This window comes from Schistocerca nitens, chromosome 4 (genome assembly GCF_023898315.1).
Source record: "Schistocerca nitens isolate TAMUIC-IGC-003100 chromosome 4, iqSchNite1.1, whole genome shotgun sequence".
In the NCBI taxonomy this organism is placed as follows: domain Eukaryota; kingdom Metazoa; phylum Arthropoda; class Insecta; order Orthoptera; family Acrididae; genus Schistocerca; species Schistocerca nitens.
The window spans coordinates 946,614,989-946,687,077 of record NC_064617.1 but is presented as its reverse complement, the minus strand read 5'-3'; the positions used below and the strand labels follow the sequence as shown (position 1 = coordinate 946,687,077).

At 43.6% G+C, this 72,089-nt stretch overlaps 1 protein-coding gene across 1 annotated transcript; it reads left to right on the top strand.

Moving 5' to 3' along the window:
- Positions 1–32,869: 32,869 nt before the first annotated feature.
- Positions 32,870–69,178, top strand: LOC126252709 (ice-structuring glycoprotein-like). Its single transcript, XM_049953612.1, has 4 exons — positions 32,870–33,061; positions 38,411–39,232; positions 62,259–62,432; positions 68,219–69,178. Exons 1-4 carry the CDS (start codon positions 32,885–32,887, stop codon positions 69,101–69,103), a joined length of 2,058 nt encoding a protein of 685 aa, XP_049809569.1. The 5' UTR covers positions 32,870–32,884; the 3' UTR covers positions 69,104–69,178.
- Positions 69,179–72,089: the final 2,911 nt, after the last annotated feature.

The window sequence follows — 72,089 nt, the reverse complement described above, 5'->3', positions numbered from 1 at the left end:
CGTCATGTTGACATAAGGATTGACCGAGATACATTTATGAACAGCTCTTGAGGAGAGGATGTGGATTACTGGATACAGAAATATAGGTTGCTATTTGAAGAAGACGTGCTGCTGTTCATGTCGTCGAAACGCACAAAGTTACAGGGAAGACAATCATGCTGGTTAATGTCTCCCTAGTAGCTTAACGTTTGCTTGATACGTTTATTATTACACTTCTGGACAAAAAGTTGTAAAGATAAATTAAACACCCTGTATGTTTGTGCGTCTTAAGAGTACTTTAGATAATAGTAACAATTTTGTGACAACGCTCTCTTCATTTCTTCACGTGAACTTGGATATGCTGCGATTAATGTAGGTGTTTCCTCTTTCTCTATCTAAACCTAGCCTAGAGCCCGTCGCTTCGATTGAGGAAAATGTATTGCTTACAGAGATTTCTTTTCTTCTTTTTTTATTTAGTCGGACTTCTATGTTGTTCACAAATTGCAACAGCTTTAAGCTTTTCACGCTAATTACTGCCATATAAGAATCGTCTTTTCCGTATGTACTTTCGAGCAAAAAGCGATTGCGGTAGCTGGAGTCCAAAGTTTTTGTTAATCAGGCCTTTTGCGTTCTTGTGGAGATATTTCCATAGCAACTATCATCGTCTAACAAATATTTCTCTATATCTAACCGAGAAGTGAAACACAAATTTTCATACATTCAGATTAAAATTTTTTTAAAGTAACGAAATATTTTCTTAAACATTTTCATCCCCTATTGCATTCCTTTAGGGGTTGAATTTCCTGAAACAATGAAACACGTATTTTTTTCTTTATTTCTAACCGAGAAGTCAAATAGCAGGTGTCATAGACATAGTCTTAAAAATCCAATAGTAGTTCTTCAGTAATTATTTACTTTCAAAGAAACGTTCAACCACTATTTTACCCCCCTAGAGGTTCAGTTTCCAAAAATGCTTAAACACTTATTTTCTGACCGAGAAAACAAATATCATCTTCATAATTCTAGCTTCAAAATTAGCTTAATAGCGACATAGTTTCAAAAAGTTTTTCATGCCCTATTTCGCCCCCTTAGGAGTGGAATTTCGGACAATCCCTTGTTAAATGATGCCTACAGTATGAGATCCTCACCTCTCCAAACTTCAAGTTTCTATCTTTAGCGGTCTGTGGTGGGTACTGGTGAGTCAGTGAATCAATCTAACCCCGTTTCACCCACTTAAGGGTTGAAATTTCAAAAACAGAGAAACACGTTTTCTTTCATTTCCATCCGAGAAGCCAAACACCAAATTTCAAAGATTTAGCTTTAAAAATGCTTTCGCATTGAAGTATTTTCTTAAAACGTTTCGCCCCCTATTTCATCCCCTTAGTAGTTGGATATTCGTATGTATTATTTCTAGCAGAGTAGCCAAGCACAAATGACCACAGATTTAGCTTCAAAAATGCTTACAAAATGAGATATTTCCCTAAAAACTTTCATCCCTCGCTTCACCCCCCCCCCCCCCCCTAGGAGTCGAATTTCCAAAGCCAGTGAAACACATGTTTTTTTTTTAATTTCTAGCTGAGAATTGAAATTTAAATGTTCATAGATTTGACTTTAAAAATGCTTTCGTGATTAAGTATTCTCATAAAAAATCACATCCCATATTTCACCACCTCAGGGGTTAAATTCCCAACAACACTGAAACACGTATTTTTTTATTAATAACCGAGAATTCAAATACAAATGTTCATAGATATATCTTTAAAAATACTTCAGTTCTTTAATAATGATACATTTTCAAAAAAAAGCTTTCACCCACTATTTCACACCCATGGGGTTACATTTTCAAAAATGCTGCAACACGTATTCCTTTATTTCTGACAGAGAAACCTAATGCCAATTTTCGTAGGTCTAATAGCGTCATTTTTCAAAAATACCCTTCATCCCTATTTCACCCCCTTAGGTTGGAATGTCGGAAAATCCCTTGTTAAACCATGCCTACAGTATAAGATCCACACCTTCTCCAAATTTTAAAATTTCCATCCTTAGCGGTTGGGGTTGGGCGATGATAAGGCAGCCAGTCAGTGAGTCAGGACGTTGCCTTGTATATATAGATAATTTTTTCTGATGATTTCCGCCAATTCGTTAAAGATTGAAGCTGTATTTCAATTCTATGTTATTTGAAGTAGATTTAACGGTCATTAGTGCTATGCAAAGTTTCTTACACGAGTAGGGAGCTTAAATAACACAAACATTGAACTACTCTAACGTTGCTTTAACGTTACACCCGTTCGAGAGTCATGCGGAACCGGCATCCGAATTTCAACAAACACACATTTTTTTCCAATTATTGATAGATATGTTATAGTTCTAGAGTTCTCTGTACAAAATTTGCGAAGTTCTGCAGAATTTCGTGAAGAAAATAATAGTATTGTGGAAAATTCTACCTTGTAAAAAACGTTTTTACCAGTTCGCAAAAAAAACACAATTCTGAATAGCACCCCAAATGTACTACAGAAATACCAAAATTAATTTTTTGTGCAGATAACAGTTTATAAAATAACTGCAATAAATAAGGACCCGTTTTCATTCCTGATTAAGTTTTCACACGACTTTCGAGAAGTATACATTTTTTCAGTCCTTGCATGTATGATATAGTTATAGAGTTCCCTGAACAAAATTTGAATAGCTGCACAAAATTCCTCGAAAATTGGATATTGGCCATGGCATCCGAGAATTTTTGAAAGGATGCGACAGAGTGAAAAGAATGCCTGTACCACTGATCGCTTCAAATTCTACCGAGTCGAGAAAGCATTTCAGTCTGGTAGACTGCAAATTTTTAGCTTAACCTTGGAATATAATTTCAAATTTTTTTCACAAAATTAACCTCTAGTATCATAGTGACAACAAATACCAGAAGAAACTGGCAAAAAGTAATCTATCGATTGTTTTATGGAGGTTGTTTCATTTTGAAACTACTGTAACATACAGCTTTCAACCACCCATCGTTTCATGTGCAAAGCAATTCTGCATTTTTGCTAGACACAATCCCACGTCTCGAAACTTCCGTGAACTCATAACATTTAAAGCAAATTACAGCCCTTAATAACAAGCAAACAGTATCTAAAATTTAACAAATTTTGCCAAAATTCAGAAACCACTAATAAAATCAGTAGTACAATATCAAATTTAAGTTACACTACCTTTGGATATACTTTCATTGTCAATGGTCTCCTCCACATAGCCACTATAAGAAAACCGCATATCAAAATCTCCTACAATCACGAAGCACAATCGCCGCACCGACTGTTGCTTTAAGCTGCAATGCACCACATTCGTAGAAATACCTCCAGTGTGCCACTAGATGTGTCTGTGTTACAACAGCGTCGGAGGTTTCATGCTACAGGCACTAAAATGGTTGTTTCTGGCAAAAGCTACTTGTACTCTTAGGGTTAAAGTCATTTCACCCAAATCTTCGCCTTTGCTTTTAACAGACTTCCATGACATTCTTCTGTTTAATATTCTGGGGGTGGTAGTGGTCATGATCGTCTTTCAAACGTGAAAATAAGTTTTCGCTGCCTCCAGTACATAAATTAATTGTACCGCGCATTCTTACCACAGCATCTCGATAGTACTTAGGATTGTAGAATGCTTGGTATTGGAATTTAAATGTATTCCAAGATGCTACTCCATTAAAAAATGTGTGTAAAAATAAATGTGCGCAACGGGAAATAATAAACGTTAACATGAAGATCTGGCCCCGTCTGGGTACCCCTGAAGCAGATCTTAGGATTTCTTAAAGGACTTTAACATATAGATTACAACCTACACATAAATGAATGATTAAGGCAACTAATACTACTAAATGATAAACGTTGTTCCTGCTTATATATTTAATGTAGATTAAAAAAACTTTATATTACAAAGTTTACATTTCCTAAGTAAAATTACTAGTCAATTGTCAAACTCTGCCCCTTATTATAACTGCGCGATCTTATTTCGATAACGCGAAGTGACTGATATCATCTACGTACCAAACAGTAGAAGAGACTACTTTCAAAGATGATCTACGGTGGTGTGGAACCTCAGTAGAAATAACCTAACGTGATCACAGCTGTTTAGCCTTTATACCCCTAATAAGGTGAAGCAATTTGCGATATCACTGTATGTACTGCGTCCGGTGCGTCGAAGTGATGGTTCTTGTACTCGTCTGCGACGATGGAAGAACTTCAGTCACAAATAAACTCTTTCAAACACTAGGACGGCAGAAGGCGATCCTCTGAGTAAATATACTCTAGTACTGTCTTCTCCTCTCTGTGTTCTACAGACGAGAAACGCGAACTGCCGGCCGGGGTGGCCGAGCGGTTTCAGGCGCTACAGCCTGGAACCGCGCGACCGCTACGGTCGCAGGTTCGAATCCTGCCTCGGGCGTGAATGTGTGTGACGTTCTTAGGTTAGTTAGGTTTAAGTAGTTTTATGTTCTAGGGGACTGATGACCTCAGCAGTTTAGTCCCATAGTGCTCAGAGCCATTTGAAACGCGAACTCCCAGCCGCAAGGACAGAGTTCACATAACGTCTCAACGTAAGTATAAGCAGAGGAAGTGCTCTCAATAACTGAACGATGAGTACTCAATGACGACTTCCAACCCGGAGGTGAAGTCCTGAATTGTATAGGTTCGCAACAGTACAGTGCCTAACTGTTCTAACTATAAACTCTCCTGAGAGCAAAGGCAGCAGGTCCGTCTGTCCCATCAAAGCTGATATCGAGCGACCGTCACACACGGGCGCTCACAACGGAATACCACGTCTCTCCATTGCTGGCTTCCCAGCAAGACTCAGCTCCCCACCATCGTAATTCCGGAAACGAATCATATTCCCGAAACCAAGGAATATTCTTCCTCTATACAGATTCTTCCGAAAGCCGACCAACCATATTTTAGTCTTTTGTCGTCCAGTGCAGAACTTTTGAGAGGAAAAACCTATACTCGTACAATAGTACGCTTCTGAGTAAAAATCCTTGGAAATAACTCAGCCTGCGTGGTTTCCGAGGTGCCGCTTCTTCGTTCCTCTCACCTGCGTCCAAAATTTTCAGAGCTCGGAAGTATTATCCGGTTATCATTCTGGCCCTACTACAGTAACGGCCACCCGTCACCCTTTTGTGCTCCAAAGCTCAGGTGCGGGCCTTCCATCCAGGGCTTGAGTTCCGCCTGCCGTTTCATTTCCACTGACACTCCAACCTCTACTAGTGTGATAATAGAGACACTCCGTCACTTTTCACGCAGTAAGCGTTAACAATTATTTACAAGGTGTACGTGACAATGTCAGTCTCCTTTATATATTCATATGTATGATGTACAACCTATCACAGCCGGCCGGAGTGGCCAAGCGGTTCTAGGCGCTACAGTCTGGAACCGTGCGACCGCTACGATTGCAGGTTCGAATCCTGCCTCGGACATGGATGTGTGTGGTGCCCTTAGGATAGTTAGGTTTAAGTAGTTCTAAGTTCTAGGGGACTGATGACCTGAGAAGTTAAGTCCCATAGTGCTCAGAGCCATTTGAACCACTCTATCACATGATACCTAATTGTGTTTGTAGATCACGGCAAAGTATGTGGATGGGTGATTGTAAGGTGCGAAATTATAGCCACCTTACGGTATATTACTACGATCATTAAAAACATTGCAAAATGTATCTTCGACCCAATGTTGCTATAAATGGCTGACTTAAATTACACAACTAAACACTATGTAATCTTGCACAGATGGCTAACCAGCTGGGAGGCTTGGGAGTCGGACCGTCCTGCCATTTGAGAACTAAGTTTTCCAGCTGGAGTATTAGGTTTGACTGACCATTTCCTGTAGAACACTTGGGTGCCATCCAGAACTGTGATCGGGTTTGTTGTACGATTTTTTTTATGTGGGGAAGGTGGGTCCCTCATTATTGCAATTACCTCTTAAACTACTCTCTGCACAAAAAAATCATTATGATTTTCTGTAGAACACTTGAGGAGCTTTCAGAACTTGATTATCTTTTCACAAGATTAAAATTTCCCCGAGTACACTTGTTTTCTTCGCGAAATTCTGCAGAAGGTTCAAATTTCATAGAGGGAACTCTAAAACTGTACCATATCTATCAAAAACTCGGAAAAAAAGTACAGGGTGATAAAAAAGTCAGTATAAATTTGAAAACTTAATAAACCACGGAATAATATAGATAGAGAGGTAAAAATTGACACACCTGCTTGGAATGACATGGGGTTTTATTAGGGGGAAAAAATAATAAAGTTCACAAAATGTCCGACGGATGGCGCTGGAGAGCAAAACTGCTACCGTGACGGGTGAGAGCTACGTCGATATGTTACAGAATCGCATCATCCCCAATCTGGCTGATAAACACCTGCTGGAACGTACGATGTTTTTGCAGGAGCGCGCTCCACCCGATACTGCTAGACGCGTGAAATATCTCTTGCGCGCGTCGTTTGGTGATGATCGTGTGCTCAGCCGCCACTTTCGTCATGCTTGGCCTCCCAGGTCCCCAAACCTCAGTCCGTGCGATTATTGGCTTTAGGGTTACCCGAAGTCGCAAGTGTATCGTGATCGACCGACATCTCTATGGATGCTGAAAGACAACATCCGACGCCAATGGCTCACCATAACTCCGGACATGCTTTACAGTGCTGTTCACAACATTATTCTTCGGCTAGAGCTATTGTTGAGGAATGATGGTGGACATATTGAGCATTTCCTGTAAAAAACATCATCTTTGCTTCGTCTTACTTTGTTATGCTAATTATTGCCATTCTGATCAGATGAAGCGCCATGTGTCGGACATTTTTTGAAGGTTTGTATTTTTTGGTTATAATAAAACCCCATGTCATTCCAAGCATGTGTGTCAATTTGTACCTCTCTATCTACATTATTCCGTGATTTATTCAGTTTTCAAATTTATACTGACTTTTTGATCACACGGTATATTTCTCGAAAGTCGGGTAGGAACCTCGTCAGACTTGGAGCGAGTGACACCCTGTGAGGAGCACTCGCGAGGCAGGCCGTCTGACTTCCCCTGGCAGCAGACGAGTCGAGTCGGTCGAGACGTACGGCGAGCAGTTCAGGTTATGCTAATGCCGTGCGCGTCAGTCGGGGCGGTCGCCCACCTCACGTCGCGTCTCTGGGAAGTCATTAGCCGCGCGTCACAACACGTCAGCTCGCTGCTCCGTGTCACTCCACACGCCGCCTCCTGCCTGTCTGTCTCATTTAGCAGCCCAGTGCATCACCCACACGAGTCTGCACACACAAGCACTCATCAGTTTAACTTGTTTCAGGTAAGGTGTCCTTCTCTGCAACTTACAAAATAATGAGAGGACTATTTATTTGGTCAGCTGTACCTACGAAACGATAGTGTTTCAGCGAAGTTACGAATATAGTCCCTTTAATTACTTTCCAAAGAGTTACCGCAACGACTTATAATTTTTCACATAGGTTTTCATTATTCTGCTTCGAGCAAGGTGTGAAGAAAACCAAGAAGCAGTTTCGAAAGGGAATTCAAGTGCAGGGAGAAGAAATAAAAGCTTAGAGGTTTTCCTGACAGAGATGTTAGAGGACTTAGAGCCCCTTTACACGGAGGAGCAGGAAAGCACATCCCGGCGGCGCTTCCTCTGGCGAAGCCATCGCGTCACGATGCCTCCGTCGTGCTCAGTGGCTGACTACCTCCACCGCTGGCGAATTTCCACTGTACCACCGCTGACGGAACATTGTTTTCAATAGCAGACTTCACTTATTACACTCCTGGAAATTGAAATAAGAACACCGTGAATTCATTGTCCCAGGAAGGGGAAACTTTATTGACACATTCCTGGGGTCAGATACATCACATGATCACACTGACAGAACCACAGGCACATAGACACAGGCAACAGAGCATGCACAATGTCGCCACTAGTACAGTGTATATCCACCTTTCGCAGCAATGCAGGCTGCTATTCTCCCATGGAGACGATCGTAGAGATGCTGGATGTAGTCCTGTGGAACGGCTTGCCATGCCATTTCCACCTGGCGCCTCAGTTGGACCAGCGTTCGTGCTGGACGTGCAGACCGCGTGAGACGACGCTTCATCCAGTCCCAAACATGCTCAATGGGGGACAGATCCGGAGATCTTGCTGGCCAGGGTAGTTGACTTACACCTTCTAGAGCACGTTGGGTGGCACGGGATACATGCGGACGTGCATTGTCCTGTTGGAACAGCAAGTTCCCTTGCCGGTCTAGGAATGGTAGAACGATGGGTTCGATGACGGTTTGGATGTACCGTGCACTATTCAGTGTCCCCTCGACGATCACCAGTGGTGTACGGCCAGTGTAGGAGATCGCTCCCCACACCATGATGCCGGGTGTTGGCCCTGTGTGCCTCGGTCGTATGCAGTCCTGATTGTGGCGCTCACCTGCACGGCGCCAAACACGCATACGACCATCATTGGCACGAAGGCAGAAGCGACTCTCATCGCTGAAGACGACACGTCTCCATTCGTCCCTCCATTCACGCCTGTCGCGACACCACTGGAGGCGGGCTGCACGATGTTGGGGCGTGAGCGGAAGACGGCCTAACGGTGTGCGGGACCGTAGCCCAGCTTCATGGAGACGGTTGCGAATGGTCCTCGCCGATACCCCAGGAGCAACAGTGTCCCTACTTTGCTGGGAAGTGGCGGTGCGGTCCCCTACGGCACTGCGTAGGATCCTACGGTCTTGGCGTGCATCCGTGCGTCGCTGCGGTACCGTCCCAGGTCGACGGGCACGTGCACCTTCCGCCGACCACTGGCGACAACATCGATGTACTGTGGAGACCTCACGCCCCACGTGTTGAGCAATTCGGCGGTACGTCCACCCGGCCTCCCGCATGCCCACTATACGCCCTCGCTCAAAGTCCGTCAACTGCACACACGGTTCACGTCCACGCTGTCGCGGCATGCTACCAATGTTAAAGACTGCGATGGAGCTCCGTATGCCACGGCAAACTGGCTGACACTGACGGCGGCGGTGCACAAATGCTGCGCAGCTAGCGCCATTCGACGGCCAACACCGCGGTTCCTGGTGTGTCCGCTGTGCCGTGCGTGTGATCATTGCTTGTACAGCCCTCTCGCAGTGTCCGGAGCAAGTATGGTGGGTCTGACACACCGGTGTCAATGTGTTCTTTTTTCCATTTCCAGGAGTGTATTTTGTCAGCTACAGAGAAAAACACCTAATCTGATAGACTGCCATGAATACCTACTCCTGCTGACAGTACGGGTAATGTAACGGATGACGATAAACAGAAGGCCAAAATTCTAAACCTAGCTTTCAAAAACTCATTTACGGTAGAGGACTGCAGCACCATTCCCCCTTTCAGTTATCGAACAAACGAGAGGATGGCTGACATGGTGTTTAGTTTATCTGGGATTGTAAAACAGTTAAGATGCTTAGACGCCAGGAAGGCATCTGGCCCAGACGGTATCCCCGTACGGTTATATGTTGACTGTGCTACAAATATAGCACCATTCTTATCCATCATCTATCAGAGATCATTGGAACAGCGGAAAGTTCCACGGGACTGGCAGTAGGCCCAGGTCATAGCAATCTATAAAAAGGGTAGAAAATCGAATGCACATAATTGCCGGCCAATTTTACTGACATCGATTTGTTGTAAAAACATGGAACATATTTTGTATTCAGACATAATGACCTTTATAGACTCTGAGAAGCTCATCAGCAGAAACCAGCACGGTTTTAGGAAACAGCGGTCATGCACGACACAGCTGGTCCTCTCTGTGCGTGATATACAACAGGCTCTAGATACCAGCTCCTAGGTTGATGTCATATTCCTCGACTTTCGAAAGGCGTTCGACTCAGTTCCGCACTGTCGCTTGCTCCAAAAAGTGCGCGCCTACGGTCTATCTGATGACATATGTGGCTGGATAGAAAGTTTGCAACAGGCAGAGAGCAGTATGTCGTCCTGAATGGGGAGACTTCAACAGAAACTAGCTTAACATCAGGTGTGCCCCAGGGCAGCATAATAGGTACGCTGCTTTCTACGATTTACATAAATGATCTGGTTGATAGTATTGACAGCGGCATTAGATTGTTTGCCGATGAAGCTGTAGTCTACAGGAAAGTTGTGAACTAATCAATGAGGATTTGCAGAAAATAAATGCATGGTGTAATGTCTGGCAGTTATCTCTCAATGTTAATAAGTGTAACCTACTGCGTATAACAAAGCGAAAATCCCAATTAATGTACGAGTACAAAATAAATGCCCAGTCTTTGGAAGCGTAACATTCGTCAAGTATCTGGGTGTGACTATTCGAAATGATCTCAAATGGAACGATCAGATTACACAAGTAACGGGTAAGGCGAACACTAGATTGCAGCTTATTGGTAGAATCCTGAAGCGATGCAGTCCTTCAACAAAGTAAGTTGCTTACAATACTTTAGTTCGTCCAGTCTTGGACTTTTGTTCGTCTGTATGGGACCCTTACCAGTTGGGTCTGATTCAAGAGATTGAGAAGGTCCAAAGTACAGTGGCAAGATTCGTGACTGGTACATTTAGCCATCGCGAGAGCGTTAAAATCTCGTAAAATTTTGAAGTGGTACACTGTTGGAGATAGACGACGCGCTAAACGGAAGGGTCTGCTCACTAAATTCCAAAATTCGATCTTCGCTGAGGATGTAGAGCATATATTTTTTTTACCACAAACTTTCATACTGCTCAGTGATCACCATTCAAAGATAAGTGAAATTAGAGCTCGTACTGTGGCGTTCAGACAGTCGTTTTTCCATCGCGCGATCCGCGAGTGGAACAGAGGGGGGGAAATATGATTTTGGCGCGAATTGTGCCCTCCGCCACACACCGCTTGGTGGCTAGCGGAGTATATATATGTAGATGTATGTGTGTGTCTGAAACGTTTACGATTAACTGACAGGTAGAATCAAAACCTTCCCGGCAGCCCATAGTGCCGAAATATTTATTGCAATTACGTGATGTTAAACTACGTTTCAATCAAAGTAAGGGGCTCCAGTTCATGTATCTGTAAAATACTTTCTACAGGGCCTTGTCTTCAGCTGCCGCGTCCTGCTTCTTTGACAGTCATTTAGTGCTTGTTTCTGTTACACGTATATTCGCTAAGCCCCACTATTTTACTTCATTTTATATTTTAAATGAAGGATAAAAATAGCCAACAGCTGCACAAATGTTATTGCACTGACATGGTTCCGATGCCACGTAAGGGCATCTTCATCAGAGTAACTTACACTTACGTATTAAAAAATTTTGCGTCAACATACAGGAACAACAACCACACGAAAGACCTCAAGTAGCACTAAACGTTTTGAAAACGGAAAAAGTATTACTTATATATATTCACATTTTACGGAGAGATAATAAAAACATGTGACCTAAGGGCTCAGGTCAAATAAATTAAAGTTATCATGTAAAGCCATCATTAAAACCTCGAATATAGCATACCACTGGGGCTGAAAGGTTTGTCAGCTGATTTCGCAGCTACGTCGGAACAGCGCAGTGCGAACCACTTTGGGGTGTAAAACAAGAAAACAGTTACGTTAAAAATGAAAATAGTGGCGAAAGACCAAGGTCAATAACAGAAGCACAAAGATAGGCAATGAATAGAAATATACTGGAAATCGTTGTAAAACGAAACATTAGTTGTACGCGCCATCTGTCCCTTGAAGGGCTTAAAATGGAACCGCTCTTAGGGACCATTTCCAACAGAATTCGCCGTCTGCTGGAAAAAGGTATGGCTGCAAAGTTGCCTTTTTCGCTAAAAATATTTTGCGGAAAACTCTAATTCACAGTTTGAAATCTTCGTTTAGTCCTTTCCATCATTCAGGAATTTTTATCACCTCTGACACTTGTTTGGTTTCTTAGAGAGGACAGACCGGTATAAGGACTATTTATTAGGAAGAAACGGTACTAATCTGCTTAATTCATCCTTAGCGGATTATTTGCTAATTACAAGGCAAAAGCCGAAGCTGTCGATCAAACTTATTATCCCCCATAAAGAGCCGAAAAGCTGTAGGCTTGATATTCGAAAAGAACTAGAAATTGTTAATCATGGTCTCAGTCTCATTGAACAGCTACAATTGTCTTCAACTGCCCTGACTACATGAAATCGTAAAATGGTTCTATGACGTCATTGTTCCTTTAAGCAACTTTGTTTTCGATGTTTTGATTACGTTTTATTCGCATCTAAATGCAGTAGTAGAATATTTTCGCATGACAGTTTCAAGGGAGGCCCATAAATGAATAAAACCTCAATTATGTCACCAAATTTCCTAAAAATTCACTATCGATAAACAAACTATTAATCAGAATCCTCACGGGGTGAAATTAAGTTCGTATGACATGTCCGACTGGGTATGTTCAGTCGTCTGCTCGCTAATTCTTTCAGATGGACAACATTTGGGTGATGTGAGTGTCCTTAACCTACAACAGCAGTCCGACTGGCGAAAGGGGAGCTACAGTTTAACGTGCAGTCCGAACCACGTTCAGAAATAGCTTCACGTCACTGATACACGAAGACTGGCTTAAAGGCTGACTAAAAAATTCCACTGTTTGATTGACATTCGATCCCGTCCCGTGAACTTAAGGTTTTCATGCTCGCTCTATGTTCCTAGACCACCTATGTCCACTCCCGGTAGCTGAGTGGTCAGCGTGACAGAATGTCAATCCTAAGGGCCCGGGTTCGATTCCCGGCTGTGTCGGAGATTTTCTCCGCTCAGGGACTGGGTGTTGTGTAGTCTTAATCATCATTATTTCAACCCCATCGACGCGCAAGTCGCCGAAGTGGCGTCAAATCGAAAATCTTGCACCCGGCGAACGGTCTACCCGAAGGGAGGCACTGGTCACACGACATTTATATTTACTTGACTACCAACCCCGACCTCGTGAGAGTGATGGTAGTTACGTAATGTGTCACGAAGAACACATTAAGCCTGCTAGTACGTGCTACTCTGAAATGAAGAGACTGGTACGAAAGAAGAAACCGTGGCGCACTTTATCAAAACCAGTCAGAGCTGCTCTCCTGCCCCACTGCACCAAAAAAGGTTTAGGTATATAATAGAAAGCACAAAGTTTTTCGCCTATGTTCTTGTTAAATATATTTGGAAATAATTCAAAAGCCAAGATCGGTTAAATACTGTTTACTGGATAACCGGTTTCAACACACTAAAGCTGCCATCATCGGATCTGAATGTAGCTTAATATTTATAAACCATTTCGATATAACGACACATGAGGTAGACCAAATGGTTTATAAATGTTAAGCTACATGCGGATCCGATGATGGCACCTTTAGTGTATTGAAACCAGTTATCCAGTAAACAGTATTTAAGTGATCTTGGCTTTTGAATTATTTCTACGACAGACTGATCGCCCCACAACACACTTTGTATTCACTGTTAAATGTATTTATTCGCGATCGCCATTTCGTCCTAATCTCCCATCTCAAGTGACAACTCTCTAGGAAGTGCTTCAACGTGCCGGCCGAAGTGGCCGTGCGGTTAAAGGCGCTGCAGTCTGGAACCGCAGGACCGCTACGGTCGCAGGTTCGAATCCTGCCTCGGGCATGGATGTTTGTGATGTCCTTAGGTTAGTTAGGTTTAACTAGTTCTAAGTTCTAGGGGACTAATGACCTCAGCAGTTGAGTCCCATAGTGCTCAGACCCATTTGAACCATTTTGCTTCAACGTATAGCGTTCCTTTTAAGAGGACACTGCCCTGGTGTCAACCGTGTTTACATATCCCTTGCGGGCAGTAAGAAAAGAGTCCTACATCATCTGTATAAAAGGACGTAGTCCACCAGGTGTGACATTTGATAACTCAACTTTCAAAATAATGCAGAACTGTAAATCCCAGTAAACAGAAAATAACTTTCGCTTAGTCCTGGTCCTAGATAGGTACAGCTTGTCACCACAGCACAGTGTATGTTGCGAAGTGGCTACTCTTCCACAAATAGATCAACAACAACGGAAAAATCAGTTTCGTACTTCAAGGACATCAACCCAAATTCAGATCAGTACACGAATAGGAACACAAAGGTACTCGTTTCACGACTACTTACGGACACAACACGGCCAAACTCCAGCACTGATAGAACACCGCAATGTTACGGTCGCTCTCGCTTAGAAATTTTTGCTTCTGATACCATCGTCAGAGCCATGAGATAGAGTCTCTGTGCTGCGCACTTGTCACAGCTTCCACTCGCCTCTGCAGCTAACGGCCTAATCGCGTACTGGGTTTATGGCGCCCGACCCAGGTGCTAGATGGTTGGTGAAAGAAATCGGCATCTACTCTGCAGTGTGCCATAGATGGACGGCATATCACATTGTTGATAGCAGTCCGCTTTCTGTCAGAGCTCCCAGTAAGTCTTCTTGAGTCGAGAAGACGAGATGCCAGCGCAACTTTTTATGAACTTCCTTTTCTCTACACACACCTCCGTAACAATATAAACACAGCAAGTGCGGTGCGCAGATACTCACTACACTTATCCGCATGAAACAATTATACACTTGAGCAATGGAAAACCACTTCCAGTAGGACTTAGCCAATACATTAATAGAAAACTCTTGTGTTTTCCCCAACGCACAGAGATGCTTATGAGAATAAAGTGACTTGCCCTTTGAATTACCTTTCGAGCAGCAGCAACAGTGATAGGTGGCCCACTTATCTTGACCACCCCAAATAACGTACCCACAAGCCAAATAAAAAAACAGTTCGAGCGTTTGCAGTTTAGCTATAAGGGGGACATTAACCAGTGTGATTGTCATTCTAATAACTTTGCGCGTTAAGAATACATCAACAACAGTACGTCTTTGTAAACAGCAGCCCGTATTTTTTGTTCAGTAAACCACTTCCTCTTCTCAGGACCTATTCCAACAAGGAATTCCGGCGTATCTTTCACGTATATATCACATTAATGAAAACGTGACACTAAACTGACTTTGACTCTCCTCACTGGCATTCATTGGAGGAACACAAGCTAACGTAACGCGTCCACTTGTTGGAGTTGACAGTAAACAAACGGAAATGCAAGAAAAATTCTCACCCGTCATTCAGTCAACCATCTTCAGTTGAAGGTTTGTGTGAGTACAACGTACATCAATGTATTAGTACAAATTCATTGACGACGGTTGACTGAATGATCCGCGTGCATTCTCCTAAGGATTTACGATCCGGAGACATGTAACTCGAAATACATGGGTTTCATCACAAAATTTGTGTCAACAACAAAAGTTACTAACCGATATGCGCTATACGGACAAGGCTATAAAAATACCATATTATGACGTGTACGAAGAGAACAAGAGAACGTCTTTCTAAAGACGTCCCTCTTTTCACTATAACTTTTTCAGTCTCTTTCATAGTCTTTTAGTCTTTGTTTCTTCTTATTAGGACAGTTTGAGGACCTTTAAGATTTAGCCAAATTATTGATGATGCTTTTTTGGAGAACAGTAGCGCCTCCCAACAATTTTAGGCTACTTTTATCCATTCAAGGAAAATGAACTGCTAGCATCGTGACGAAAAGTCATTATAGTTGTATACTTCAGGGTTAGTACCGTATCTTGGAGGTCTGCTAGTGAATTAAAGAAATTTTAATTACCATGCCTGATTATATTTATCTTTGCAAGCAAAATGCCGGCTTAGTTCTTCGGCTCGGATTCTGCTGGGAGCCCTAATAAAGGGCGACGCGAACGCCGCGTCAGACGTTGCACGGGAACTAAAAAAATGGTTCAAATGGCTCTGGGCACTATGGGACTTAACATCTATGGTCATCAGTCCCCTAGAACTTAGAACTACTTAAACCTAACTAACCTAAGGACTTCACACAACACCCAGTCATCACGAGGCAGAGAAAATGCACGGGAACTACTGTCGTCGCACACAGGTTCCCAGCACTGCAAGACGCTTCGGCATGTTATTTAGACTGTGTGGCAAGTGGCGTTTCGGCTTCGGCTGATAATAAAATGAGCCAGGACCGGCACTGGAAAGACATCCGTGACAATCTTTGTGCCATTAGGACTTCAGATTGTCTGCGGTAATTCTGCAACTCCATCTCTTGAATCTGCCTAAGGATTAATTGCTTTTATTACAAAACACCACTTAGATTAGTTTGAAACAGGCAATCGAAGAGTGCTCCGATTCCGATGAGCTTAGTATTCAGGAGAGTTTAAAATATCAATAAAGCTAGTATGAGGGTTGCCCAGAACGTAACACACCGCATTTTTTTCTTCAACTATTCTTTATTGAACATAATGATAATTACACATACGAAAGAATGGTGTTTTATCTACACACCCTATTTTTCCACATAATCTCCATCTCCTTCTATGGTCTTCCTCCAGCGCGAAACAAGGGTGTGTATGCCCTGTCGGTACTAATCCTTGTCTTGGAGGCGGAGACAGTGCTTCGCTGTGTGAATCACCCCCTCATCGTTCTCAAAATGTCTTCCACGAATGACATAGTTTAATGGCCCAGACAAGCGGAAGTCCGAGGGGCCTATGTCAGGGCTGTAAGGTGGATGGGGTAACACTGTCCAACCATGTTTTGCGATATGTTCAGCAGTCCTCAGACTTGTATGGGGCTGAGCGTTACCGTGTTACATCAAAACATCTCCTGGGTTGCTGTGGCGCCGAAGTCGCCCGAAGCACGACTTGAGTTTTGTTATTGTGTTGACAGAATTAATGGTACGACCCCTTGGCATCACATCAATGAGAATCACACATTCACAGTCCAAGAATACGGTGATCATTACCTCGCCGGCGGAAGCAGCTGCCTTGAATTTTTTTCTTTTGCGAGGAGTGGGAATGGTGCCATTCCATCGACTGTCGTTTTGTTTCGGTCTCAAAACGGTGAACCCAGGTTTCATCACCTGTCACAATCCGGGACAAGAAGGCCTCCCCCTCAGATTCAAAACGTTGCAACTAATCAAGACAAATGTCTTTTTCTGTGCGATTTGTGATCCTCCTCTAGACCCCCATCTTGCACACACTGAATATCTAAGAATGTGATAATTGCATCCACACTTCCTTTGCTAATTGACAGATGCAGCGCCAACTGCCGAACCGTAACGCGTCTGTCCTCGCGAATGACAACATCAGCTCGCTTCAACATGTCAGGTGTGACAGCCGCGGATGGTCCCCCCGATCGCTGCAAACGGTGGAGCTCCGCCGAACCGCCTTCTGATGACCTCACCCTCCGTGCCCAGCTACTAATGTACTTCTATCGACAGCAGACGCTCCATAGACTTTGCACAACCGTTTGTGAATACTCCCCACAGTTTCTTTCTCTTCAGTGAGAAATTCAATGACGGCACGTCGCTTGTAACGTACATCACCTACAGACCAATTTTGAAACTGTCCTGCAATTAGCGTATCTGTCTGAAGTGACGCAAACTTGCTGCGCTCATTCAGGAGAGTTCAAATAAAAAATACGTAACATTTCGCATTCGTAGCATTGTTTTCAGCTGAGAAAACAAATGTGGTGCATTACTTTCTGGGCAACACTTGCAAATTAACAGACTGATGTGAAAGTTAATCTTGTTGGAGGCTTCAAAAGAAGAGAAGACGTGTGCAGTGCCGTTTCTAACAGCGCAACCAACGCGGGGAACGGAAATTCATCGAAGAATGCAACTAGTGTGTGGAGAGTACAGCATGTCCGTTGCAGTTCTGACACTCAGTTCGACCTCTGGAGGAACCGCCATCGTAACTCGATGGTCTTCAATAATGAGGGCTGGAAAATATTATCTGTAATGCGGTGTGGCATTCCAGATCGCGCATAATCGACCAACAACATCAGCCCTTCATTGAATCACATCTGCCACTCCTTGGCCCTTGCAACGGACATGCAGTGTGCTCTTCGTACATTTGTGCCATTCTTTGATGAATTTCCGTTCCCACACTCCTTCCTCGGCAAGGAAACGCAATACATTCGTTTTCTCTTCTTTCGGAGCCTCCATATCTCTATTTTCAGCACGACTGAGTGGGGTGGACGGCTGACTCGTACACGTACTCGTTCTGTCGCCACATGCGTGTGCGCCCAGGTCCGTCTAGCGGCAAGTTCGGGGCCTTATCGTTTACATAGAGACCACACCTTTTGTAGGCAATGGCATTATAATCCCTTCATCAGTTTTCGTTTTACAGCCTCTAACTCTTTTCTTTTTTAGATAAAAAATGGTTCAAATGGCTCTGAGCACTATGGGACTTAACATCTATGGTCATCAGTCCCCTAGAACTTAGAACTACTAAACCTAACTAACCTAAGGACAGCACACAACACCCAGTCATCACGAGGCAGAGAAAATCCCTGACCCCGCCGGGAATCGAATCCGGGAACCCGGGCGCGGGAATCTTTTTTAGTGGAAGTACCGACAGCAGTAACTGGCGTAACAAGAAGGCGTGGGTTCCTATTAGGCGGTGAGAGATGTAAACATTCCCCAAAGTATTGACTGCATTATGAAAGACTTTAAGCAGCGTCTAACACTCAGTTGGATGGATCCTTCATGCCCTTCACCGAACAGTACAACACACAGAGGAATTCCATACCAATTTTCATTATGAGTATTACTTGATTCTGAGCAGGGAGTCTGCTGACCATAGATGCTCGATAATGATCATACCGAATGACAGACTGTCCAAGGAAAATCTGATAAATTTTCACACCACGCCTGAGTTTGGCTAGTATTACGAAAGGGGGGTTCAGTTTAAAGAAGAACACTGGTACCATAGGAGATACTCGAACTCCTGAAAGAAAAGACGTATATCCAGTCTTGCGTCCCGGCCAAGCTCTTTGTTTTTTAATCTGGAAACTAATCACGAACCCATTGTAGGGTGGAATTTGTGTTATCTCTGCGAATGTATACTCAAAGTAAAATTAATAATTGGTACTCTAATCTTTGACTTCTCATCTAGTTACTAAATATAGTATTTATGATGTAGCGGATTATCGTACAAGTGCAAGTCTATAAAATGTAATGGAGGCATTTGCAAGTTTTTAACGGGTTTCCGTTATGAATATTCATCACACACTGCTGTCTGCAGTCAAAAAACGTCGAAAACTGGTGTAACTGCTTGTGTGAAGACTAAGCCACGTTAAAAAGCTTTGAATGTGGTCTTCTAGAAAGTGTAGCGATAAAATGAAATAGTAACAAATGGTACGTGAAACCCTTACGAAACAGAAAGAGTGAACAATTCACTTGGTGTTTCGAATCACGCAGAATTGTCACTAATAAATTACTACAGTCTTAAATTTATGATGTCATGTTTTGTTATGGATATTTGGTGGCGTTTTATATTATTGCGCTTCTTGGGCACATGGAGCAAATCGGTTGGTTTCTTTGGTATTTGATGTGGTTTATGGTTGGCCATAAGGGATTTACGGAGGTACCATTAGTTCATGGGCGATACCTTAGAACCCTAAGGTTTTTTAATATCTTTTCGTAACAAAACCGAGCCGGCTATGAGCAGCAATAGGTTGAAATTTTTTTATGATATTTTACTAAGACACCGATCTCGAACAGACTTTCTTGATATCTTCATCCGTTTCCGAGATACAGAGGCTCAAAATTTGCCCTACTTCTACATGTAAAAGACGCATGTGAAATCCGATATGAGGCAAAATCTAAATAATAAATAACTGCAGCAAATTGCTCAAATTTTAGTTCATGTTTAGTTCAATATTAGTTCATGGGAAATTCCTTAGAAAACAGCAAAAAAGTTCTTTTTTATCATTTTTTTCGTACTAAACCCGATCCGCGGATACCAAGACAGTTATTCCCAACAAATCGCTGAAATTTTTACAATATATTCCTAAGATTCCGATCTCGAACAATGTTCAGAATCTTCTTGATATCATTTCCTTTTCCGAGATACAGAGGTTGAAAGTTACCTTAGACGTAGACGCAAAATACGCACGGAAGTTCTGTTGTGAGGCGAAATCTAAAGAGAAAATCTTTATCCGTTATGGAGGAACACTCTAAAAACCGCGATTTTTGGATACCAAAACCGAGCGGCAGATTTCAGGTACTGACGGCAGACGGGTGTAATTTTTGTGATATGTTCCTAAGATGCCAATCTCGAACAGCTTTCAAAATTTACTTAATGTCTTTATCCGTTTATGAGATACAGAGTTTTAAAATTGCCCTACTTGTACACGTAAAATAAGCCTGTAAATTACAGTGTGAGAATTTGAATACTTCATAAAGCAACATAGCACGCAGAAAAATGCTGTAAAGAGTCTCCGTTATTATCAGGAGAGTTCTGGGGACCCCGTTTTGTAGTGCTAAGGCACATGCAAAAATTTTGTGCGCGTAAAATCCGATCTGATGTGTAAAATTGTTTTGAGTTGCATCAGTTTCACAAAAGCAAATTACCAAAACTTAACTGACCCATAAAGTTCTTATCATATGAGTGACATGCCCTGTTGTGCCAGGGAAAAGAAAGCAACCAACGGAGAAATGCTCCTATGGGAGCACAAAACGGCGAATATGCTACCGTTAAGCGACTCTGGCTGAAAAGTGGAGTACCAGTTACTTCATTGCACCTTCCTCAGCACCTTTAAAATTTTCCCCAAAAATTTTGTTTGCGAACATGTTCAATTTTTTTATGATAAGAGAAAAATTAAATAGTTCAAATGGCTCTGAGCACTGTGGGACTTAATTTCTGAGGTCATCAGTCCCCTAGAATTTAGAACTACTTAAACCTAATTAACCTAAGGACATCTCATATATCCATGCCCGAGGTAGGATTCGAACCTACGACCGTACCGGTCGCGCAGTTCCAGACTGTAGCGCCTAGAAACGCTCGGCCACTCCGGCCGGCTATGATAAGAGAGAATGAGATAGTAGTGGCGGCGGGAAAGAGGCAGAAAAGTAATAAATATCAGACGGCTGCAAACAGTGGTTGTGGCATTGGAAGATCAAAGGACACAATGGCAGTGTGAGAGAAAGAGAGGGACGCAGTGTCGGAGGAACATAGTTGGCAATGACAGAACAGTGCTAGGAAAACAGTGAAGGAGACATTGGCATTGCGAGAGGAATACAGAGAAGCAGAAAGTGGAAGTGAGTGAGAGCCAGTGGTAATGAGAGACAGATTCTATGGTAGTGACAACGTGGAAGAGAGACTTAGTGACATTGAGTAGAGACAGAAGCAGTAACAAGAAAGAGTGAGATAGAGGCAGTGAGAGAGAACAAGAGGGAGACAGTGAAAGTGAATGGAGACAGTAGCAGTAGGACAGAATGAAGCAGACTTGGCTGTGACTCAGGAGACAGTGACAGAGAGACACAAAGAGATAATGGTTCAAAATGGTTCAAATGGCTCTGAGCACTATGGGACTCAACTGCTGAGGTCATTGGTCCCCTAGAACTTAGAACTAGTTAAACGTAACTAACCTAAGGACAGCACACACATCCATGCCCGAGGCAGGATTCGAACCTGCGACCGTAGCGGTCTCGCGGTTCCAGACGGCAGCGCCAGAACCGCGCGGCCACTTCGGCCGGCAAAGAGATAATGACAATGAGTTGGACTGAAGGTGTGAATGAGAATGGACATGTGAGAGTGGATGGGCGTGAGTGACTTACAGCGATGGAATAGTTGGTGTAAGCGAATTATAATTAGGGGAGCTTATGGGAGTGAGAAGCGATTTGCGTATTAAAAAGAAGCGTGAATATGTTCACGTGCTAAAATTTTTGGGAATATTTTTAAAGGTGCCGAGGAAGGCAGACTGAGGCAGCAGTACCCCACTTCTCAGTCAGAGTCTTTTAAACAGGAGTATATTAGCCTTTTTTGTGTTCCGACAGTAGCATTTTTTCGCTCGTTATTGTATGATTATTATTCAGGGATCAATTTACGTTGACTCGACTGCGTTCCTCGTCGTTATTGAGTGTAGCAGATTGTATTCGGGGTCGGATATCTTCTCGTGTCTCAGATGCGGCGCGTTAGCGTGCACGGCTATCCGGCCAGGTCGTACGTGGTTCAGCAGAAGTCAGTAGAACCGGGAATGTTCGCTGAAAGTACGTACACATCTCGACAACGAGATAGGTTCATATTCAATGCATCGTGTATTGAAGTGTAGCTCACGTGGCTGGATCTTTATTTTCCCATATTTCTTTCCAAGGTTCACTCTTCCTATTCATGCTGCCTTCTCGGCTAAGTAATACAAATACAGCGTTATTGATACACACATTACTGTTTTGACATAAATTCGGACATGTACTCCAAAATGTGAGTTACATGAACAACTACTTTTTTTATTTATAGAAAATCTTTCGAACATCCAAGATAACGATTAAAATACCGAACTGACGAGCTGATAGTGATACTGTCTGCGTAAATAGAAAATTTACAAAATAGTTCGAGCACAATGCCGCAGACTCTTTACTTGTAACTGTGATCGCCTAAATACCTAGAAGTCAAACCACTACGACAGTCTGGTACAAATAAAATCAAGGCTGTCTGATTACGATACTTGTGTATCTATGAAAGAAGTCGTTTATGAGAAACTGGTAAGACCCTTCTTCCCAAAGTGCCCCTCTGCGGTGACGGCGAAGTTGGATTACTGAACAGTGTAAGGCGGATTTTATAAAGAAGGCCGGCCGGAGTGGCCGAGCGGTCCTAGGCGCTACAGTCTGGAACCGCGCGACCACTACGGTCGCAGGTTCGAATCCTGCCTCGGGCATGGATGTGTGTGATGTCCTTAGGTTAGTTAGGTTTAAGTAGTTCTAAGTTCTAGGGGACTGATGACCTTAGATGTTAACTCCCATAGTGCTCAGAGCCATTTGAACCATTTTTTTAAATAAAGACTGCGTGGTTCATAGAGAGGACTGTGTAATGATAATCACCCTTCATATCCACCGCAAATGCCAGTAGCTTATATGTCTGTTGGTTACCCTCAGCATTCCGAAAATCTATTTTCGCAAGAGACTGTTGGAAAGTTGGACTCGGCCCATCCATTTTCACCCTTATCCTCTTAGGACCGTAGTGAGAACAAACTGAAACTAAATAATAGTTAACGCAGATACAAGTGTTTCCTATTCTCTCTAGCACTCTTCCGAATGTTACTGGTTCTCACATCGTGCTGAGGAACAATTTTGTCCCAGAAAGTTGCATTTATTATAAATTTTATTAGAAATCAAAGGATCGTTTCTTTTCCTTTCCTTAGTCTAGCAAGGATGTCGGCGAGACCTCTGAACAAGTTCCAGGGCGTTTGGAACAGTTTGTTGTATGATATTCTATCGTATTCATGTTGATAATAATCTCGACTGTGATGACACTGTCTGTCAATTGCATATTGCAGCAAATATGGTCACTTATAAACTGTCTTGTTTTCTACATTCAGATTGAGACGTCAGTTAAATTACTGCAATAGTTTCACAATGTCTGATGTGTTTCCTTTTGAAACGGTTACCACACACAAGAGATGTTAGATGTTTTACGTTAGAAGCAGCAGACTGCATACATGATTAAAAAATAAATTGTACACAGACTTTTTTAGACTACAGACGTGGAAGATAATTTAGTGAGACAGTTATCGTATATTAAACGGAAGAGGGAATAGACGTCCTCATATTAGATACATAATACATTAAAGGGTATTAATTCATCGAATAAAAGACAAGTAAACTAGAACAATACCAGGAATGCATGGTTAATTAGGGACTCTACTGATTTAAATGAAAATATTAACAAAGTCAAGCAGAATGGAGAATCGATTGAGATGTTTATAACGCAATGCTCATTTTGCATTTGTATCACGTATCGGTTCTAGAATAAACATCATTTCTTAGAGCCCTTCCAACACAATTTTGCTTTGTTAGAGACCGTTATTAAAAACTGAGTGTAGATGTCGTTGTTAATAGTAGCTCTCACTGCATATGAGAAACCGAGCAGCGTAGATACTGAACTAATGGCCGATACAAGTGCTCAGGATCCGCAAGAAAACCACTCTGGTATTTTATCACAGATGGCAGACACATCAAACTATCATGAATTTCTTTTCTAAAATGTGGTTAATTTGACTGAACTAATGTGTCAGATACTTCTCTAAGTGCGTGAAACAAAACTTTTTTCTTGTGAGTACAATTTTACATTGTTCTAGCGAACATTTTTTGTTGACCTCAGCACTTACTCTCTGAGTTGACGAGCAGTTTTCTTTTCTTTTTTTTTTTTTTTTGTTTTTTTTTTTTTAAGTGAAGCTGGAGATGTGTCTTACATTGAGAGATGGAATTAAATGATGTATTTCAAGAATTAGTTGGACAAAAGTATATGTACGAGGAAAACGTGAAGGAGGCAGAAGGGCAAGAGCTCACGATCCCGTACTGGTCCATTACACAGCCTTACTTTGTCTGCATTAGAGTAAAAGAGTCAAACGCACAGTATTTTGACTGTCATAGGGTAGAAATAAGAAAAATAAGTTGCAAGGTAAATGAATTTTAAATTCATAACGTTGATATTTTGGTGAAGCCTCCAATAGCCAACAAATTGAGAGCTTGTATAAGAAAGATGTGGTGTATGAATCCATAGCATAAGCGATAGGCTGAGATGCTCGCCTCCACAAGTGGACTTGATCGCTCGTTCCGGTCCTTCATTTTTCTACAATACGACTTTCAGATCTGGAAGGCTTACAGCAATCACATAAGTATTGGAGTCGGATTGTCTCGAAATTACTCAACACAGATGTTATGTGTATTTTGTTTATTACAACAGATTTTAGTGTTTTGCCCACGTAAAACACAGTCAGCAACGGCTCATTCAAAAGGGACCACTTATATTCCATGTAGGACTCGAAAGTGTGCTCTCCAGTTTACAAGCAAGTAACCCGGCCCCGAGAACAAAGAAGACGCCAGAAAGATACAGCGTCACGTACCTATCTTTAATACTCACTATTTGCAGCAGTCGACCAAGGGCACATACTAAGCACTTGACAAGCTTTATTACGTATTTAAATACATGTCTGTTACGTATCTACAGAATGTTTTTAAAATTTTCATGCAACGGCTGATTTTCGTGAGGAACTTTGACGCTTGCGAGGACCGGACAGTGCTGTCGAGTGTCTGGTCACGATCTGCAATGCGACGAAGGCCACCGCTCCTCAGAGAAGAGCTCGCGTATTGCTCCTGTAATCTCCTATCAATGTCAAAGCAACAGAATAACAACTACGAAAGCGACTATAAAAATAATTTTTTGCTCTGTTCGTTGGATCCAAAAATTAAGCTATGTTGAGATTCATTGCCAGTGTCGCTAATTTCTGTGTGCACGATAAATTCGTTTTAGTAAGAGTTGTTGAGTGGAAGTCGAAGATATTATTTTATGCTGAGCTGAATATTATTAACCGACAGTAGTGAACTGAGTTGTTGGGAGTACGAAGATTATTTTTCATCGAATGATATATTTTATTTTTACAAAGCAGTAAATCAAGAGAAGTATATCCAGGATATTTTAAACAGAGAGTGATGTTCTGTCGAAGAATCTAAATATACATTTATGTTCAGATGGATCAAATGGCTCTAAGCACTATGGGAGTTAACATCTGAGGTCATCAGTCCCCTAGAACTTAGAACTACTTAAACCCAACTAACCTAAGGACACTGCACACATCCATGCCCGAGACAGGATTCGAATCTGCGACCGTAGCAGTCGCGCTGTTCCGGACTGAAGAGCCTAGAACCGCTCGGCCACCGCGGCCGGCTACATTTATATGAGGAAAGAAATTTTGTTTACTGTTTTTTGGAAATACATATAGAATCTCCTTGTGCTCAACGGCGGTTGATTTAAATTGAAGCAAATAATTATTTTCATCATCCCTGCTACTCGTCTAATGTCTTTTTTCAATGTCGACAGGAAAATATGCATTATTATATTCGAAATTATTCATTTAATTAAGTGATTTACGTATTGAGAAGAAGCGAGCTTAGTCAAATGGCTCTGAGCACTATGGGACTCAACTGCTGAGGTCATTGGTCCCCTAGAACTTAGAACTAGTTAAACGTAACTAACCTAAGGACAGCACACACATCCATGCCCGAGGCAGGATTCGAACCTGCGACCGTAGCGGTCTCGCGGTTCCAGACGGCAGCGCCAGAACCGCGCGGCCACTTCGGCCGGCAAAGAGATAATGACAATGAGTTGGACTGAAGGTGTGAATGAGAATGGACATGTGAGAGTGGATGGGCGTGAGTGACTTACAGCGATGGAATAGTTGGTGTAAGCGAATTATAATTAGGGGAGCTTATGGGAGTGAGAAGCGATTTGCGTATTAAAAAGAAGCGTGAATATGTTCACGTGCTAAAATTTTTGGGAATATTTTTAAAGGTGCCGAGGAAGGCAGATGAGGCAGCAGGACCCCACTTCTCAGTCAGAGTCTTTTAAACAGGAGTATATTAGCCTTTTTTGTGTTCCGACAGTAGCATTTTTTCGCTCGTTATTGTATGATTATTATTCAGGGATCAATTTACGTTGACTCGACTGCGTTCCTCGTCGTTATTGAGTGTAGCAGATTGTATTCGGGGTCGGCTATCTTCTCGTGTCTCAGATGCGGCGCGTTAGCGTGCACGGCTATCCGGCCAGGTCGTATGTGGTTCAGCAGAAGTCAGTAGAACCGGGAATGTTCGCTGGAAGTACGTACACATCTCGACAACGAGATAGGTTCATATTCAATGCATCGTGTATTGAAGTGTAGCTCACGTGGCTGGATCTTTATTTTCCCATATTTCTTTCCAAGGTTCACTCTTCCTATTCATGCTGCCTTCTCGGCTAAGTAATACAAATACAGCGTTATTGATACACACATTACTGTTTTGACATAAATTCGGACATGTACTCCAAAATGTGAGTTACATGAACAACTACTTTTTTTATTTATAGAAAATCTTTCGAACATCCAAGATAACGATTAAAATACCGAACTGACGAGCTGATAGTGATACTGTCTGCGTAAATAGAAAATTTACAAAATAGTTCGAGCACAATGCCGCAGACTCTTTACTTGTAACTGTGATCGCCTAAATACCTAGAAGTCAAACCACTACGACAGTCTGGTACAAATAAAATCAAGGCTGTCTGATTACGATATTTGTGTATCTATGAAAGAAGTCGTTTATGAGAAACTGGTAAGACCCTTCTTCCCAAAGTGCCCCTCTGCGGTGACGGCGAAGTTGGATTACTGAACAGTGTAAGGCGGATTTTATAAAGACTGGCCGGCCGGAGTGGCCGAGCGGTCCTAGGCGCTACAGTCTGGAACCGCGCGACCACTACGGTCGCAGGTTCGAATCCTGCCTCGGGCATGGATGTGTTTGATGTCCTTAGGTTAGTTAGGTTTAAGTAGTTCTAAGTTCTAGGGGACTGATGACCTTAGATGTTAACTCCCATAGTGCTCAGAGCCATTTGAACCATTTTTTTAAATAAAGACTGCGTGGTTCATAGAGAGGACTGTGTAATGATAATCACCCTTCATATCCACCGCAAATGCCAGTAGCTTATATGTCTGTTGGTTACCCTCAGCATTCCGAAAATCTATTTTCGCAAGAGACTGTTGGAAAGTTGGACTCGGCCCATCCATTTTCACCCTTATCCTCTTAGGACCGTAGTGAGAACAAACTGAAACTAAATAATAGTTAACGCAGATACAAGTGTTTCCTATTCTCTCTAGCACTCTTCCGAATGTTACTGGTTCTCACATCGTGCTGAGGAACAATTTTGTCCCAGAAAGTTGCATTTATTATAAATTTTATTAGAAATCAAAGGATCGTTTCTTTTCCTTTCCTTAGTCTAGCAAGGATGTCGGCGAGACCTCTGAACAAGTTCCAGGGCGTTTGGAACAGTTTGTTGTATGATATTCTATCGTAATCATGTTGATAATAATCTCGACTGTGATGACACTGTCTGTCAATTGCATATTGCAGCAAATATGGTCACTTATAAACTGTCTTGTTTTCTACATTCAGATTGAGACGTCAGTTAAATTACTGCAATAGTTTCACAATGTCTGATGAGTTTCCTTTTGAAACGGTTACCACACACAAGAGATGTTAGATGTTTTGCGTTAGAAGCAGCAGACTGCATACATGATTAAAAAATAAATTGTACACAGACTTTTTTAGACCTCAGACGTGGAAGATAATTTAGTGAGACAGTTATCGTATATTAAACGGAAGAGGGAATAGACGTCCTCATATTAGATACATAATACATTAAAGGGTATTAATTCATCGAATAAAAGACAAGTAAACTAGAACAATACCAGGAATGCATGGTTAATTAGGGACTCTACTGATTTAAATGAAAATATTAACAAAGTCAAGCAGAATGGAGAATCGATTGAGATGTTTATAACGCAATGCTCATTTTGCATTTGTATCATGTATCGGTTCTAGAATAAACATCATTTCTTAGAGCCCTTCCAACACAATTTTGCTTTGTTAGAGACCGTTATTAAAAACTGAGTGCAGATGTCGTTGTTAATAGTAGCTCTCACTGCATATGACAAACCGAGCAGCGTAGATACTGAACTAATGGCCGATACAAGTGCTCAGGATCCGCAAGAAAACCACTCTGGTATTTTATCACAGATGGCAGACACATCAAACTATCATGAATTTCTTTTCTAAAATGTGGTTAATTTGACTGAACTAATGTGTCAGATACTTCTCTAAGTGCGTGAAACAAAACTTTTTTATTGTGAGTACAATTTTACATTGTTCTAGCGAACATTTTTTGTTGACCTCAGCACTTACTCTCTGAGTTGACGAGCAGTTTTCTTTTCTTTTTTTTTTTTTTTGTTTTTTTTTTTTTTAAGTGAAGCTGGAGATGTGTCTTACATTGAGAGATGGAATTAAATGATGTATTTCAAGAATTAGTTGGACAAAAGTATATGTACGAGGAAAACGTGAAGGAGGCAGAAGGGCAAGAGCTCACGATCCCGTACTGGTCCATTACACAGCCTTACTTTGTCTGCATTAGAGTAAAAGAGTCAAACGCACAGTATTTTGACTGTCATAGGGTAGAAATAAGAAAAATAAGTTGCAAGGTAAATGAATTTTAAATTCATAACGTTGATATTTTGGTGAAGCCTCCAATAGCCAACAAATTGAGAGCTTGTATAAGAAAGATGTGGTGTATGAATCCATAGCATAAGCGATAGGCTGAGATGCTCGCCTCTACAAGTGGACTTGATCGCTCGTTCCGGTCCTTCATTTTTCTACAATACGACTTTCAGATCTGGAAGGCTTACAGCAATCACATACGTATTGGAGTCGGATTGTCTCGAAATTACTGAACACAGATGTTATGTGTATTTTGTTTATTACAACAGATTTTAGTGTTTTGCCCACGTAAAACACAGTCAGCAACGGCACATTCAAAAGGGACCACTTATATTCCATGTAGGACTCGAAAGTGTGCTCTCCAGTTTACAAGCAAGTAGCCCGGCCCCGAGAACAAAGAAGACGCCAGAAAGATACAGCGTCACGTACCTATCTTTAATACTCACTATTTGCAGCAGTCGACCAAGGGCACATACTAAGCACTTGACAAGCTTTATTACGTATTTAAATACATGTCTGTTACGTATCTACAGAATGTTTTTAAAATTTTCATGCAACGGCTGATTTTCGTGAGGAACTTTGACGCTTGCGAGGACCGGACAGTGCTGTCGAGTGTCTGGTCACGATCTGCAATGCGACGAAGGCCACCGCTCCTCAGAGAAGAGCTCGCGTATTGCTCCTGTAATCTCCTATCAATGTCAAAGCAACAGAATAACAACTACGAAAGCGACTATAAAAATAATTTTTTGCTCTGTTCGTTGGATCCAAAAATTAAGCTATGTTGAGATTCATTGCCAGTGTCGCTAATTTCTGTGTGCACGATAAATTCGTTTTAGTAAGAGTTGTTGAGTGGAAGTCGAAGATATTATTTTATGCTGAGCTGAATATTATTAACCGACAGTAGTGAACTGAGTTGTTGGGAGTACGAAGATTATTTTTCATCGAATGATATATTTTATTTTTACAAAGCAGTAAATCAAGAGAAGTATATCCAGGATATTTTAAACAGAGAGTGATGTTCTGTCGAAGAATCTAAACATACATTTATGTTCAGATGGATCAAATGGCTCTAAGCACTATGGGAGTTAATATCTGAGGTCATCAGTCCCCTAGAACTTAGAACTACTTAAACCTACCTATCCTTAGGACATCACACACATCCATGCCCGAGACAGGATTCGAATCTGCGACCGTAGCAGTCGCGCTGTTTCGGACTGAAGAGCCTAGAACCGCTCGGCCACCGCGGCCGGCTACATTTATATGAGGAAAGAAATTTTGTTTACTGTTTTTTGGAAATACATATAGAATCTCCTTGTGCTCAACGGCGGTTGATTTAAATTGAAGGAAATAATTATTTTCATCATCCCTGCTACTCGTCTAATGTCTATTTTCAATGGCGACAGGAAAATATGCATTATTATATTCGAAATTATTCATTTAATTAAGTGATTTACGTATTGAGAAGAAGCGAGCTTAGTCAGAAACAGAGATTATATAAAAGGCAGTTATCAGACCCCTTTTTCGATAGTTGTGAGAGATGTTTTTATGTGTGTTTATGGAAGTACGTGGTCAGTCTAAAATGTGAATTCTTACTCATAATACCATAAACACAGCTTTAAATAAGCCAACGTCGATGACGAGCATAAGAGGTGACTTGACTGAGTTGGGCGCTATTCGCGAATACTTCGCCAGTATTCTAAAAATTCATCATTACGTGTATTGGTAGACTAAAATTGTTTACGAGATGGAGACTCTAACGCTGTTACAGTCAATACTCCTATGATCTTTCCTCATACACTACTGGCCATTAAAATTCCTACACCAAGAAGAAATGCAGATGATAAACGGCTATTCATTGGACAAATATATTATACTACAACTGACATGTGATTACATTTTCACGCAATTTGGGTGTATAGATCCTGAGAAATCAGTACCCAGAACAACCACTTCTGGCCATAATAACGGCCTTCATACGCCTGGGCATTGACTCAAACAGAGCTTGCATGGCGTGTACAGGTACAGCTGCCCATGCAGCTTCAACACGATAGCATCAAGAGTAGTGACTGGCGTATTGTGACGAGCCAGTTGCTCGGCCACCATTCACCAGACGTTTTCAGTTGGTGAGAGATCTGGAGAATGTGCTGGCCAGGGCAGCAGTCGAACATTTTCTGTATCCAGAAAGGCCCGTAGAGGACCTGCAACATGCGGTCGTGCATTATCCTGCTGAAATGTAGGGTTTCGCAGGGATCGAATGAAGGGTAGAGCCACGGGTCGTAACACATCTGAAATGTAACGTCCACTGTTCAAAGTGCCGTCAATGCCAACAAGAGGTGACCGAGACGTGTAACCAATGGCACCCCATACCATCACGCCGGGTGACACACCAGTATGGCGATGACGGATACACGCTTCCAATGTGCGTTCACCGCGATGTCGCCAAACACGGATGCGACCATCATGATGCTGTAAACAGAACCTGGATTCATCCGAAAAAATGACGTTTTGCCATTCCTGCACCAAGGTTCGTCGTTCAGTACACCATCGCAGGCGCTCCTGTCTGTGATGCAGCGTCAAGGGTAAACGCAGACGTGGTCTCCGAGCTGATAGTCCATGCTGCTGCAAACGTCGTCGAACTGTTCGTGCAGATGGTTGTTGTCTTACAAACGTCCCCATCTGTTGACTCAGGGATCGAGGCGTGGCTGCACGATGCGTTACAGCCATGCGGATAAGATGTCTGTCATCTCGACTGCTAGTGATACGAGGCCGTTGGGATCCAGCACGGCGTTCCGTATTACCCTCCTGAACCCACCGATTCCATATTCTGCTAACAGCCATTGGATCTCGACCAACGCGAGCAACAATGTCGCGATACGATAAATCGCAATCGCGATACGCTACATCCGACGGATTTATAGTACGCATTTCTCCTCCTTACACAAGGCATCACAACAACGTTTCACGAGGCAACGCCGGTCAACTGCTGTTTCTGTATGAGAAATGGGTTGGAAACTTTCCTCATGTCAGCATGTTGTAGGTGTCGCCACTAGCGCGAACCTTGTGTGAATGCTCTGAAAAGCTAATCATTTGCATATCACAGCATCTTTTTCCTGTCGGTTAAATTTTGCGTCTGTAGCACGTCATCCTCGTGGTGTAGCAATTTTAATGACCAGTAGTGTAGTATCAACAGGGCAATACCTATCTCAAGCAATTAAAACTCGAGTGGGTTATTATGAAAACGTAAAGCTCTGTCTGTCCCGTACATCACAGCCCTCTACAAGACTCGATTGTTATGACGGGACAATGTTCTGTACGTGAGCGGTGTTCAGGGTTTCTGGGAAAGCAAATGGAATGTAGACTGTAGCCGGCCAAAGTGGCCGTGCGGTTAAAGGCGCTGCAGTCTGGAACCGCAAGACCGCTACGGACGCAGGTTCGAATCCTGCCTCGGGCATGGATGTTTGTGATGTCCTTAGGTTAGTTAGGTTTAACTAGTTCTAGGGGACTAATGACCTCAGCAGTTGAGTCCCATAGTGCTCAGAGCCATTTGAACCATTTTTTTTGTAGACTGTACATGTAACGAGAGAATATGCTCTTACCGGTACGTGGTGGAAGAGCAGGCAGTTTTACAGGAGGCTTTAGCTGCGTTACGGCATCGAGAGTTACAAACGCGGGCGCATAGCGAAATACGCGAAGCGGATTTGGGACCAGACGAAAGCGGATAGCCGGGCTGGGCGCGGAGCGGCGTTGCGGCTGCCGGGCGTGGACGTGGCTACCGACCGGGCCACCGGGCCGAACTGCGCCCGAGTGCGGCGTCGCCCCACGCTAAGGAGCCACTGGGATGTCCCGCGAGGTCGCCGCCACCGGAGGAGGAGTCGCAGAGCCCGGGCGTGGCAAGGCCGCCGCCGCCCTATATATACGGCGCGCGCGCATCCCGGGCCACAGGTCCTCTGCGAGTGCTCAGCAGACCGCACCAGCAGCGCACAGCACCACCCAGCAAACAGCCATGAAGATCTTCGTAAGTACCGCCTCACACCCACTCTTCGACCTACTGTGCTCTTAGCGGTCGGCACGTGCCTTACTAGCGAGTACAGCATCACTTGACAAGTATCTGTTATTGAGAATCGCTCCTTACAACTGAAATAACTCTGTTGTTTTCTTGGGTCGTCAGTCTTCTGTCCGATGTGATGAGGCGCGTCACGAATTTCTCCCCTGTGCCAGCCTCTTCGTCTCAGCGTAGCACTTGCTCTCAGTGACCTTAATTATTTCTTGGCTATATTCCAGTCTCTGTCTCTCCTTGCAGTTTTTACCTCTACAGCTCTCGCAAGTACCACGAAAACTAACCTTCGACGTCTTAAGGGGGGTAGGACGTCAAACGGGACGACTTGGAGCAGGAGAGACACCACAGGAATTTTTAATTTCCACTGTCTGTACTTTTAAAAATAAATTCATAAAACTTTGTGAGAATGACCAGAAAGGATTCAAGGTTTACACATATAGTGGTGGAAGTTCAAAAATATAAGAAAATAATTTATTTTTGTACATTTGAATTTCACCTTTTTTTCGCTTACCATTGACTACATTTGTTGCTATAGGTACACTTTTCTTCATAAGTAAGGGAGATTCTTCGATGAATTTTGCACAGCATACAAACCATACTTACAGGTGTATGAAACTCTAGAATTTTCCAAATCTATTAAAAACTGTGGTAAAAATGGAGAAAATTAACTATAAAATTTGAGTTTTTTCTAAACATGAAGTTTAAAATGTAACAGCACATTCATTTTTTCATAAATTAAATAATTTCTAGAGTTTCATACACCTGTAAGTATGGTTTGTATGCTGTGCAAAATTCATCGAAGAATTTCTCTTACTTATGAAGAAACGTGTACCTATAGCAATAAACGCAGCCAATAGAGGTGAAAAACGATGAATTTTCACATGTAAAAAAAATATTTTTTTTTTGAACTTCCACTGTTATGATTGTGAATCCTGAATCCTTCCTGGTCATTCCGACGAAGTTTTATGAATTTATTCGTAAAACTATAGACAGTGGGAATTAAAATGCCCTGTGGTGTCTCTCCTGCTCCAAGACGGCCCGTTTGACGTCCTACCCCCCTTAACACGTACCCTATCATTCTCATCTTCCCTCTTGTCCTTGTTCCACTCCTTGAACATTCTGGGGAGAATATCTTCGTTTCTTATGTTATCAGTCCATCTAATTTTCAGCATACTTAAAAAGCACCATACCTCAAGCGTTTCGATTCACTTCTTTTAGATTTTCCCACTGTCCATCATTCATCGCCCTATAATGCTGTGCCCGTGACGTACATCCTCAGAAATTTGTTTCTCAAATTAAGACCCGTGTTTGATACCAGACGACTGCTTCTGGCCAGGGATACCCTCTGTAGCTGAGCCAGTCTATAGCCTGCTTTTTATACCTTCTTCTTTGCGTCCGTTGTGTTATTTTGCTTCCAAGGTAGCAGAAATCCTTAGCTACTTCTACTTCGTGGTCACCAAGTTTTGATGTGAAGATTACCGCTAATGCAATTTCTACTACTCATTACTTTCGTCTTTCTTCAATTTACTCTCAATCAATAGCACTTGCGGCTTTGCCTGCTTTTTCCATTCCGCATGCCATATAATTCTTGATCTCTTTCACTGAGGATAGCAACGTCATCAGCGAACCTTATCAATGGTATCCTTTCTCTCTCAAATTTAATCCCAGTCATGAATATTTCTTATATTTCCATCATTGCTTCATGGAAGCGTTAATTGCAAAATAGGGGCGAAAGCTACATCCGTGTCTCGTAACCTTACTAACCAGAGCACATAGTTCTTCGTCTTCAATTCTGATTTTACCTGTTTGATCCTATGGTCTCAGTATTACACTAATGACTATCACAAATTTTTCCTACTGTCTCTTTCCTCCTCTGTTAATACTGAGGCAATCACACGTGAGAATTAATAATTACTTTTCACCCTGCGTTGTTCTTATTTGGCTTGGGACAAATTTAAATCCGCCTTCCAATTCCATCTCTTCTGAGCTAACCATTTCACCAGGCAATCCTTATTTTTCTGATGACTTTAGCGAAGTTACTCTGAATTTTTACCCTCCTGTGCAAATTTCACTTTTACACATCAGAGCATGTACAGCTAAACGTATTGTTCGAGGTAGCAATGATTCTCAGCGTGTCTCTCTAAGTGCTCTGCCCTTCTCTCATCTTGTTTGCCAACTTTTTTATCGGACAGTTTTAGTTGGAGAGCGTTCTTTACATTTATCGAAGAAGATTTCACAAGAGTAACATCACCTTTACTCTAAAGATGATTTTGTTACAAAATTATATCACCATATTTAAACGAAAATAACTTCATAAATACAAGTAGGTAACACTACTGAAAGTCGTTTTGTCGTGTTGCCTGAACTCTCAGCACCGAGTCTACCGCGGCTCTTCGTATCGATTCGGTATCCTTTCTCTGTCAGACCGGATAGGTCATCTACATTCAGGAGTGAGTAAGACGGAAAGCTGCTCTTCTCAGGTATGGTGCACTTTGCAGTGAACTGGATCTGCTTTCACTAATCTTATCTCTCCTTCATTCTGGGAGAGAGCATCTACTCAGTACGATGAATACACCCTGGGTGAATCACAGACCATATGTGAATAGTTTCGTGTACATGTCTCTCCAATCTTCGCAGCTAATTTTTGGTGGGGAATGAACTATAAAGTATTGTAGGATTCAGTACAGAATTTCTGCTTAAATGGAGAGATAAATCGAATTGATACTACGGTTAGAGTTTATAGAAAAACTCTGCAAGAGAATGCAAAATTTTATCTATTATAGGAAAATTGTAAATGTCACTCTAACACTGGTGATTGTCTGTAAGAGGCCAGGCGTGGCATTGTGTTCTTGCGGAGCTATTTTCGCCGTGGTTGTTCTTTGTCGCTGTTAAGTTTCATACGATTGTGTCTGAAGGATGCTCACTGCGGCTACTGCTCATCAACTTCGTGAACTGTTTCCTATTTTGTTCTTACTTCAATAATGAGAAACGGAGCGCAATGCGTCTGCCAGTCAGAAACCGCCTTACCGGAAGCCAGAGTTTGTCAGGCAGTCCCTGGAGATCAGGTCTCTGAATACATTACGGCGATGGTGACGTTTCAGCAGCGAGACGTCAGTCCAAAAGGCTCTTGGCTCGGGCGACAACGAGTCAAGGACGCGCTCAGACGCCGGGCGTTGTGGTCGACACTTGAGATCCAGCGGTGCGTCCTTGGCGAACACTGCCGGCTAATCCACAGCCATCTATTTGAGTGTGTGTTTCCATCTTTTTCACTCATACGATGACAATCAGGGAATGCAGACAACACAGAGAAGCTTAACACACACGCATATCCCGTAATCACATCGTACCGATTTTCAATTGACCTGAATCATTGTCGTAGCATCTGTATCTCGAGACAGGGTGAACCGCGACGTTCGTCCATCCGAAGTCAGTCGCAGCCTACAATAGGGCCTGAAAATCTCACACGAAAATCCCAGTATCACAGTACTTGTTAGGCAAGAGGGGGGGGGGGGGGAGAGGAGGTTGCTTAGAAATCGTCAGCATCTAGTTTTATAGGTATGTTCACCTCCGTACTTCTCGCAGTATAAGCGCTACAATGCTAGCACACACTAGTGTGGAACGGTGGATCAGGAGGCAGCTTCTTCGATTGCTGGCGGTGTTAGGAAAGTCCACTGCCAAGTGCAGGAAAGACGATGACGGTTAAATCTTTTGCTTCCTTTGTCGCTCATGATTGATAATGGGACTAGGATATGTGTTGACTCCAACTTTCGTGGTTTCATAATCTTCCAAAACCACACAAATTGCGCGAACACTTATCACCTCCGTCCATAAGTAGCAGAGACGCTTTACGCTGGGGAGTGTGGACACGCGGGGAGGGAGTGGGGGAAGAAGAATGGCCCTACTTGTTTGTTACACAGTATTCCACTAAGACACATTAAAACAGAGCTCAACCGTCGGGCTCGAACGAATGGTAATACTCATACAAATACTGGCCCTCTGGCGAAACCTTTACTTAAATGTTTCACAAGACCCACTACTGTACTTGGTGGAGGAAACCATCATAACAATATTCTCGTCTTTCCTGCCTATTCCATTAGGATATAGAGCGAGAAAAAACGGCTGACTCTGTGCCTCTGTGTGTCGTCTAATCCTTCTTATTTTAGTGCCACGATCCCTACGCGAGAATACGATTTTGCCAGCATAATTCTCACACTTCCATCTTCGAATACAGATTCTCTTAATGCGTCTAACAGAGTTTCGCAAGAACTACACCGTTTTTCTCTTTGTTACACTTTCGTATGGGCTATAACGACCTCTTACTGTCCAAGGACTGTGTCTGGGAATTCGTTCGATGCCTATTGTCAAGCCTACTTGATAGGGACTCCTAACACTGGAACAATAGGATTGATCCCAATAGTGTCTTCCATACGATTTCCTTTATAGATTCATTACGTTTACACAGAAACGTTCCAACAAAAGTGCGTTCTACTCGCATTCCCTAATACTGATTTTATGTGATCTTCCCATCTCATATTGCTTCTTACCATTACTCACAAATACTTATACGATTTAAAATGCTGAATATGTTTCCTACTAATTATATAATCTCATATTATCGGGTGCTCTTTCGTTTTTGGTACGCATGATCTTGAATTTATCCACATTTAAACGGACCTACGATTCGTAGCACCCTGCAGTTCTTCACGGTCATCGAACGACGATACTTTACTACAGACAACAGTGTCAACGTGAAGAGTACCACATTTGTGATAGCGTTTGAGATTAATTCAAAGTAAAGACGTATTGTTAATAATTGGTAGCAGCCTGTATCATAATGAATCTCTCCAAATAAAATCTTCTTAGCTCAGAATTTTTTTTCATTCAGTAGCTGGGTGTTCCTCAGGATCTTATACATTTCAGATGCATGAACACTGTTCCTCTGCAGAAACTCACAACAGTTCAAATGGTTCAAATGACTCTGAGCACTATGGGACTTAACTTCTAAGGCCATCAGTCCCCTAGAACTTAGAACTACTTAAACCTAACTAACCTAATGACATCACACACATCCGTGCCCGAGGCAGGATTCGAACCTGCGACCATAGCGGTCGCGCGGTTCCAGACTGTAGCACCTAGAACCGCTCGGCCACCCAGGCCGGTTCGCAACAGTACGAACTGAAATGATAACTGCTGAAGAAGAGAAACCGCGTTACAAAAGGCTATGTAGAGGTGCAGTAGGGCAGCTTATTGTTAGGACGTGAACTGTGGACCTATCGTTTGTTGTGACCGTGAATTTTTCCGCCGCAGGTTGTCGTGAGCGCCCTCCTGGCTACGGCCGCTGCCCGCCCGGGCTTCCTGCACGGCGGTCTGAACGGCGTGACGCACATCGCCGCCGCCCCCGCCATCTCCTACGCCGCCGCCGCCCCCGCGGCAGTCACCTACACGGGCGCCGCCCCCGCGCACATCTCGTACGCCGCCGCCCCCGCCGCCGTCGTCGCGCCCGTCTCCGTGTCGTCGCAGTACCACGCCCAGGACGAGCTGGGCCAGTACAGCTACGGCTACAGCGGCGCCCTGTCCGCCAAGTCTGAGGCCCGCGCCTTCGACGGCTCCGTCGCCGGCGGCTACTCCTACCTGGACGCCAACGGCGTCGTGCAGAGCGCCCACTACGTCGCCGACCCCGTCAACGGCTTCCGCGTCGCCGCCACCAACCTGCCCGTGGCCCCCGCCGCCCCCGAGGCCCCCGCCGTCGAGGCCCCCAAGCCCGTCGAAGACACCCCCGAGGTCGCCGAGGCTAAGGCCGCCCACGCCGCCGCCGTCGCAGAGGCCGCCGCCCGCGCCGCCGCCGCCCCCGAGGAGCCCGAGCCCGCCCCCGCTCCCGCAGCCGTCGCCGTGGCCGCCCCCGCCCCGGCCGTCGCTGTGGCTGCCCCCGCCGTCGCCTACTCTGCCCCCGGGGCCCTGGCCTACTCCGCCCCCGCCGTGGTGGCCGTGTCTCCCGCCAGGTCGTTCGCCTACCACACGGTGGCTGCCGCCCCCCTGACGTACGCTGCTCACGCCCCGGTCGTGCTGGCCTCAGAGGGCCTGTCCGCCGAAGCCATCGCACACCTCCGAGCCAAGGCCGCCCTCCTGGGCTGAACTGGTTCAGCCCCAAGGATGGGCAACCATCACTAGCAACTCACCTGTCCTATCTTGTACATACACTTTTTTAATAAAAAATGATGGCATCTTAAATATAGTTTTATTTCACGTTACATTTTATACTTCCCATGTCCTATACGAGATTGTTCATAAGGACCTCCTGGATGTTTTCATTGCGTTTTATTGGCAGGACGAATCATGTTCGGGGCAAGGGATTTCTTCTCTGCTCCGATTCTCTTAGTGCCTTACAATCACTGCAGAATTTGTATCCAACTGAAGAGGTGGTCCAGGTGATATATAGGGTGTTACAAAAAGGTACGGCCAAACTTCCAGGAAACATTCCTCACACACAAATAAAGAAAAGATGTTATGTGGACATGTGTCCGGAAACGCATAATTTCCATGTTAGAGCTCATTTTAGTTTCGTCAGTATGTACTGTGTAAGTAGGCTGTTTATGTTTTCTTACTGGCAACGTTACGTAGCGCTCTGTATGAAAATCACTGGCTGTGCTGTTTGCAGTCTGTGGCTAGTTTGCATTGTTGTCTGCCCTTGTAGTGTTGGGCAGCTGGATGTGAACAGCGCGTAGCGTTGCGCTGTTGGAGGTGAGCCGCCAGCAGTGGTGGATCTGGGGAGAGAAATGGCGGAGTATTGAAATTTGTAAGACTGGATGTCATGAACTGCTATATATATTATGACTATTAAGGTAAATACATTGTTTGTTCTCTATTAAAATCTTTCATTTGCTCACTATGCCTATCAGTAGTTAGTGCCTTCCGTAGTTTGAATCTTCTATTTAGCCGGCAGTAGTGGCGCTCGCTGAATTGCAGTAGTTCGAGTAACGAAGATTTTTGTGAGGTAAGTGCTTTGTGAAAGGTATAGGTTAATGTTAGTCAGGGTCATTCTTTTGTAGGGATTATTGAAAGTCAGATTCCGTTGCGCTAAAAATATTGTGTGTCAGTTTAAGCACAGTCGTATACAATTGTTCTAAGGGGACGTTTCAACTGTACTTCCTCGATTCACTGCCAGTTGGCCCAATTGAAGGAAGGTAATGTTGACTTCGGTGCTTGTGTTGACATGCGACTCATTGCTCTACAGTTCATGCACGATGGAGCTCCTGCACATTTCAGTCGAAGTGTTCGTACGCTTCTCAACAACAGATTCGGTGACCGATGGATTTGTAGAGGCGTACCAATTCCTGTAGAGGCGTACCAATTCCATGGCCTCCACGCTCTCTTGACCTCAACCCTCTTGAATTTCATTTATGGGGGCATTTGAAAGCTCTTGTCTACGCAACCCCGGTACCAAATGTAGAGACTCTTCGTGCTCGTATTGTGACGGCTGTGATACAATACGCCATTCTCCAGGGCTGCATCAGCGCATCAGGGGTTCCATGCGACGGAGGGTGGATGCATGTATCCTCGCTAACGGAGGACATTTTGAACATTTCCTGTAACAAAGTGTTTGAAGTCAGGCTGGTACGTTCTGTTGCTGTGTGTTCCCATTCCATGATTAATGTGATTTGAAGAGAAGTAATAAAATGAGCTCTAACATCGAAAGTAAGCGTTTCCGGACACATGTCCACATGACATAGTTTCTTTCTTTGTGTGTGAGGAATGTTTGCTGAAAGTTTGGCCGTACCTTTTTGTAACACCCTATATGACCAACTGTAATTTCTCCAACGGCGGGGTAAGGAGGTGTCCGTTTGCTGGGTGCCTGGTCATGTAGGAATACGGGGCAATGAACAGGCCGATCGGGCTGCCAAGGAGGCCTGCAGAGAGCAGGATGTGGTCCAGTGTCCTATTCCCTTGCAGTCTGTTATCTCTGCACTCCACAGGAAGTGCATGGAGTTGTGGGAGGAAGAATGGCTGGCGGTGACGGCCAATAAACTGCGGTTGGTCATGTCAATAACTCGGCCGTGGCGTTCCTCCTGCCGGTTGCTCAGGCAGGAAGAAGTGACCCTCCGTCTTCGGATTGGGCACTGTCCTCTCACACATAGCTTTTTATTACGGCGGGGGGATCCTCTGTTTTGTGATGCTTGTGGTGTGCACATCTTAGTCCAGCACATTTTAACAGACTGCATTTTATACTGTGATGCAAGGGCAGAAGCACAAGTTGATGGGTATCTGCCTTGTGTTTTAGCAAACGATGAGACGTGTGTGTCTAGGGTTTTAATGTTTTGTGATGTGTCTGGACTCTGGCCTAAACTTTTAGGCTGGAGGTTTTAGTGTATTGCAGAGTGGCTGACTCCTCCCTTTTTTCCTTGCGGTCAGCCAGCCACTTCCATCTGCTATATTGTTTTAACTCCCTCTACCACTTTCTTCCTGTGTTATCCATGTTTTACTGCTGACGACGTGCTTCGTCCCACGCTTCGGTGTGGGTAGGCACACATTTCTCAAAGCTTGTTACCTGTGTTTTATGTTCTGTGTTCTCTTACTACTCTGAGTCCTTTCTTGACAGCCGTCTCACTATGTTACTGAGCGGGCGCTGAAGACCTTGCTGTCGTGTGCCCAAAAAACCCTCTACTACTTTTACCACTACTTAGAAAATGTTACAGACCTACTAAAGAGACTGCCTACACTACGCTTGTCCGTCCTCTTTTAGAATACTGCTGCGCGGTGTGGGATCCTTACCAGATGGGACTAACGGAGTACATCGAAAAAGTTCAAAGGAAGGCAGTACGTTTAGTATTAACGCGAAATATGGGAGAGAGTGTCACAGAAATGATACAGGATTTGGGCTGTAAATCGTTAAAAGAAAGGCATTTTTCGTTCCGAAGGAATCTTCTCACGAAATTCCAATCACCAACTTTCTCCCCCGAATGCGAAAATATGTTGTTGACACCGACCTACATAGGGAGGAACGATTACCACTATAAAATACGGGAAATCAGAGCTCGTACGGAAAGATAGAAGTGTTCATTCTTTCCTCGCGCTATACGGGATTGGAATAATAGCGAACTGTGAAGGTTGTTCGATGAACCCTCTGCCAGGCACTTAAATGTGATTTGCAAAGTAGACATGTACATGTAGATGTCAGAGGACAACTGCGCGATAACTACAAGCCATAAAAATGAATCATGCCAGTGGACAGAACATTTCTCCAAATTTCGATCCGCAGTAGACGTCATGGCGTAGTTCCACTTGGGGGCGGGCGAGTCACAACGTGCAGACAAATCACCCAGTCTATACTGTCGCATTATCATAGTTCTTGGACGAAGATAGGAACCTGGTAAACAGATTTCCAAAATGGTATGCTGTCGTTATACCAGCGACGACTGCAACGAACTGAACGCATCTGCTTTCCCGCCCGTATTGATGTTTACCGCAACACAAATGCTGTTCTCACTGAGCACCTCTAATGTGAGTTAAAAGTTTGGAGAGATGCTCTATCCCGTGATATGACTCGTAGTTTTTGTGCAGGTGTCTTCTGAAAACCCAGACGTACTAGTGCTTGTCAGTAACGCGTACTTTTATTTCTTTATCTGGACAAGATTAAGACCACATGCAACCAGATACTCAGTACATCAGTACATTAATATGCTATTTACCGTCCAATGCAAATCTGGCTGAAGTGGCACTGTTGTAAGAAACTCCACGTGCTTTCAGGACCGCAGTTTACACTCCATTCAGATGTAAATTTTTGATGGTTTCTTTAATTACCTAAAAACGTCCTCTATAGTTTCTTGTAAAAGGTCATGGCCGATGTCATTTCTCATCCTTCGATAATCCGAGCTTGTACCTATAAAGCCCTGATTTGCGATAGTACGTTGAACCCTAAAATTGCTTCTATTTACAATGGAGTTTTTAATTTGTCTCACATATTACGTTCAAAAACAGTAATAACGCAAGAATTTATAGCTGCAGGAAATTCATAATCAGTACGTAAACCTTACGTTTAACTGAGACGAAAAAACTACCAAAAAATGCATACGTTGATAGTTTTATACCTAGGGTCATGGTGAAAATGAAAATAACAGGAAAAGATAGAAGAGGTTAATCTTTTGCGGCTGCCTGCGCACAATTAGGCAATTTTTTAAATGACACCATGGTCGCCTTTGATAGTAAAAACTGTTTCATCATAAAATCAACTACTGCAATTTCAGTTTCGTGGGATGGAAGAGGAATTGATCGATCAACAAGGTAGCTACAAGTATTGAATATAGGAGCAAAAATGGGATAGACTGAGAGATTGCAAAAGGAAATGAAACTGCTGGAGGTAGCAATGAGAATTTACTTACCTTTTGGACAAAATGGAATGGTCGTTGCTTTATTTTCTGAGAGGGGAATTACATGGATTACTTTTTCCTTAAATGAAATATTGTCTTGGATTTTGCGTAGACTGCAGGGTATCTTATTGCAAGGGCGGACAGCAGCAATTAAGAAGGATTTTCCAAATCTTTTTGCTTTGTGGATGTGTGCAGATGGGATTCTATCTGAGCCATGTCTTTTATTAGAAGTAAATGAAACGTGTTCGATACATGGAGCGATGTACTGGGGGCATGCACAATATGTAGTTGGTGAAGTACACGTAGTTTGTAGTAGTCAAGTAACTTATCTGATTGTAAAAATCGTAAGTGAACGTATGAGACACTGAATAGATCAAACAGTTGAATCTGCCAGACGTAACGTAGTCTAGCATTACATGCCTTGTTGGTGTACCCTACAATAACGGTGATGGCTACACAAGGTTTCAAACCTAGTGGTAATGTACATGGGAATTTTACCACGGCATAGCAACAAGCGAAAGTTTTCCTGTCCGTTGCAGCTTCGTTTCCTAAAATCCTGAGGTGCTCATCCTGAGTTTTACCCAGATTTGTCGCCTTGTTTTTAATACAGATCTGAGGTGCTGTCAATAAGGAAGTCGCTACGGTCGCAGGTTCGAATCCTGCCTCGGGCATGGATGTGTGTGATGTCCCTAGGTTAGTTAGGTTTAAGTAGTTCTAAGTTCTAGGGGCTGATGACCTCAGAAGTGAAGTCCCATAGTGCTCAGAGCCATTTGAACCAATAAGTAAGGAAGTAAGCGTTAGCGTCGGAGGTTGAAATTACGTCGGACTTCTTCACATTTAGCTTTACGCTCGGGCTCTGGATTTATCTATCCAGGGAACTGTGGCCCTTACTTACTGGTGCGATTGGTATCCTCAGCTTTGGCACTTAAAACTGCAGATCGTCGATAAAGAAATGGTCTATGGAGGAGAACAAAGCGAAGAAACGTCATCGAGACATGAGAAAATTAGCAGTCCTAAGATTGAACTCGAAGGAATTCTTTCCAGAACTCGCTTCTAGAGAGATTTTATATTTCCATTCATTTTATTATAAAATTTTACTTTAACAAATTCTTTTCTGGAATCTGTAGTAATATCAAGATCGTGGCTGTAGTGTTACCTGTGGAGTATTTTAGATCATCTGTTACCTCAGTTAGCATAGTATTCGTGCTATGCTGTTTGCGAAAACCAGGAAGATGGAAAATGTGTGTAAACGTTAATTTAGTTGTGTGAATATATTTAAAGTCTTTGGAGGGTAAAATATTGAAAGGTACATAACTTCAAAGCATGGCACCTCCGATGGAATAATACTTAAAAAAATTATTTATTCATGATCAGGTCTACGAAAATTTTCTATATGTACAATCGTTGCAACGCAACAGTAAAACAGTGTCAACTAAAGATATGGAACGGTCGTGCATATGCTGCATGCTCTGCATGACACTCTTGCAACACACTTGTTGTCTAATACGTGCTTTTTTGCAGAGCGTTCCATTTCTTAACAACTCGATTTGTTGACGTAATCCGCTCGATACCACTTGACATTTACGATCGAGGACACCTGACCTCCACGTTATACGTGCAAAATAAATCAAGAAATGCTGCATCTCACGAGTCGATGACGTATAGAAAAGTAATACCAGTTATAAAGCGCCACTTGCATCAGGAGAAGCAAGAGCTGCTCAAATATTTTTTGTGTTGGAATGACAGCAAATGTCGCCCAAGTTTCAATTAACAGTTTCTTAAATATCTCAGGTTCACAGGAAGCACAGGAAACAAAACTATTCGCTAATGGAACGAAATACTATATAATTAACGTAATTCCGATAAAAAAGTAATACTAAAACCTGAGAAAGACACAAAGTTTGTGATGGAACATATTTTTAAGTCAGTTAAATCTACACTAATGGCCATTAAAATTGCTACACCAAGAAGATGACGTGCTACATACGCGAAATTTAACCGACATGAAAAAGATGCTGTGATATGCAAATGATTAGCTTTTCAGAGCATTCACACAAGGTTGGCGGCGATGGCGACACCTACAACGTGCTGACATGAGGAAAGTTTCCAATAGATTTCTCATACACAAACAGCGGTTGACCGGCGTTGCCTGGTGAAACGTTGTTGTGATGCCTCGTGTAAGGAGGAGAAATGCGTACCATCACGTGACCGACTTTGATAAATGTCGGATTGTAGCCTATCGCGATTGCGGTTTATCGTATCGCGACACTGCTGCTCGCGTTGGTCGAGTCCAATGACTATTAGCAGAATATGGAATCTGTGGGTTCAGGAGGGTAATACGGAACGCGGTGCTGGATCCCAACTGCCTCGTATCACTAGCAGTCGAGATGACAGGCATCTTATCCGCATGTCTGTAACGGATCGTGCATCCACGTCTCGATCTCTGAGTCAACAGATGGGGACATTTGCAAGACAAGAACCATGTGCAGGAACAGTTCGACGACGTTTGCAGTAGCATGGACTATCAGCTCGGAGACCATGGCTGCGGTTACCCTTGACGCCTGCGATGATGTACTCAACTACGATCCCTGCGAAACCCAACATTTCAGCAGGATAATGCACGACCGCATGTTGCAGGTCCTGTAAGGGCCTTTCTGGATACAGAAAATGTTCGACTGCTGCCCTGGCCAGCAGATTCTCCATATCTCTCATCAACTGAAAACGTCTGGTCAATGGTGGCCGAGCAACTGGCTCGTCACAATACGCCAGTCACTACTCTTGATGGACTGTGGTATGGTGTTGAAGCTGCATGGGCAGCTGTACCTGTACACGCCATCTAAGCTGTGTTTGACTCAATGCCCAGGCGTATCAAGGCCGTTATTACGGCCAGAGGGGGTTGTTCTGGGTACTGATTTCTCAGGATCTATGCACCTAAATTGCGTGAAAATGTAATCACATGTCAGTTCTAGTATAATATTGTTGTCAAATGAATACCCGTTTACCATCTCATTTCTTCTTGGTGTAGCAATTTTAATGGCCAGCAGTGTGTGCCCCCGAAACAATTTTTCACGATTTCTATCGAAGTTATGTCGAGTCACTTTACAGATACCCACATATGAATTGTTTTTTAATGGTCAGGATACATGCAGCCATTTACCGAATACTAAATTTAATACCAGAAATGAGGATGTCTTTAACCTTACTTGTGGTATTTGTGAAACATTTAAATTACTGAAGAAGATTGAACATTAAGCCCTGCTCATGTTATACACACTCTTAAAAATGACAACGAAGTTGTATAATGACGTAATACTAAATTTCGCTTTTACGACAGTTTTGTGCCAGGAAGTGAATGCGCTATACTTTGCTGGATTTGAATGACAATCCGCTCTCAATAAACCTAGAGCTCATACTCCAACTACCCTGTTCATATTCTGCTCTACATTCGCTGCTACTTTTTACTTCGTAATTCATCCTTATGATAGGATGAGCTGTGCAAATGAAATATTTTCAGATTAGATTGGAAATTTAATTTGCTACCTCACCCTTGCTCCCCTGCATCTGCATAGAGGCATCTGTTTGGCCTTGCTGCCGCGACCTGCACAACAGTGTAAGGTCGGCAGACGGCTGGGCACCTTACCTGTCGCGTTCTCGTAAGTCGGCCTGCAGAGCGGGTTCAGCGGTGACTCAGCGGCGCATCCTCGCCTAGAGAGCCCGCATGCGGCCGCGTGGAGGCCACGCTCACGGCTATTGCTCTTCCTCTCACCTGGTGACCCCGCGCGCAGCCAGGCCGTTCACGGGCAGTACACCCACGTGCTTCAGCCCGAGGAAGCGAGAACTCACACAGCACCAGCTCCACGCTCATAAAGATCTTTACTACCTACATCCCAACCTAATAACTAGATTAGCCCGGATTTTATGTAATGACGTATTCTGTTCCTTTACGCGTAGTTACAAGAAAAACTAAAATGACGGTGAATTACACTGAAAGGACACTTATTTCAATGTTGTTAATTACATTTTATTACATATTTCAGGGGATAATACACTACTGCTACACCAATAAGAAATGCAGATGATAAACGGGTATTGCCGGCCGCGGTGGTCTCGCGGTTCTAGGCGCGCAGTCCGGAACCGTGCGACTGCTGCGGTCGCAGGTTCGAATCCTGCCTCGGGCATGGATGTGTGTGATGTCCTTTGGTTAGTTAGGTTTAAGTAGTTCTAAGTTCTAGGGGACTGATGACCACAGCAGTTGAGTCCCATAGTGCTCAGAGCCATTTGAACCATTTGATAAACGGGTATTCATTGGACAAATATATTATATTAGAACTGACATGTGATTACATTTTCACGCAATTTGGGTGCATAGATCCGTAATAACGGCCTTCATACGCCTGGGGGTTGAGACAAACAGAGCTTGGATGGCATGTACAGGTACAGCTGTCCATGCAGCTTCAACGCGATACCACAGTTCATCAAGAGTGGTGACTGGCGCATTGTGTCGAGCCAGTTGCTCGGCCAGCGTTGACCAGACGTTTTCAATTGGTGAGAGATCTGGAGAATGTGCTGGTCAGGGCAGCAGTCGAACAGTTTCTGTATCCAGAATGGCCCGTACAAGACCTGCAACATGCGGTCCTGCATTATCCTGCTGAAAGGTAGGATTTCGCAGGGATCGAATGAAGGGTAGAGCCACGGGTCGTAACACATCTGAAATGTAACGTCCACTGTTCAAAGTCCCCTCAAGGCGAACAAGAGGTGACCGAGACGTGTAACCAATGGCTCCCCATACCATCACGCCGGGTGATACGCCAGTATGGCCATGACGAACACACGCTTCCAATGTGCGTTCACCGCGATGTCGCCAACACGGATGCGACCATCATGATGCTGTAAACAGAACCTGGATTCATCCGAAAAAATGATGTTTTGCCATTCGTGCACCCAGGTTCTTCGCTGAGTACACCATCGCAGGCGCTCCTGTCTGTGATGCAGCGTCAAGGGTAACCGCAGCCATAGTCTCCGAGCTGCAAACGTCGTCAAACTGTTCGTACAGATGGTTGTTGTCTTGCCAACGTCCCAATATGTTGACTCGGGGATCGAGACGTTGTTGCACGATCCGTTACAGGCATGCGGATAAGATGCCTGTCATCTCGACTGCTAGTGATACGAGGCCGTCGGGATCCAGCACGGCGCACCGTATTACCCTCCTGAAACCAACGACTCCATATTCTCCCAACAGTCATTGGATCTCGACCAACGCGAGCAGCAATGTCGCGATACGATAAACCGTAATCGCGATAGGCTACAATCCGACCTTTATCAAAGTCAGAACCGTAATGGTACGCATTTCTCCTCCTTACACGAGGCATCACAACAATGTTTCACCAGGCAACGCCGGTCAGTTGCTGTTTGTGTATGAGAAATCGGTTTGAAACTTTCCTCATGTCAGCACGTTGTAGGTGTCGCCACCGGTGCCAACCTTGTGTGAATGCTCTGAAAAAGCTAATCATTTGCACATCACAGCATCTTCTTCCTGTCGGTTAAATTTCGCGTCTGTAGCACGACATCTTCGTGGTGTAGCAATTTTAATGTGCCAGTAATGTGCGACGTCTGTTGAAAAAATTGTATAACATTCGTTATTTCGCGCCAATAGTGTGTGGGAGCGAAATGCAGTTGGTATCCCTGCACATGACTGTGCTTATGTCTAACTGATGGAAGTTTCATTGCTGTATGTCTGTTAGTTATTGTTCAGTACTGTACTGAATAGAACGTTGAGTCGCACAATTTGCGGATTTCGAGATGGCAGAGTTAAAGGAACAACGCGTATGCATAAAATTTTGCGTGAAATTTAAGAAAATGATGCAGGAAGCTTACGGTGATGCGTGCTTTTAAGCCGTACTCGGTGTTACAAGTGGTTCAGGCGGTTTAAAAATGGCCGGATGGAAGTTAAAGAAGACCGTCGCCCTTCGACGTCTACTGACGACGCTCATATCAGGAACACGCGTGCCAATCGAAGACTGACTGTCCGAGAGACTGCAGAAGAATGCAACATTTCAACAGGATCCTGTCATGAAATCCTGACGCAGCATCTTGGAATGCATCGTGATGCCGCCAAATTCGTTTCACAGCTCATGAGTCATGACCAGAAAGACCTTCACCTAGCAATCTGTGATGAGCTTTTGGATCGCGCAAATGAGAAAGAGATGTTTCTTAAAAGAATCATAACAGGTGATGAGACGTGGATCTACGGTTATGATGTTGAGACCAAGGGTCAGTTTCCACAATGGGTAGGGAAACATTCTCCAAGACCAAAAAAAGCTCATCATGTCAGGTTAAATGTCAAAGACATGCTGATATTTTTCTTTGACTTTGAAGGATTAGTTCATCATGAAAGCGTGCCACGGAGACAAAGTGTTAATCGATGGTACTATCAAGACGTGTTGCGATGTCTGCGAGAAAATGTGAGAAGGAAACGGCCTGAAATCTGGCGAAACAATTACATGGCTCTTGCATCAGGACAACGTATCCACACATTCATCCCTGTTGGTGCGCGACTGTTGCACAAAAAGCGAAATTATTGTGCTGCCTCATCCTCTTTAGTCTGCAGACCCCTGAGGACTTTTATTTCCAAAGTTGCAAACTTCGTTGAGAAACGAAAACTTGCAACGATAGACGAGATACAAGAAAATTCGTAGACGGCGCTTCGCACGATCCAGCGAGAGGCGTACCAAGATGCTTCCAGCAGTGGAAACGGTGTTGGGAACGGTGTGTCAGTTGTGAAGCAGAGTATTTCGAAGGAGACGTAAAAGGTAAGCGCAGAAATATTTTGTGGACAAAGTTCGGGAATTTTCTGAACAGACCTTGTACATATTTCACACTATGCGAATTACATCATTTTACATACTTAATATTGTTGTGTAAATACTATAGGGTTTCTTATATCCATATATTTTTTTGCATAGCAATAAAGGAAAAATAAAGTTTTATTATTGTGCGTCCCATACTGTCGTCAGTCGCTATAGACTCAAAGCTAAACTCTGCATGTTCAATGTGGACAACAATGACTGGTATTAAACGCTGTCCTTTCTTGTTCTCAGACGCTTCACAATGTGTAATAGTCAATTGCATTTAAGTTAGTCTCGGCGCCGATTGCGTTTTCATTGTCATCAAAGCTGAAAATATGTATTTCTATTGCCAGTGCTTTGAGTGCTATTGGTAAAATAAGTCATCGACCACACTGCCTACATCATCTAATAGAGAATTTTACAAAGAACTGTGTTTTGAATTGGTTGCTGGAAACGCAACATAGAACAAACTTCAGGTATCTGAAATTAAACATTTCTTACATAAAAACTGCACCTGCAACATTCCCGACGAGCCATCTCTCAAAAATAATTACCTGGTTCTCCTGTGTAGACATATTCGGAAAAATCAGAGCTGACATTGGAGAATCATCTATATGGATTTCTGCAGATGAGACGACGCATGCTGTGTGCCGTTTCATCGCTAATCTGACTGCGGGCCAATTGGACTCTGAGGGTGCGTCTGATCCCTATTTAATCTAACGTAAACCTCTGGAGGCACCAAACAGTTCAACAATCTAGAGTAAGACAGAAGGGAATTACAGACATTGGATGCAAGTGGACGTTGATGCAAATCATTGGGGAAAGTTGAAAATTTGTGCCGGACCTGGATTCGAAACCGGGCATCTGTAATCCCCTTGTGTCGTATTTCAAAATGGCTGCTGGATCAAAACATGGTGTTTGTTCTTTCAAACATGTCCGAAAGAACAGACATAAGGTATTTCATCCAGTTAGTGCGTGTTACATGTACGGCTCATGGACTGCAGCGAGTGCCAGAGACAGTTAGACATCAATTCCCAGAAATAAGTACACTGATATCAGCTACGAAGAAGGATTTCTTGAATTGCCCTTATCGTGTACAATACTACAAGTAGCGACTATCTGGCGAACCTCTGCTTCGAGAGCCAGTGGTAACAAGATGGGCAATACGGACTGAAGCTGTGATATTCTACAGTAAGCACTTTGAAGCTGTGAAGTCTGTGATGGAAGACTTTTCTTCATATCCTACAGTGCGTGTGAGTGAGTTCTTGCCAGCATTTAACAGCTGTAAAATGGTCAATTCAGTATCATACGTCGCAAGTCACTTCAGCTGGCTTTCCTACTCCACTAAGAAACTGAAGGCTTCAAGTATGTCTGAGCAAGAATCCATGAGAATAATGGAAGATACAGTTGGGTAGGTCAGTGTTGTTGTAGGTGAAGTGGGTGGTGAAGTTTCCAATAAACTGCACTCTACGCTGGATATAATGCTTGGATACTCATATTCTGTTATTTTGTCCCGCTTATTTAATGGTGAAGATGTAGAACCCCTGAGAGAATTATTTCTAGCACAATTACTCTGTATAAATACGTACCGTTGACTTTTTGCGAAGTTGTGCGTTCTTTCCGGATTTATCAAACCATATTGTCAGACAGAAGACTATGCAAGGCAAAAGAACATATAGAAACATGTATTATAATCAGTGAAGCATCCCGTTCCAGTGCGACTCAGATGCTTGAATAGAAGTTCCGACTAACTGTAATATTTCGCTAGCCCGCCTATGAACTTACGTTTTCAAGCAATAAAATAATTTTGGATTTTACTTATAATTGCATCATTACATATTATTTACATATTTCACCAATTTTGGTTAAATATTTATGTGCACATTACTTAATTTGGTATTACATAGAAACCGGGCTCTACTTACAACGAAATGTATTTATGTTGTGTACAGTGGTGTTCGGTTTGTAGAGATCACGAGTGGAGAGAATGTTTGCTCATTGTGGAGCAACTACTTCCATTTCTGTGGGCGGATGGTCGTCCTGTCACTATATTATCACCTTAGTTTGAGTTAGAGTGTGGATACAAAAGCTAGACTTTATTTAGATTGAGAATATTTTCTTTCCTTCTCAAGTTGTATGGAACAGTCTTAGTGAAAGGCACTTACTCACGAAGCTAGTCACTACATACATAACTCTGCGACTACTGCAAAAATATGGATGGTAATATTTGTGCCAGAATGTTGAAGTAAGTGGCAGTGGTGGTTAGTGTTTAACGTCCCGTCGACAACGAGGTCATTAGAGACGGAGCGCAAGCTCGGGTTAGGGAAGGATTGGGAGGAAATCGGCCGTGCCCTTTCAAAGGAACCATCCCGGCATTTGCCTAAAACGATTTAGGGAAATCACGGAAAACCTAAATCAGAATGGCCGGAGACGGGATTGAACCGTCGTCCTCCCGAATGCGTTAAAGTAAGTAACACGACACAGAAAAAGCCTCTAAGTGCAGCGAGGAACGCTTGTACAGAAAAAAACATGGATGGTGCCACACTGCAGGTTCGGTATATAACACTGTAACATTTTTGGGTCTTGAACCCACATCTTTATTACCTTGTATTCTAACACCGAAAATGCAGGATGCATGGCACCTGCTACCGATATATAACATTTTTTTTTGATTCGTATGTAAATATTTGTAATTTAAATGCTTTCTTTTAATACGTAAGGACATTGCTGCACTGTATGTGTACATTTAGGTAGAAGTCTGTTGACGTTTCATTGTATTTATCTGTGTTTTACTGTAAAACTTACAAGCTCTGGGAAAACGCGAAAGGAATTTTTATTTGTATCGACTAGCAACGATAGTAGCAGTGCTTGTACGTTGTAAAATCTTTGGTAGGGGTTGTTGCGCAGAGTGCGCAGAGAGAGAGGGAGACGGGTTCCAGCGCTTGCAGTGTGCGGAAGTGTGGTGTTAATGCTCTCGCAGTAGAGAGTACCATTTTCGGCGGCATCATGTACGCGCGCCGGCCAGATGTCTAGACCAGGAGTATGGACAGTGGACGAGCGGAAGAGGCTGTATTAATTACGATTGCCCGTTCCTATAATTCGCCGTGGCTCCACAATATGCTACCGTCTTCAACAACAGCAGCAGTTCCAGCAACACAGATTCGTCGTCGGCTCTGTGTTTCGTCGTATGCACAGCACTGAAGTAAGACTGTTCATTGGTAGAAAGTATTAACGGCTAACCCAGCAACACAACTGAACGTGATTTCATTGACGAGATGTACTTAAATAATAATAAGTTAAACTCAGCGCCCCCAGACATTGTTACCAAGCACGATCCTTGTTCCTTTTTTTCCTAATATGCTAACTTAGTGTCATAAGAATCAAATTGAATAGTTACAGCCAGTTTATTAATGAATAAATTCTCTTTTAAGAATTTTATCCTCAGTCTACTTTCAATTAACTGTTGTACAACAGAGGCTTCAGTATATGACTAAAGTAAAGCAATTTCCTTTTTCAAGTTTGAGACTCAATCACTTGAAAAAATCCAAATCTAAAGAAATGTACAAATTAAGAGTGCGGAAGTTTTATTTATTTTACATATAGCTTGGAGCACATGGCTGTTTGGTTTGGTACGTATTCTAGTATTTAATTCTGTTCAAGTCAGTAAAAAAGGCTCAATTGTTCAGACAATAATATGAAATCCAATTTGCAAAATAAGTACGGCAAAGTAAAAGGTACTTGCTTTTTTTCTAAATTTCTTTGATGACGTAATGCTGAGGTCACTGAAAGTCATTCTTTACGTAACGAAGTTCAGTACTAACATACAGTTTAATTGCATATTTTCAAATCATTACTCGATTGCCTTTTTCAAAATTTAATGCCAAACATAACGTAAGAGTGACTTCTCAGTTTTCTTTATCATTACATACTCACTTAAAATTAGTGTAAAGAAAAGTGACAACTTTCAGTTGCAGCGTCAGTGTTTAATAATGCGTGTTTTTCTTTCCCATCACCTTGTACAGGATTTTGGATGTAAATTGCCCTAGTGGGCTGGCGAGTGTTAATTTTTTCTTGCCGGCCGGAGTGGCCGAGCGGTTAAAGGCGCTATAGTCTGGAACCGCACGACCGCTACGGTCGCAGGTTCGAATCCTGCCTCGGGCATGGATGTGTGTGATGTCCTTAGGTTAGTTAGGTTTAAGTAGTTCTAAGTTCTAGGGGACTTATGACCACAGCAGTTGAGTCCCATAGTGCTCAGAGCCATTTGAACCATTTGAACCAAATTATTTTCTTTTCGTTCATTAGCGTAACTTTTGGATTCATGATCAGTGGTATCCCTTTTCTGTCCAGTGTTGGCCGTGAGTGAATGCACAAAATAACATTCATTTTCCAAATTATAGCCCTGTTCGGTTTAATTACTTTTTATTTTTAGTAGACTTTCCATAAGAAGGGTCTGCTGTACACTTTCCTCCTACTTATCGGTATCACTTCTTCGGGAAAGATAGCTTTATCCAATTAGTAAAAATCCATTAGGCATACACGCGATCCACGGTCACATTTTATATCGCAAGCAGGATACGCCGATTAGTAAGAGGGAGGTTACAGTTCTCAGTTGAACGTATACACAGTAGCTGACGCACGACGCCATAACGTTGTGTGACTCTGGAACGATGGATGCTGCCACCTGGTTATAGCGACCGTGGGAAACTGGCAGCAAAAAGATCGACATATTTTCCAAATAAACTGGTATAGGCATGCGTATTCAAATACACAGATATGTAAACGGGCAGAATACGGCGCGGCGGTCTGTAACGCCTATGTAAGACAACAAGTGTCTGGCGCAGCTGTTAGATCGGTTACTGCAGCTACAATGGCAGGTCACCAAGATTTAAGTGAGTTTGAATGTGGTGTTATAGTCGGTGCACGAGCGATGAGACACAGCATCTCCGAGGTAGCGATGAAGTGGGGAGTTTCCCGTACAATAATTTCACGAGTGTACCTTGATTATCAGGAATCCGGTAAAACATCAAATCTCCGACATCGCTGCGGCCGGAAAAAGACCGTGGAAGAACGGAACCAATGACAACTGAAGAGAATCGTTCAACGTGATGGAAGTGCAAACCTTCCGCAAACTGTATCAGATTTCAATCCTGGGCCAGCGTGCGAACCATTCAACGAAACATCATCAATGTTGGCTTTTGGAACGAATAATGGTTCAAATGGCTCTAAGCACTATGGGACTTAACATCTGAGGTCTTAGTCCCCTAGACTCAGAATTACTTAAACCTAACTAACCTATGGACATCACACACATCCATGCCCGAGGCAGGATTCGAACCTGCGACCGTGGCAGCAGCGCGGTTCCGGACTGAAGCGGCTAGAACCGCTCAGCCACAGCGGCCGGCCTTTCGGATCCTAAGGCCCACACATGTACCCTTGATGACTGCACGACACAAAGTTTTGGCCTCGTCTGGGCCCGTCAACATTGGACTGTTGATTACTGGAAACATGTTGCCCGGTCGGTCGGGCCTCTTTTCAGATTGTATCGTGCAGATGGAAGTGTGCGGATATGGAGACAACCTCATGAATCCATGGACCATGCATGTCAGCAGGGGACTGTTCAAACTGGTGGAGGCTCTGTAATGATGGGGCGCTTACCATTGGAGTGACATGGGACCCCTGGTACGTGATTTTCAGAAGAGGTTTCGACCCCCTCGTTCTCTTACGGATTTATGGACATCCCTCCAGGATTCATGGTGCCAATTCCCTCCAACACTACTTCTGTCAATGCCATGTCGTGTTGCGGCACTTCTGCGTGCTCGCGGGGCCCTAGACGATATTAGGCAGGTGTTCAGTTTCTTTGGCTCTTCAGTGTACATACGCTTAGTAGAGCTCTGTATTGACACAGAAACGAATTATTAATAGTCTGACCAAGGTTTTGGGGAGATTTCCCGCGTACGGTAAATCTTGGAACGTAATCTCCTCCCAGTTATTCCCAAGTTGTCACCCACTTCTCGTACTTAACTGTCGCTGGCACTTAGACGAAAAGATGCGATCTCAGCGACAGTCCAGACGTGAAACAGTTCGCCCTACTCTTCAGGGTAAGGAATGAACAATACAAAAGTTGTCTATACACCAGTGGGTGTCAAGTAGGTACACTTCATTACATGTGGAATCAAGTCTTCGGTGTTTACTCTCTTTAATACACGATTCACGCACACCCAGTAGCTGCATCGGTTTTTGAATTTGATAGTGCTGTATCTTAACAAATTAAAATAATTCCTATCCGCCGGTATGACGAAGGTTTTCGAGAGGTTTTCCTTTCTAGTTAGGTAGATCCATAACTGAAAATCTCGTCCCAGTGTTCCCAACTGAGTATATCCCTGGCCTTCTCTGAGATCCTTTTGCGGACAAAGCCGTCTACGTCACTAAATAGATTTTCATTTGTTATTTCGATTCAGCTACTGCCATCATCATATCAATACCTAGAACTCGTAAAATAAAGTTCGCTGTCAGTTGCAATAACAATACGGTGAAACTGTATAATGTATGACAATTATTAAACTATCTGTTCGGCTCTGTTGGTAAAAAAACCGTAATGATCGTAGACTCATTTAGGGAATTTATTTCCTTCATAAATTTCTCTGAGCTCTGACTGAAAAGTCAGAGCTTGAGTATCCGATTAGATTTAAAACAGTCCTTCCTGAACGTTGGCAATCGGGTAACGAAGTGTATGAGTAAAAAAAGTACAAAGAACTGAATTAACGTTCGCCCCTTACGAGACACTGCCATCAGACTAACAGTCAAAGCCCATGGACTAATACTCCATGAGAAACACGTTGAGGACACATACTCAGTTAGAGGAAGTAAGAAGTTTCAAGTACGATCTTACTATCACGGAAAGAAATAGCTCCATTATTTACAAAAAGTATTTTTATACCAATTGAATTAGAAAAACTACAGCTGAAGAAGGACAGTGAAGATTAGACTGGCAAATCGGATAACGAATAAAGTAGTACTGAATCGAGTCGAGAAAGAAAGTCGTCTACCACCCACAAGAAAGCACATATCGATAGAACACTTCCTAATACGTCAAGTAATAGCTAATCTGGTAATGGAGAGAAATGTGGAAATAAACATTCTTGAAGGGAACCAAGTATCGACTACAGTAAACAGAGTTCAAATGGATGTAGGTCACAGTAGTTACTCAGAAATGGAGATTTAACAGGATAGACTACATGGAGATCAGCAAGAAACTACGACTCAAGACCACAAGAGCAGCATCGACAACAAAACATGCTGTTAGATCGATTACCTAGTCGTACTCAAAAGGCCTGAGAGTGGGACTAACCTTTAGCTATTCTGTGACAATGTGTTTGAACAAATGAAAACATTCATCTGCAATTAAGCTCACTGAGACTAAGTACGATTAGTAATATGGCATCAGCACTGATGAACCAAAAAAAAAAAATTTGACAGCCTGCTTAAACAGCACTTTGGTCCACATTTGGAATTCAGTACAACATGGCATGGGTTCGACAAGTCCTTGGTACCCTGGTTGTATGTAGCACCAGATGTTTACGCATTGGTATTTCAATTTCCGTAAGTTCCGGGCTGGTGGTCTGAGGGCATAGAGCTGGCACTCTAGATAGCGTTTTACATGAGTCCCATCGAGTTCAGAGCAGTGGAATTTGCAAGCCGAGACGTCAATGTACGTTCACTATCATGTTCCCCAAACCACTGTAGTACGATTTAGGCCTAGTGACGCGGGCAGTTATCCTGCTAGGACATGCCATGGCCGTCGTGGAAGACCTCAAGCATAAGGGATGCAAGTGGTCTGGAAGAAAGTTCACGTAGCCCACAGTTGTATGGTATCTTCAATTACTAACGTTGTTATCATGAAAGTCCAGGTAAACGTCCCCCAAAGCATAAGTGTGACAAAAAAATGCGGTGAGCGAATTATTTTAGCAGCAAATGTTGAAGCTACGACAATTTGATGTAATTTGTCCCATAGTCATGCGTTGAGAGGCCAGCGTCAAGTTGGAGCACCTTACGACTTGTCAGTGAGTGTCCAGAGACGCTAGAGTGGTGTTATGTTTATGTTTATCGTTTCAGTAGCGCATCACGGATTTCGAACAAAGCGTGAACATTACGTTCTGTTTCAAGTTGTAAAAAAATGACAAAGAAACTCACGAAAGGTTGAAATTGGCGTATGACGATAAGGCTGTAACTCCGAAGTTTAGAAGTGCTAACAGCGATTTAAAAGTGGAAATGAATGGGTGGAAGACGAGCAACGTTCTGGACGTCCATTAATCTCAAAAACAGAGAAAAAAGTAGAAAACGTGGCAAAAATTGTTCATTGAAACAGGCGGATATCTATTCAAGAGCGTGCCGAAGAACCTAGCACCTCGTACGGGTCCTTGCAAAGCATTTTAACCGATAATTTGCAAATGAGACGAATGAGTGCAAAATGTATTCCCACACTTTCGAGTGACGAGTAGAAGGAAAATCGTGTGTCAGTTTGCACGGAATTGAAGGATCGTCTTCATTCAGATCGGGATTTCATGTCCTAAATTGAAACAAGAGACACCTCGCTTTTGATTCGCAACTTTTTGGCCGTAAAAAGTGTTCCCGTCTGCAAACATCCGCCTTACTCATCAGATTTAATCCCATGTGAGTTCCGGCTACATCCAGAAATGAAAACCACGCTTAAAGGAAAACCGTTTGACACCATTTCTGACACTGAAGAGAGCCACGACAGAGCAGCAGCACGCCCTTCCAAAGGAAGCCTTCCATAAATCCTTCCATTCGTGGATTCAGCGTTGGAATAATGCTGAGCTAGCCAAGGACAGTATTTTGAAGGGGACAGAATCAAATTTAATGTACACTTTTTACTTCGTTTCCAATAGAATTGTTCGTCATGTTTTTATCACACTTTACATTAATGCGACCACCGGCGTGCATCCGTGAATCGGTGCATACTTCAATCAGCCATTTCCATGGATGTTGGTGCATCCGGACACGATCATCGACGTGCTGTAACAAGATACATGATTCATCCAACCAGTCAACATGTGATTCTTCCGACCAGGCGACACGCTACCACTGATCTAATCTTCACGACACCGTACTCACTGCAGTCGTAATTAACTACGTAGTTGGGTCATCCACTGACGAGCCACAAGTTCGACAAAGTCTGCTGAACAGTGTACTCCGGAACACTTGTGCTTCCAGCAGCACTATATTCTGCCGACATACCTGCAACAAACAGCTGCCTATCCTGCTTGACAGAGCACGGTCTGTGATGAGGCGTGGACGTCGAACCCCTCGTCCACTACTCGTGGTAGCTACGTCATTTAACCACTTTTATGGCCACGGCACTAACACTCAAACAGACGACCAGCTTCGTCGTTCGCGAGTTGCTTATTCCCGGTTGCTGGGCCGTAACAATCTTCCTTTGGCCAAAGTCGTTTGTGTCAATGAACTTCCCCAGTTGTGTCCGATAATATCGCTAGAATTATTACCTATTCGTCTTTCCACCGCTTGTACTGTCCTTACTGTGTCACTGCCCGCAGTATCAACAGGCAGCATTCAATCTCGCTGTGAGCAGTGGTCGTAATGTTTTGGCTCACGAGAGTATGTCTGAGCCACACTACGTGCCGAAGGTCAGCAGGACTGTGCCGCCATGAACAAGAATATGGGCAGTCAGTTAGTTACATGTTACTTAAATCATTTGACGATTCTTCTATCGAAATTATCTAGAACGAGTCAGTTTACAGGATATGTATACATGGTTGGTGTTAACATTAATGGACACATTATTATTTTTTGTCCTACTTACACAACTACAATTAAATGTTTTTAATGGTTACCAGTTTTTAAGAAGAAATTCGTCACTGAAATAGGCATTTACCTGGAGAAATGATTTTCAATTAGATTTAAAACTTGCTTCGCTACCTGTCAGACATTTTATGTTATTGGGAAAATGACAGAAAAGTTTTGTTACTGCATGTTGAACTCCTTTTTGACCCCCCACATCTTTAACAATGGGTAATACAGGTCATTTTTCTCTCTAGTGTTGTAGGTATGGACCACACTGCTCTTCTCAAATTGTGCTGGATTATTTATGACGAATTTCATTAACGATTGTACGTATTGTGACGGCGCAGTCAAAATGCCTAGCTCCTTAATGAACTACCTAGATGACGTCCGTGGGAGAACACCACATATTATTTACCCCAGAAAATTATTCTGTAGGACGTTATTGGGTGGAAATATGAAAAATACAGCAGGAGATTGATACATTTGTTTCCAAGATTACCAATTATACAAAGAGAAGAAGCAGCTGAACTTGCTGGAGAAGCTCAGAAGTATGCTTCTTCCAGTTTAAGTTCTCATCAACATGCACACCCAAAAATATTGAGCATTCTACCGCATATACTGACTCCCACTCATGTGCTACATCAGTTGTTAGTATGACTCTGTGTGTTGTACAGAACTGAATGTAGTGTGTTTCTTCAAAATTTAAAGTTCATGTTGAGAGAACTATTTAATAGTTATTTGGAAACTATCATTTACCAACTATTCAGATGCTTTGTCTTCAATGGGATTCATTCTAACACTAGTATTGTCTGCAAAAAGTACCAATTTTGTTCGTTCAATGTTGAGTGCTAGGTCACTCACATATGTAAGGAATAGGGGTGGACCCAAAACTGACCCCTGTGGTACTCTCTTTGCGATAATTGTTTCTTTCTCCTTTTTTTATTCTTTTTGCGGTATCTAAAATTCTCTACCTTCCCGATATTCTCTGAATTATTCAGCACAACCTGTTTGTTAAGTATGTTTCAAACTGACTGGGCATAAAGCCATCCCTTTGTAATGGTTCTTTATTTACGTGACCGTTACGGCACTCCAACCCCAATTCTCGATACCAGTAATATCGTACTACTTTTCTGCGAAGTAAAAGACATATTTTTGTGAAAATATTCACATTTGGTCTTATTAATGTATAGGTACTCCGATCTATCGATATATTACATTTCTGTGAGACTGTCATAATCTTTGACTTACTTGTAACCGTTTTGGCGCGAATGTGCACAGAGCAGTCTTTGTTTTACTCTGCAGAAGTTAAGTTGTTATTTTCGCTTTGTAAAAGAACAGTCAAGTCTTGTGTTTGGTTAAAGTGGAAATTAAATATATGAAGATTGATACAAACTGTTTTATTGATGATGTGACATTTGAGAAGAAGTATATGTGAATTTACGAGAAGTTTATTGAAAATGTAAATCGTGAACACCAAGTCAAAAATTATTTCTACCATACCATTGTTCTGATCTGGGATTGTTTGATCATTAAGAATTTCCTGAAAAACGAATTTGTTAGGTCTTCAAATATTGCTAAAATACAGATCTGGACCTTCTAGCAGTCACAGTGGAATCACCCTAGAATCAACAAGATGAGCCATAACGACTTCGACGAAATCTACGTGGTAATCCATTCAAGATAAGTGCTAAAATTAATGACTTTTTTACAGTGGCTTCATTATTTCCATTCTGACGACACCATCCACAGTCAATAACTTTGTTGTTGCCCGATAAAGCGAACATATACTGCGTGAGCAACATTATTAATCTGATTTCTAACCTACTTTGCAAGTGGTGGTATTGTTAGAACTTCCATAAAACTAAAGATTTTCTAAGGGAGCAACATGATTTACACTGCCAAAAGCTTTGTAAAGATCACAAAAACACCAAGAGGCTAAGACGTATTAGTGTTTGAGGCTTGCACTGTATGATGAGTGAATGGAATAAGGTGCTGGCTTGTACGTACGGAACCGTACCGGCTGGTCTGCCCGCCAGGCCCAGACTGCGGAGCGCGGGGGTACCGCCTCGTCCTCTGCAGCGTCGCGCCGCGTCGCGACTCTCGGGATGATGTCTCTGGGGGGACCTCGAGGCCACCAGAGGACGAGTTGGACCGGGCCAGAGCCGGCCGGGCCGCCAGGGCGTGGCAAGGCCGCCGGCAGAGGCGCGTCCGTATATAAGGGCGCGGCGCGCATCTGCAAGCCACAGGTCTTCTGCGAGTGCCGGCCACACACCACCAGCAGCGCATCCAGTCATGAGGTTCCTCGTAAGTACCAGCCCCGATCTCGCTTAGTCGGGGGACTCCTTTCGTGGACCATAGTTTGGTCCGTACCACACCCAGATGCAAGTTTACCGGAGCACGGTTTTTTCTCATGTGATAACCTGCGAACCACGGGTGAAGGGCAAAGGCAAATTCCATACTGTTATATTTCCGAAAACGGTTTGCACGTTGTCCCATTGCAGACCGCTAACGAACGTCCGAGCACACGGAATACATGACTGGCTCGGACACTTCTTAAGTAATAGAACCCAGTACGTTGCCCTCGACGGCGAGTATTCACTAAAGATATCATTAGTCTGATAGGGCCGCCTTCATTCTCTCTATATTTAAATGATATGATGGATAGGGTGAGCAGCAATCTGCGGCAGTATACGGGAAAGTAACTGTAGAAGGATACAGGATGTCTTACGTAAAATTTCTATTTGTTTAAGTTTTCATCAACATGTACACCCAAAAATCTTGAGCATTCTACCCCATATTCTGACTCCCGCTCATGTGCTACATCAGCTGTTAGTATGACTCTATTTGTTGTGCAGAACTGAATGTAGTGTGTTTCTTCAAAATTTGAAGTCCATTTTCTGAGAACTATGTAATAATTATTTGGAAAATATAATTTACCAGGTCTTCAGATGCTTTGTCTGTAATGGGATTCATTATAACACTAGTATCGCCTGCAAAAAGTACCAATTTTGCTCGTTCAGTGTTGAGTGCAAGGTCATTCACACATGTAAGGAACAGGGGTGGACCCAAAACTGAACCCTGTGGGACCCTCTTTGTGATAATTTTTATATTTTTTCTTTTTTTTTGCGTTACCTAAAATTCTCTACCGTCCTGACATTCTCCGAATCATTCAGCACAAGCAGCTTGCCTTCACTGTAAAAACGCAAGTTAGTGCGAGTAGTAGCATAAACAGTTCTGTAATATTCGAATGCCGTGCTTCTTAATTCAGTCACGACGATTAAATATTAGAAGTGACGTTGCAATGCGATACGAAATATAACGAGCACGTAAGGGATGTGGCACGGAAGGCGAATGTTCCATTTCGGTTTGTTGGGGTAGTTTTGGGAAAGTGAAGCTCATCTATAACGAAGACTGTTTACAGAAGACTAGTGCGATGTATTCTTGAGTAGCGTTTACGTGTTTTGAATATCCACCATGTAGAATGAAAGGAACACATCGAGGAAATTGAGAGACATGCTGCTAGATATCTTACCGGTAGGTTCCACGAACATACAAATATCACTCACACGCTTCGAGAGCTCAAGTGGGAATCCACGGAGTGGAGACAAGCTACTTTCCCGAAATTTAGAGAATCAGTATTTGCAGCTGACTGCAGAACTGTTCTACGTCGGCCGGTGTACGTTACGCGTAAGGACCGCGAAAACTCCTCCCGAACGGGCCGTGAAGGCCCAATGGTACCGACCGGCCGCCGTGTCATCATCAGCCCATAGACGTCACTGGATGCGGATATGGAGGGTCATGTGCTCAGCTCACCGCTCTCCTGGCCATACGAAGGACCGCGAAGACATGAAAGAAATTAGTTCTCGTACGGATGCGTGCAAATAATCGCTTTTCCCTCGCTCCATTTGCGAGTGGAACATAAAAGGAAAGACTAGTAGTGGTACATGGTACCGCCATGCACCGTACGATGGCTTGTGGTTACGTATGCAAGTCTTACACCTCTGTCACGTGTGTCGTAACAAGCAGTATGTTATAGTGACTCTGCGATCCTGATCTGCGCCAACTAACAAAGATTCCGAAAATGTCGGTTATGCGGAATCCAACTCGTGATTCTCTCACCTGACATTCATAGGACCATGAATAAAGACAGGTAGACGTGGTACGTCTTGACTTCCGAAGAGCATTGGACTTAGTACGGCATCAACGCTTATAGGAAAAAGTGCTATCGTACTGGGTTTCTATCGCAATTTGTAACCGCATTCAGGATTTCTTGATAGTGTGGATGACCAATGTTTTCTTGAAGAGCACGTTATCAACAAATGTACAAGTAAATTCTGGAGTGCCCCAGGGTAATTGTTGGGACCCTTACTCTTCAAGTTGCGTATTGACATCCTGGTTAGCTTATTTAAAAGTAACCCAAAATTAAGCGGGTGATACATTATCTGTCTTGAATTACTGTCTTCAAAAAAAGTTGCACAGATATTCTGTCAGGTCCTGATAAGATTTGAAAGTGGTAGATAGATTCGCAACTTACATTTAATTTTCAGAAATTCAAAACTGACAACTGATCAAAATGCATAAAAGAATATCCTATGATTCCAATAAAAAGGAGTCCATTCGGGATCTGCAACTCATACAAATACGGTGGTGTAACAGTTTTTATGGACATGAAATATAATCATATGGGCTCCGTCGTAGGAAAGGATGTAATGGACTTGCGTTGGATGAAACGAGACTGGGGAAGTGTAGACTACAGAGAAGACTGCTTATGTTAAACTCGTGCAACCCATTGTGGAATGCGCTAAAGTGTGTGGGACCCATATCAAATAGACGCAACAGGAAATGGCTCTGAGCACTATGGGACTTAACTTCTGAGGTCATTAATCACCTAGAACTTAGAACTACTTAAACCTAACTAACCTAAGGACACCACACACATCCATGCCCGAGGCAGGATTCGAACCTGCGACCGTAGCGGTCACGCGGTTCCAGACTGTAGCACCTAGAACCGCATGTAATCTGTCATTCTTACCGCACTCCATACGCTGAAGGATGAGTTTTAATATGGGGTACCATTGGTATCATTAATTTCTAAGTGGTTTGCACATTATGAATGGAGATGTAGATTTTACGTTCACATTATTTCTAACGACCAACCATTGCTTGATAGTCTGCATAATGCATCAAAAAGCATTATCTGACGAACATGCGATCAGCACACGTTTCTTCTAGCTGATAATATCCTATTTCAAAACCGGAACCGCTGCTTTTCTTCATTTAGCTCTTTAGTTGTCTTCAGCGCACTGCATGGACCCACAGGTATAGGAAAAGTCTCCAGTACTGTCGGAAATAGATTCAGGGCCTCTATATTGCAGTCACAGATGTAGACATCACCTATGGCGAACCGTAACTTTCCTTCGTTCCTTTCCAGTAGAATATTCTAGCATCTGCAATTTTCTCATGACAATGAAACAGCTCTGTCCAATTTTTCGGAGTCTTCAGTCATACGGACTTGGCGACGATTTCAGTAAGCGAGCTACTTCCAAGAACGGATTGAATGAAAGATTTGTAGCTCCAATGAACAGTTCCCGTGAGAAGTAACCTTGCATCAGCCGTAATTTCATACGAAATTCAGGTAAATAAACAGCTGTAATCCCCTCTAGTTTTCAGTCTACAGAAATTTATCGGAAACTAACATAGGAGAATCGCTCAAAGTTTCATGTAAGCACATATTGGAAGCTATTTGATGAAAACAATCAGGGTTACTGGCGTGTCTTCCAGATAGAGATTGTAAAACGGTTTTCTCTTTTTGTTCTTTTTTACAAGTATTTCGAGAAGTATATAAAGTTTAATAAAATCATAATGTCTGGCTAATTGTGATACTAAAAAAAGAGTGCTGTTTCTGGTGAGTTACAACGAGAATTTTATGTAGTTTATAGTATCCATCCATACCGTCGGTTTATCGCCTATGGTGGATAGCATTAACTATTTCAGGGATTTATGTCACGAATAACTGCATATAGTTTTGATTCTACCTTAAACAGCTGATCGTTGTTCCGGAGACAGTCTCTAGTCCACGGACAACAAGCTAGGATTTAATCTCTTACGGTATGGTCGTTGCAACTAATTGTTACTTTGCTAAACAGCCAGTCGCTTGAAATACTCACACGAGCGTACCGGCGCCTGCATAAATATTGACTAAAGTCAGATGCGAGTAATACTCTTTTCCACGGCACGTATCATCTCCACCTAACTACTTGCACATTTTAAGCCCTATTTCAATTAAATAGAAGGCACTCTGAGATGAAGTACCCACCAAATAGTATGTCTGGCGTGTAAAACACAGGTTGTTACCCACACCTTTATGTTTATGTTCATAAGGCCAGAATGTGTGTGGAATACGCAAGTATTTGGACCAGTTCTCGAGAAGCTGCCGACCTCAGACTAATGCGTAGCGGTCCGGTGGTCAATTTGAGGTTGCGCGACGCCTTAGGCCCAAGGACGGTAGCTGCGACCTAAGATGAGGCAGCGTCGGCTGCGAGGCGGCTCCCAGGTAGGGCGTGGCACGATGTGGTGGTTAAGGGGTTGATTTCTGTGTTTTACATTATGGTTTCACATCTAGCGTTGAATGGAGTAGTAATTCATCAAACAATACGCAAGTGTTCAAATGGTTCAAATGGCTCTGAACACTATGAGACTGAACTGCTGAGGTCATCAGTCCCCTAGAACTTAGAACTACTGAAACCTAACTAACCTAAAGACATCACACACATCCATGCCCGAGGCAGGATTCGAACCTGCGACCGTAGCGAATACGCAAGTGTGGCGGTTTTATAGTACTTTAAAAATGGAAGAAGTCTGAATGCTTAAAACACTATTGCAGTATTGTAAAACTCTGTATTTTTTATTTAGCTTTATTATCTGCAAAATGCATCAATGACAGTCTGTAATGTGTATATCCCTCCTTCGGTATCTTTAATTGGTTGTCCATAAACAGTTCTTGGTAATCACATTCTTCCTATTTTTTAAAAATTTTCTTCTAGTGGAGAGTTTGGAAACACTTTACTTCATTCTGACCTGTGTATGATATGATCGTCAGTCTTGATATTTTCCCTTTTATGATCGTACTTAACGTACGTTCTAAAAGTGCACCATGCACATTTCATCGCACCTGTTCCCAGCATTCTCTCTCTTCTGTTGCCCCCCCCCCCCCCCCCAATCTTCTGAGCTGCTACTACAATCTCCTGAACACCATTCTGTCGTCCATTCTAGATATGTTTTATCAGTATCGGTTCCAAATTATGCCACTGAGTTACTATATGGTATTTCGCCCCCTGTTCATTCGGTGCCTCAACAGTTTTTTTATTACATCTAGAATTAAAGCGCTTAAATTTTTCGTAATTCTAGGCGCAATTTCTTTCAGTATCTAAATGTTTTCAATATGTACGTTTCTAAACTGCGTTTCTCATCCAGGAAAGGGACAAGTATAGATGTACAATGTGTCGGCAAAATTTAAATTCACGTAGTAGATGGATTTTAATACCAAGCAAGTAAAACGCGCTATTGTTAAATCTTGTATAGGAAACTTTCATTGGAAACGAGTTTACACTTCAATTCTTAGCACGTAGTGACGGAGAAACACTCAAAATCTTGAAATTTATTGGCTGATTAAAACTGTGTACCGGACCGAGACTCGAACTCGGAACCTTTGCATTCGCCGGCAAGTGCTCAGCCAAATGAGCTACCCAAGCACGACTCACGCTCCGTCCTCACAGCTTTACTTCTGCCGGTAGGTTCGCAGGAGAGCTTCTGTAAAGTTTGGAACGTAGGAGACGAGGTACTGCCAGAAGTAAAGCTGTGAGGAGGGGTCGTGAGTCGTGCTTGGGTTGCTCAGTTGGTAGAGCACTTGCCCGCGAAAGGCAAAGGTCCCGAGTTCGAGTGTCGGCCCGGCACACAGTTATAATCTGCCAGGAAGTTTCATATCAGCGCACACTCCGCTGCAGAGTGAAAATCCCATTCTGGACTCAGAATCTTATTAATACCGTCATGAGATACTAGCACTGTTATGATTGTGTTTCTCCTGCCTGCAGGTTGTCATCGGCGCCCTTCTGGCGACAGCCGCTGCCAGGCCCGGCTACCTGCACGGAGGGCTGGCTGGCGTGACGCACATCTCCGCCGCCCCCGCAGCTATCTCCTACAGCGCCGCCGTCCCCGCAGCCATCTCCTACGCCGCCGCCGCCCCCGCATCCATCTCCTACGCCCCCGCCGCCCCCGCTGCCATTTCCTACACCGCCGCCGCCCCCACCGCCGTCGTCGCGCCCGTCTCCATCTCGTCGCAGTACCACGCCCAGGACGAGCTCGGCCAGTACAACTACGGCTACCACGACGGCATCTCCGCCAAGTCTGAGGTGCGCGGCATCGACGGCTCCGTCGCCGGCGGCTACTCCTACGTGGACGGCAACGGCGTCGTCCAGAGCGCGCGCTACACGGCCGACGCCGTGAACGGCTTCCGCGTGTCCGCCACCAACCTGCCCGTGGCCCCCGCCGCCCCCGAGGCCCCCGCCCTCGAGGCCCCCAAGCCCGTCCAAGACACCCCCGAGGTCGCCGAGGCCAAGGCCGCCCACGCCACCGCCGTGGCTGAGGCCGCCGCCCGCGCCGCCGCCGCCCCCGAGGTGCCCGAGCCGGCCGCCGTCGCCGTGTCCGCCCCCGCTTCCTACGCCGTGGCTGCCCCCGCCATCGCATACTCCGCCCCCTCCGTCGCATACTCCGCCCCCGCCGTCGCCTACTCCGCCCCCGCCGTCGCCTACTCCGCCCCCGCCGTGGTGTCGGTGTCGCCCGCCAGGTCCTTCGCCTACCACTCGGTGGCCGCCGAGCCTCTGACGTACGCTGCCCGCTCGCCCGTGGTGCTGGCCAGTGAGGCGCTGCCTGCCGAAGCCATCGCTCACCTCAGGGCCAAGGCTGCCCTTCTGGGCTGAAGCTTTCTAAGATAGCTTCGCACCCCTCCTGACCTGTACATAAATCTTCAATAAACTATTGATGGCATCTTAAAAGGTTTTCTGTTATTTACAACACCTTAAATTACATGTATCCTCTCCACTGTAAAGGCAGCTTCAAAAATAATCACCAAAATTCTAGAAACACACTCTTCAGGTAGGGAGAATAGCAAGGGCAAATAGCAACATGAGCCCGAAAATACGGAATTACAATGACGGAAGGAATTGTGGCACGGGGTCGACAAAACGCTCTCGAAGCCAACGAAGGCAAGTCGATGTAATAAACATCGCACTATTGAGTCTGGTGCAACATGCCGAAAGCGCTCCAACAGCATGAAACTGCGAGTACTTTTGTGATTTTAGAGAGAAATTCTTCGGCACCGACGACGAAATTTTATTTTCTAAACTACACTACTGGCTATGAAACTTTCCACACCAAGAAGAAATGCAGATGATAAACGGGTATTCATTGGACAAATATATTTTACTATAACTGACATATGATTAGATTTTCAGGCCATTTGGGTGCATAGATTCTGAGAAACCCAGAACAACCACCTCTGGCCGTAATAACGGCCTTGATAGGCCTGAGCATTGAGCCAAACAGAGCTTGGATGGCGCGTACAGGTACAGCAGCCAATGCAGCTTCAACACGATACCACAGTTCATCAAGAGTAGTCGTCGCTGGCGTATTGTGAAGAGCCAGTTGCTCGGCCACCACTGACCAGACGTTTTAAATTGGTGAGATATCTGGAGAATGTCCTGGCCAGAGCAGCAGTCGAACATTTTCTGTATCCAGAAAGGCCCGTACAGGACCTGCAACATGCGGTCGTGCATTATCCTGCTGAAATGTGGGGTTTCGCAGGGATCGAATGAAGGGTAGAACCACGGGTCGTAACACATCTGAAATGTAACGTCCACTGTTCAAAGTTCCGTCAGTGCGAACAAGAGGTGACCGAGACGTGTAACCAATGGCGCCCCATACCATCACGCCGGGTGATACGCCAGTATGACGATGACAAATTCACGCTTCCAATGTGCGTTCACTGTAATGTCGCCAAACACGGGTGCGACCATCATAATGCTGTAACCAGAACCTGGATTCATCCTAAAAAATGACGTTTTACCATTCGTGCACCCAGGTTCGTCGTTGAGTACACCATCGCAGGCTCTCCTGCCTGTGATGCAGCGTCAAGGGTAACCGCAGCCATGGTCCCCCAGCTGATAGTCCATGCTGCTGCAAACGTCGTCGAACTGTTCGTGCAGATGGTTGTATTGCAAACGTCCCCATCTGTTGACTCAGAGATCGAGACGTGGCTGCACGATCCGTTACATCCATGCGGATAAGATGCCTGTCATCTCGACTGCTAGTGATAACCAGGCCGTTGGGATCCAGCGCGGCGTTCCTTATTACCCTCCTGAAACCACCTATTCCATATTCTGCTAACAGGCATTGGATCTCGACCAACGCGAGCAGCAATGTCGCGATCCGATAAATCACGATAGGCTACAATCCGACCTTTATCAAAGTCGGAAACGTGATGGTACGCATTTCTCCTCCTTACATGAGGCATCACAACAACGTTTCACCAGGCAACGCCGGTCAACTGCTGTTTGTGTATGAGAAATCGGTTGTAAACATTCCTCATGTCAGCACGTTGTAGGTGTCGCCACCGGCGCCAACCTTGTGTGAATGCTCTGAAAAGCTAATAATTTGTATATCACAGCATCGTCTTCCTGTAGGTTAAATTTCGCGTCTGTAGCACGTCATCTTCGTGGTGTAGCAATTTTCATGGCCAATAGTGTATATAAAGTTAACGCTGTGGCACACACGTCCACTGCAATCGACTGCCAGTAACGTCCCTTCTTTGGCGTTTCCAATCAGTTCTGAAGCGGCAAATGCACGCTGCCAACTCCAGTGGACTCTCCCTATGGGCGCAGCCGCACGACTGATTGATAAGAAGCGACATTAACAGCTGTCCACTATAGTAGGCGCGTGCACCACAGGGTTAAAGTTAGCGCAAAAAAGCGCTTTAATCTGGAACAATACTGTGATACTGCCAGATACAGCAGCTGTGGGAAGAGAAGTGCTGAAAATGTCAGCAGATAAACACTATTATTTGAGTAGGCAGGTCCGTCTTCAACAATGCAATCATTCTTCAAGGACTTGTATGAAATAATGGTGTTTTGCAACATCCCAATGGAGAAGCTGATGCAGTCCGGAACCGCGGGACTGCTACGGTCGCAGGTTCGAATCCTGCCTCGGGCATGGGTGTGTGTGATGTCTTTAGGTTAGTTAGGTTTAAGTAGTTCTAAGTTCTAGGGGACTTATGACCTAAGATGTTGAGTCCCATAGTGCTCAGAGCCATTTGAACCACTTTTTTTGAGAAGCTGAAAAATCAACGCTTTAGCAGTTCTTGGAGAAGTATACAATAAGTCCAGTTCCAGCTGAATTTACATTGAGAAAGCATTTTCAGTAGAATTTTGGAACACGTATTATGTTCGAGTATAATGACTTTTCTGGAGACTAGAAATCTACTCTGTAGGAATCAGCACGAGATTCGAAAAAGACGATCGTGTGAAACCCAGCTCGCGCTATTCGTCGACGAGACTCAGAGGGCCATAGACACGGGTTCCCAGGTAGATGCCGTTTCTCTTGACTTCTGCAAGGCGTTCGATACAGTTCCCCACAGTCGTTTAATGAACAAAGTAAGAGCATATGGACTATCAGACCAATTGTGTGGGGGGATTGCAGAGTTCCTAGATAACAGAACGCAGCATATCATTGTCAGTGGAGAGAAGTCTTCCGAAGTAAGAGTGATTTCAGGTGTGCCGCAGGGGAGTGTCGCAGGATCGTTGCTATTCACAATATACATAAATGACCTTGTGGATAACAACGGAAGTTCACTGAGGCTATTTGCGGATGAAGCTGTAGTATATCGAGAGGTTGTAACAATGGAAAATTGTA

Coding starts and splice junctions, on each gene's coding strand:
- LOC126252709 (XM_049953612.1), top strand. CDS start 32,885: ATGTCCCGCGAGGTCGCCGCCACCGGAGGAGGAGTCGCAGAGCCCGGG. Junction 39,233..62,258: donor CCAAGGCCGCCCTCCTGGGC/TGAACTGGTTCA, acceptor GGGGACCTCGAG/GCCACCAGAGGACGAGTTGG. Junction 62,433..68,218: donor ATCCAGTCATGAGGTTCCTC/GTAAGTACCAGC, acceptor TCCTGCCTGCAG/GTTGTCATCGGCGCCCTTCT.